Below are 59,473 nucleotides of genomic sequence, written 5' to 3' on the forward strand. Positions count from 1 at the left end.
CCTGGATGTTTCATTGTTTCTCTCGTTTCTCTTTTCGTCTTGTTCCCTCTCTCTGCGTTTGTTTCTCTCCAGTCATTTGGTGGCCGGCCAAGGAAGGGGCCTCCGCTCCGAGCCGTTGTATGTGCTGCAGGTCACTGGAAGGTCAGTTAAGAGGCAACATTAACTGCAGATACACTTGGCCTCCGGGATAAAACCCTGAACAACGATTATCTCCACTCTCTCAGGCATCGCGCTCGTGGCCTTCACAGGCCGCTGCCACTTGTTTGTCATTCAGTGTGTGCATCGGCGTCTCATTGCTGTCACTTCTCCTCACACACACATGAAATATAATGAGGGAGATTGGCGAGGTCTAAAGTGAGTGCATTGTTGGTGTGTGTGCGCGCCATTTATGTGTGAAGCGACACACAGATTCCCCCTCTGCTGAAGTGTCCTTGAGCCTCAAGGATTCCCCTCTGCCTGTTGACTGTCACTCCACTTCATCTAAATTTGCATATTAGCAGCCTTTCTGTGTCTCCAACTATACATTTCATTGGCTGATGCATTTGTCAGTTACCTCAGAATCTGAAGGCATCACGTTCAAATGAATTACTGGACGCTTATCCAGTAAACAGTGTGTGAACCTAACGTTGTTTTTGTTTCTTTGACTGGTGTCATTTTAATTATTATGTCACCTTGTCATGTCATCTTATTCAGCAATCCTGATTGGAAATGTGCTGCCATGAGCTGTTTTTCTCAAAGTGGCCAACTCCAATTTTTGCAAGAGTAGTGGATGGAAACACACATTACTTCCCATTACCTTGTGTGTGGTCACCTGGTGCACATTTGCCTTCGCACTGTGATATCTTTTACAAAATGTATTTCAAGCAAATCCCGCCGATTCGACATATATGAGCCAGGATAGGTGCAACGTACCTGAGATGTTTTGTCCCTCCTTCCCTCTTGCCTGCCCTCCCGGCCTAGATACCCCGCCTCTCAGATTTCCTGAGGGCTGAGCCCTGGGCTTTTTGTCAACTGTGTTATAAGATAGTGGGGCCCAGACGCCCAGTCCCAGGGGCCCTAGCACACAGGACACTTGCCTAGTTCCTACAGTGTAGCTCTGTGGGGCAGATGTATTTCTCCCTCCCTCCCTCTCTCCTTCTTTCATTGGTGCGGCCGGCAGAAGAAAAGAGGTGATTGTTTGGAGACAAGAGGGATGAATTTGTCTGCCTCAGACGGGAGAAGAAAGGCAGTTTGAAAGGGACTTGTCAGTGGTTGTGGATCGGATGGTTGGAGGGTGTCCCACTTTTCAGAGAGAATGCACTGTGTGTCAGCATGTTCTACCTTTTCTGCCAGGCCCGTTCTAGTCACTGTGTGTGTGCCTGTACAGTGTGTGCATCAGTGTGTAAGTGTGCACATCTGTGTGTCTTTGGTGTGCATCATTGCCCCAGCATAGTAAGGATACATGCACCATCATTACTCATTTTTGTGTCATAAATGACCCTCTTAAAGGAAACTTTATGTCACTTTGTAATTCCTAGGTTATAATGAGGAATCTCTAGAATTCTGCCCTCTGAGACTCAGTGAGAGTGTGACTGAGTCTCTGTGGACATGAAAGTTTTTATCAGTGATGTTTCATTCATTTCTCCTTTGGGGTGCAGCAGATTTGATCACATCTCCTGAGCATCACTGATAGTAGACCTCTCTTTTTCTTCCCTCTTACTGTTTTTGTGCATGTGGTCCTCTTGAGATCCCAGCAGAGTCCCATTGGTGCAGATTTGACACCTCTCACGTCCCCAAGTCCTCCAAAAACACCGTGTGGGACAATGTTCTTTAGAATGGAATGACTACATCACAGGCGTATTTGTCTTTCAGAAGTGGAAGTAATTGATTTTACTAACAAAATAGTTTCAAGGTGTTGACATATTTAGTCCTTAGCCTGATATAATATTCTAAACATCAGCATGCACAGCGTTAAACTACAATCATCTTTTATAAAGCCTTGTAAATGCATTATAATGTCTTATAAATGTGCTTATGATGCATTATATACATGGCCTTCATAGAAAGTGTTACCAAAATTTGTTTTGCCAAAGTAAATAAACCCATTTTTTTCTTCAACAGTCCAGAGTAGGACGCTGTACACACTTTCATCTAATGTCATCACACTCAATTTCCTAAAATTCTCCTATTGGTCGAATTTGTGTTAAGGCCTGATTATGCTTCCGCGTAGTGATCACGCAACGGCCACGCAGTTGCTTGGAGACCGTGATGGTTCTGCGTTGGGTTTACGTGTCGAAATGCAATTCAATGCCACACCGGTAGAGGGCGCTATGTTTTTTGTAAAGACTGAACGACCGACTGAGACTCTTGACGTATATCGTCGTTAGCCTCGTTTATAGCCTATTTGTTTACTTTCCGGCTTTGAACATCCACTATTTTTCTGAAGTTGGTGTTTTATTTCTTTGTGCAAAAGCGACAAGGTGCAAACAATAAAACGAGGTGAAAACAATAAAAGTAGCCTATTAAAAGTTTAAATGGCGGTGTTTATGAGTGGAAACCGGATAGCGGTCTCCAGCGGATGTAGTTAGCGGACCAATCACAGCCAATGCCGCTGCGTTGGTGTTGGATCTAGGATTTTTGGGAGGTACACGTCAGGCCCTTGCGTTGGACGTAAGGGGTCTGCAAGCCCCCTTGCGTTGTGTCGACGCGGAAGCATAACTTGGCCTTTAGACAGCAACACATCTCATTTTAAAGACGGATTTGGGGCTCCACTAATGGAACTTACTTGATTGAGAACATTCTTATTCTTAATCTGGATGAAAATGTTTAAATTATGACTTCCTAAAAATATCTGAATACCATATACATTTACATGCACTGTCCTCTGTGTGACAAAATGAATGCCAAATGAGTTACATATCACTGCCCTCCCACATACTAGATTCAACCACTGACTTTAAAATGATTATTAACACAACGTGTGCATAAACTGATTTATTACATGTTTACACTCTCAAAGGAGTGAGCTTTTCTTACAAAAACCATCAATAGGAAATAATGACTTTATCAAAACACAGAGAGAGCAACACTTTTACATGTGAACTTGGTGGTTCAATAAAATCACTGCTGAGACTTACAAGGGAAACAAGGATCTCTGCTATATGAATAACTCATCCTTTATGTTTTGCATGTTTTACTGATCTGGGAACCCATTTTCTGTGTTAAAGGTTTTCTACAACCTCGACCAAGAATCCACAACAGCTCTAAAATATCATTTCTTCACCTGTGTTTGATCCTGTTTTCACCACTTCCTGTATTTTGGTTTAGTAGATACTCTTCAACATCTGAGGATCCAGACATAATGTGGATGAGTTGTTTTCGCCATCTTTTGGTAGATCCCTCACCCTCTTCACCATTATTAAGGCTCCAAACAGGATGAAACTATACTCCTTCCCCCTTTCATCTCCTTTATCACCATCTCTCTGCTAACTCCCTCCTCTGAAGTCACTTTTGGCCTTGTTCTCGACTCCTTTAATTGAGTTTGGTAGAAAAACAAATGGTCTAAGGCGGGGGGCGCTTGTACAAAGGTGGAAGCCACAAATCTCACTGGTGATTTAGGGTGGCCACCCAGTCCCCCAACCCCTCCTCCTCCGAGGTCCTCCGAGAGGTTCACCTCGAAAAAGACACTTGGCTGCATCTCCTCTTTTATGAGAAGAATCTCGTCCTTTCGCTCTGTCATATTTTCCACCAGGACGTGGCATTTTAAAAGCATCTGAGTGTGGTGTGGGAGGGCCTGGAAGACTGACACAGTAAGTGCTTCCAGGGTTAGAGGTCAGGGAAGTCTTGAGAAGAGGCTGCATGCTGCACTTGGACCGACCCTTAACTGGGAGTCATGTCCAGGCTCACTGCTGTCACTGCTACAGCCTCGGGGCAGAGACGGCAACCCTCAGCTTCCTGAGGAGCTCAAACCTGCGTCAGAAGATGAGATTGAAACACTTTCATATTTCACAGCTAATGTATTTTTGTTTGTTTCAGAGTTTGAGTTGTTTGGTAATGCAGTTGCCATATTTGATATGATTTAAAAGGTTGTGGTTTGCCACTAACACACAAAGATATGTGTATTTGACATAGCAGATCTGGGGTTCCCTGTGCTTTATAACTTATTTTAAGCTTGTTGGTATTGTCATAACTGCTTCTAAAGGAGGAAAACCACATAAAAAAGTCTAAAAGATATGGAGCAGTGATGTAAAATATACATAATTGTTATTAAAAGGGCTTGTGCTTAAAAGGAAATGTCTTATATCACTGTAATAATAGCATCATGTAACAGATAACAAGATGGCCAATTTGATATGAGCATTACCCAATGAGCAGATGACACTGGTTAGGTAATTGTGGGAACATATGGCTCAACCATTTCCTGTCAAGAGCACTAATCTCCACCGCTCTGGGAAGTAACCTGTATTTTAGAAAGTGGTGATTCATGTCAACAAGGGTTAGAAGCATAAGTGGATTGCATTGATACTGCATTGAGAGAATTATTGTTGTCCTCAAAGGAGAGGATACGAATGAAGTGAACTGAGGAGGTTTGATGTGCGTTATAGCCCATGTCCCAGTCAGGCGATGATTCTCTCATAGTTATATAAATATAACTAACATGGCGCCTTTTGTTCATGGAGATGTTCTTTTTTTTCAATTTTAAGGAAATAAGTGTTCTCAGTCATCACTGTTAGTTTTATATGGTTTCTTTATTATCAGCAGTATGCAATGGCAACAGGTGATCAGCTTTTTGTGACAGGTTGTATCATAGTAATGTAATGTAATAGTAAGCATGGATTCTCTGACTGGCAAAAGTGTAGATCAAAAGTTGTGACGTAGAAGCTAATAGAAAGTTGTACTATGCATAGTGTTTCCTCAGCCGCTAACAGGTTTCTCACATTAGCACCGCCTGAAGGTAAAGTGGCTTACCCCCCAGAATTTTGAGATACTCTTTATAAAATTCTTGCCAAGATTTCGATGAAAAGATTGATACCACACTCCTGCCTGTACGATAAATGGTGGTTAGGTTAGCATAACTTAGCCTGGAAGCAGCTAGCAAGGAGCTTTCCAAACAAAACAGCATCCGCGTACATCAGTATGCACCTCCCAAACGTGTCCATTTCATCCATACAAATAAGAAAGTGTAAACATGGTGCCTTGTGGTCTACAGAGGTGTATGTGTTGGGTTAGTTCTCTACCTTCTGGGACTCCAGGAAAATAGGTGGATTTTATTAGCTTTGGACAGTGCTAGGCTAGCGGCTTCCTCTGTTTTTATGCTAAGCTAAGCTATAGGTTGTAGATAGAAAAAGAAGAAAAGCATGGCTGGTTTCTGAAAATGTATCCAGAGATGAAGGAGGCTACAGAGTGTTGATGCACAGAAGATAAAGCTCAGATAGTTATTAGAATGGTACAAAGAAACAAATAGCTATTACTGACATTGTAGCTTTTAATCGTGTTAATTAATTACCTAACGGTGCATTCACATTTGTATATTCTGTGTGATACCTTGTCCCACCATGAGAACATCACAATTAGCCAAGTTAATTTCTGTATCGGTTCTTGTTATGAGCACTCAAATATTAACTAGAGGATATTGAATAGACGGAACAGAAGGAATAATGAACTTGATCTCTTTATTTCTTAGGAGTATAAATGTTGACCAGTTCAAAGAAAGCGCTTTGGCTAAAAATATATTCATAAATGGGATAACAGTATCCATATTATGATACAGGTGATATAGTAAAAGAAAAAAAAGGCAGTGAAAATAAATTATCTGAATAATAATAATAATTAGAATAACAATAATTATAATAAACAGTGTCAAATTAGCATTCATAAACCTTTTTTGTTTGATTTCTTTCTTTTGTGAAAATTCCTTTAAAATTGTCCATAAGAAAAAAAAAATCCAGCATATTTTCATTAAATGGTTGGGGAGATCCCCCTTCGGTCTCACACATTTACAATATTCACAGTTACTATAAACCTGTTCGGCACACACTGAGCCATGCTGCAGTCACTCAGGCTGCCAGTGGGGACAAAACCATGAGGTGCAATGACATTTGTTGTGTTTACATGTGGGTGCCTGGCCGACAGAATAGCCCTGTCTGTCTTCCTCCATCCGAATATGTACCTATAGATATGGAGTAAAAAGGTAATATCCGTGTGTTCTCCAATATACCATTGGCATAATCAATCAAGAGACAGTCAAGACGAAGACACGCAAACTGCATGTCTGTAACATTGCACACACTGTCCTCTAGTGAGACCCTCATCCCCGACCACACGACCGTCTCAGGTTCCCCCCAGCGTTCCTTAACTCCTCTCCTTACGCTCTCAGCCCATGGCGGTCACCATGTTAGAGTGGTGCGGGTGCCCAAAGGAAGGGTGTATCGGGGTGGGCGTGGGCAGCATGTGTCCGCCGTGGCTGAAAGGCGCCAAGTGGCCCATGGACATGTGTCCGGCCAGAGAGCTGAAGGGGGAGCTTTTGGAAAACTCCTCATAGCTGTCGCAGCCCCGCTTGCCCTTTTTGGATTTGTTGGTCATTTTTCGGTTGCGTGTCTGTATTCCCTCCTTTTTCATGGTCAGAGGCCGGTTCACCTGTAGAGAGGGAGGAGTGAGGAGGTGAGTGATTCGGTCAAGTTTGGAGGGAAAATTCAAACTGAGAAATTCATTTTATGAAATATAATAATACATTATAATAATAAACATAAATCAGTCTTCTTCTGTTATGTTTTTGTTATGTTTTCTCACTTAAAGGATAAAGAAATATTCCATATTGTTGTTTTTGTCATCAAATCCCATGAATAAACCAAAATCAACTGTGCAGTACTCCATGCTTTCCTACTTCCCTGTCCACGGCACAAATTGGTTCCTACTAAGATATAGATCTTTTTTTTTTTTAATGGGTTATTTTCAGTCACTGTCGTTTGTACCTCACATTATTTAGTGCATTTGTTAGGGACTCATTTTAACTGTGAATAAATACACATTTGAATTGTGTGTGTGGAGTTGTGTAGCTCATGAATGCTTTTTTTATTTTGGAAAACAATGGAGGTCACAAATAAATAAGATATATCTGGTTTTGACTGCACAGAAAAATACTTTTTGGGATTTATTTGTTGACCATCATAAAAAATATAAAACATCAGATTCATCCTTTAAAAATATGCATCCCTAGTGCCTATTCTCTTGATATCTTGATGCCTCCAGTCTTAATGCCATTCATATGGCGGTCCCACTCAAAAACAGTCCCACCATTGTGACTCTCAAGGGGATTACGCCTACCATGGAAACAATAAAGCACAAAGAAAGAAATCACCAACGAGTCCAACAGTGTCTGAGAGTAAAACAGTGCCCCCCCCCCCCCCCCCCCCCTCTCTCTCTCTCCCCTTTCTGCCTCTCTTATCCTTCAACCATCAACGTGACCTGCCTGCCTATACTTCCCGTCTATTTGACCCGGGACCAACTTGGCGATCAGCAGTCGCAGACTTACATTATGCAGTTTATAGTAGAGGCCGCAGGCATTGCACACCGGGTCTCCGTTTGCATTGCGCCGCCAGAGTGTGGTGGTCGTCGTCTGGCAGTTGGCACAACAGGTGCCTGCTCGTCTGGCAGCAGACTGTGGAAAGATGTTCAGCTTTGATTAGAGCTCGCCGGCACCAGCAGACACAGAGCGGGTCAGTTTAAGAATACATTCAGGAACATATTTCTATAATATAGGCTACTTAATTAACAACAGTGCAACATAACCACGCATGAGATTAGTTTATGCCCATCACAAATCCCAGAGGTCATGGTGACATATTCAGATGTCTTGTTTAGTTGGAGTAACAGTTTGAAACCCAAAGATATTCACTTCATCATATAATATAGTAAGAATGGAAAATATTCACATTTGAGAGCCTGGGACGAGTACATTTCTAAATTTATAAATCATTTAAATGAATTATTCATCCATTCATCACAATTGTTGCCAACACATTTTCTGTTGAGTGAAAAAATGTATTGATAAAGTAAACCCTGCAGCTCTACATGCAGTTTGAGGGAGTTACCTTCTCAGTATTTGGACAGCAGATTTGAAATAGAAATGTGTGAACAAAATAGATCAAACCGATGTGTGAGGAGCTCTGACATGGTGGATTCTTCACACCTGGTTATTTCATGTTCCCATTAAATGGATACATTAATATCCACCCTCATTCAAAATGTTCTGATGAATGTATTATCGAACACAACTTGAAATAACCTATTTATTGATATAATCATCCCAAAGTTGTATTCCCCATCTCAAACATCAGCTGGTCCAATCCTCTTCTGTTTAATGTGCTGCTGCTTCTGTGTGGTGGCCGCAGAGCTTGAGCATTATGGAAGGAGATCCGAGCCTATAGTCGGGAGGCCGAAGGAGGAAACAGGCGCTGGCCCCGCTGCTTTATCTGGACCGGTCAGATATCCGGATAGGAAACAGCTAGAAAGCTGCTGCCGCTGAACACAAGGCGCCGTGGAGCACTGCGATCCGGCCGAGCCGCACGGAAACCCGGCCTGATATATGGTTGTATTATATGCTATAATAGAACCAGGCGCTGAAATTAAACGCTCATATTGTGTGAAACGGGCAGCGTCGCGTTCTGCAGGTCAGTATAGCGATCAGTCGACGTGCGTCAACAAACTGATCACTTGAATATATTAGAAAAATACTAATAATATATTCTAATCCTAATATTCGACATAGTGTATTTGGTCGAATCGTCTTAATTCTTTGCTCAGCGCTTTGATCTCAATTGGTCTTGTTTTCCTTCAATCAGTGCGAAGTTTCGCACTTTTGTCGTGTTTTTGCATATTAAATTAAATAACTCTTCCTTGATTACTAAATACTGCTTTAATAAGAACAAATTGGGAAATAAAACAATTCCCATGAGACCTGTTTTAAATCTGAAGTGTCTAAATGCTGTCTTCAGTGTGGCATGAAATGAGGCTTTACTTTGAAATTATAACTAGAAAGATCATATAATATGAATAATTATTAATCCTTATTTTAGTCAAATAATTGGCAGAATGAGCATGCAATAAAAAAAGCATAGCCTATAATGCTTGCATTTCCAGCTATGTTATTTTATGTTGTGACTCTCCTAACGTGGTATGTTTATGTGGGTTTTTTTCAGTTCTTTGTAGACTGAGTGTGGCATGAAGTTGGGCTGTCTGGCCAACTGCAGCAGCACTGATGTTTGAAGCAGTTCATAATGGGGAATAACTCAAAAGCTGCTCTGTACCTTTACACCGAGACACACTTTCTTGTAAAAACCCCAAAAAACCCACACATCTCCAAAAGACAGACAAACCGAAAAAACACCCCCAAAAACAACCAATTCGCAACTTTGTGACAATGTATTTTCACATAATCCAATGATGTATTATAGTTGAGGAGAAAGTGATTTTTTTTTCAACCCAAAAATGAACATGTAATTGTTCAGTTTATTTAAAAATCCATCGCCCTACAATTAAAAAAAGCAGCATTATGAGCAGCATTATAAACTGTCAGGCAGGCCATGCGTTGTTGTGAGGGATGGGCTGCTGGCCCTGCTATCAATGACAGTATCAGAAGTAGCAGCAATAATGATAAGAGAAACAACACAGAGTCCCACTCTGCTAACAGCTCGGCCATGAAGGAGCAAGAGGTGACTGAGAAGCACAATTCCTGGAAACTGATTGGAAAAATATAACTTTCCTGGAATTGTGCCTCCTCCCCCCCCCTCTCCCTCCACCGTACACTCTTTTTATGTACTCCCCCCACACACACAAACTCTCATTCACTCTCTTATACACTGACGGGACTCACCAGCCTGCGTTTGGGTTTGATGAGTGGTCTGTTCTGGCCGTTCATCTTGTGGTACAGCCCGCAAGCGTTGCACAGGTAGTGTCCAGTGCTGTCGCGTCTCCACAGAGGTGTCGAGGTGGCTCCGCAGTTCACACACTCACGGCCCTCTGAGGGGGAAGACACAGTGATGTTTAAAAAAAAGAAATGTATACCTTCCCCCGTGCTTTACCAGCACATTTTTAAATCAGTATTATTAAATACGTTGAATGTGTGTGTATAGTGACCAAACTTTGTATTATGTTAATCATCTTTTCTAACAGGAATTAATTTAATACTTTTCTAAATGAATTATGTGTTCATACACATTTGAGTGGACACATCAGATTTAAAACAATGTATTTCCACAAACAACACCTTCAATTATGGATTAAATACAATAATATTATAATGCTTCTGTCAAAGCACATTATATTCCACTTTTTAGAAAATAAATTAGAAGGTGTGAGTTGAATTCCTTTTACACATCCAAACTCGTGAGGCAAACCACAACAACAACAACCAAAGACAAAATAATATAATTCAGGTCAATATTCTTAGGAAATATTTTAACTTGTAATTCATCTTGTCATCATGTTACAGCCAGTTGATATGTCAGCTTTTATATTTAATCCAAGTTATTCAAAGTGAGTTTATGTTACCCTGCACTAACTCCCTGCTAATAAACGGGTTCAACACAGTAAGGCTTAAGCTGAGAGTCTTCTGGTCTGTAATCAAATGACAATCAGGACAATGCATCAGTGTCTTATGTAACAGAGAAGCGACTCCTAGCCTAAATACGAGGGTTTTTTGGCTCTGTACACCTGCTGATCTTCCTTTCACACCTCTGGGCTGCTTCCACTTCTGCTGCAGCCAGACGGAATTACAGAGTCACAGTTAACAAAAGAGGATTATCAAAGTTGCTCAATATTGGAAGCAGGCCTAGACTTTGTGATCCTTTGTTGAGAAAAATAGTCTTATCATTATTAATTATTTGGGTATTATTATTGTTGCTGTTGTTGTTGTTATGCAATATCCAAAATTATAATAATTATGCTCACATTACACTGCACATTACAGGTTGGCTATTTTTAACGTTATACAAATCAAATCCAGATAAATGAATCTGGCTATCTGGATGTTTTAGTTTTAAACAGTAAATTGTTTAGGAGAATTTTGTCCGGGACAAAAAAAAAAGCTTCTCATTTAGTTTTTTTTATTTGTGTTGTTATTGGTAAATATTCCTTTGAGTAATTAAAGTTGTAGGATTTGCGCTCATAAAGAGGTGCATGATAATAATCTTATAGATCTTTATGTTGGCTAAGATTCATAAACCACTTCATTGATTACAAAGGCTGAATGATGTATGCCCATGTGTGTATTATGCAACAAGATCGCGAAATAGCCCTTTTGCATTAGGCTACATTTGCTTTCTATCTAAAAACAAATATATGCAAAGCTGCACTTTTAGGTCAATAACCTCCTCTTTGCACCACTGATACATACATAATATACACAGTAGAATGCCACGAATTAAATCAAATACACAAAGCTACTTCTGTATTAACCTGAGAGTTTAGTAGTTTAGTTAAATTGCCACTGACTCGCTATAAAACAGCAGGCCGATATAATCGTTATATAAAAGTCCCAAAACTGTCTGAATACTTGGGGATTTAACGGATTCTGTTTTGGGACTGGCCTCTGATGAGTTTGCAGTGGACTCACCGATACAGGACCGTGTCTTGCCTTTGTTCCTGGCGCTGAAGCCGGACGATGCTCCGAGCAGGCTGCCCGGGTGGAACAGGCTGCCGCCGTACTCGTGCGCCGCCGGGAGGGAGTAGGTGGGGTACGTCGGTATGGGGTGGTGGGTGGACGGGGTCTGGGCGCTCATGGAGGCCAGGCTGCTCCTCAGCGGACTGCAGCCCTCCATCTTCATCCCGTCCGATAGCGACACTTGGTATTTGATAGATTCCTTCTCGTCCATCCTGGTGGCGGAGGGAGACGCGGCCCCCGGGTCCGGGGACACGTCCTTGGGCGGTGTCGGCGGGAACGTGTACAGATGCGGGCTGGAGTGGGACGGCGGCGTCAGCGAAGACGCGGGGCCGCCGTTCGAGTTGTTGCTGCACGGGTAGACGGCGGAGAGGCCGCCGGGGGACGCGGAGCCCGGGTGGTGGAGGCCGGCCTTGCTGAAGGGGCTGACGGACCAGGCGTTGTGGTGGTGAGCCGACAGGGCTGCTTTCCCTCCGTCCAACCATGAAATCCCGGGGCTGTGGATTAGATGAGTCCCCGTCAGACGAGCTGAGAAATAACACAAAGGCAGACTATTTATTACAAATGACGACAGGCTGATTCAGCGTCGGCCTAAAGGGATGCGGATGGATGCAACAATAACGTTGACTTGTTGATTCATCGGCCTGATTTAAACCACTATAAAGTAACAAAGCCCACATTCACCAAAGTAATACCACAATGGAACAATCCTGAAGCAACATGTTATGTATTTTAAAAAAAAACAGGTTCTGACTGCACAAATAGGGTATTTTTTAAATCTTATTATGAGACTCTTGAATCCACAATAATATGTTTTTGAATTGTTTCAAATAGCAGAAAACTGTCATGTGAAGTGTACTCTGTTAATTGTGTAAAAGTGCATTTGTTTTCATAAATATAATAGGCTATAATATGGACTTTTGCTTAGTTGACACGTCCCCTGCTCTGCGTGTACGCGCGGGCCTGGCGGTGAAGCTCTTCTTACCGTGCGCCTGGCTGTAGGACACCCTGGCCCTGGCAGAGTTGTGATAGTACGGATTTCCTTGCGAGTCCAGGTGGTTAAAGAAAACGTCCACCTCATCCGGAGGCAGCAGCTGCGCCGTGGGCTCCATGTAGTTGTGGCCCAGGCCGTGGTGGTGGTGGTGGTGCGAGTCCGGGTGCTGGCCGTTGAGCACGGCGTGGTGATGCATCCAGCGTGGCTGATCCGCCGCCACATCCATCTCTGTCGCGTTACAGTGGACGACTATCCAGGAAGAGGACGCGGGGTGGTCTCGATATAATATGTGTGTGTGTCCTTCACCAGATATTCACTGTGTCCATTTACAGACGCTTTGTCTCGGTTCCTCTGACTTAAACTCCTCTCTTCTCCGGGACATCGAGTCGAGTTTGACGCAGGAAACCTGCAACAAACAAACATCAGATATTAATATTTTTAAAGGTGGGTCCCGGTTCGTCTGGTGATGCAACTTAAGATTAAAAAGGGGGGGTAAAGCATCTCCACCACATCACTCACAACCCAACACGCCGTCTCCTAATACGATGCTTCACTCAACATGACAGCAAGATAAACACGCCGCACCTTCGCCAACGCGCTTCACCCGCAGCGTCCGATCAGCTCTTTGGGAAAACTGTCCCCCTTCTCGTCGCTGCGGTCCTCTGTCGGTCCTCTCCGGTGCTCGGCGGGTGTTTGTCGGAGTGTACTCCGTCCGCTGGGACTTTAAGCAACACGTACAACTGTGGCTGACAGCGCGGCCAGGCTTGTCAAGCTCATAGGCGGAGTCTCCATTAAAAGATTTGACTCAGCCAATTGCACACCACCTCTGCGGATCCTCAGAGGCGGGTCCGCCAGAGAATCGCTTCTACCGTACTCATGTGGAGGGACACATCGGGGCCAGGTCGTTATCATTGTGTTCTAGGCTACTTGGTGGAATTGAATGTTTCATCTCCCATGTAATATGCCTTAAACATACTATAAAATCAAATTAAAATGAACAGGCTAAAAAAATCAAACGTAGCTGAGTTCCTTTTAGCCCAAAGCCTGCAATTTGAATACTGTATCATAAGCAAAAGACAGACAAATCATTATATCTGGTATATAATTTAAATATAGCATTGTCACAACTAGAACGATGTGTCAGTAATATTCACTTCAATTGACACCCATTTTCCTCTTACCTGCGGTAGTGCTATGTATCAATCTATATTCTTTTGGGTGAGTTGCAGATATTATCTGCCTTCTTATTATGGGACGATATGGCACTCCGTGAAGCTCAGAGCACCAACAAATACAAACAAACAAACAAAAATCCACGGATCTTATTGTGAGCAGTTTCATATGAACTATGGTTGGAAAATAAAATAGTTATCAGGAAAACATTGTGTTTTGGAATTTGGCTTGAACTGTCCCTTTAACAGCACAGTCACAGTTTTCGCGGTGATTCTCTCTCTCTCTCTCTCTCTCTCTCTCTCTCTCTCTCTCTCTCTCTCTCTCTCTCTCTCTCTCTCTCTCTCTACCCTCGCGCTTGATTGACATACAATAATTGGAGAGGGAGCGCGTGCAGCCCTGGCCGGCCGACACAGCCGCCTGCTTGACGCCGTCTCCTGACGTCAGTGCATCTTAGTGAAGCAAAAGAAAAGAAAAAAACTGAATCAGGACATGAACTTTTTCGAGAGAGAGGGAGAGAGAGAGAGAGAGAGGGGGGGGTGCTGCCCTGCCCGGAGTCAGCTGCAGTCCCAGCGGATGAACTCGAGGAAAGACACCGCTACTGATATTTACACTGTGGCAGCATTAATAATACATCCTCCTGACTCTGCTGTGATTTCCGAGAGCACGCAGGCCAGCATGCACTGCGTGGTTAACTATTAACCAAGACGGACTACACACATTTGATTAGATTTGGTTCAAAAACAAACTCCAATGGCCTCAATGAGGATTTCTTTTTGCAGAAACCCACCAGAATATATTGCCGTAAAGCACCTCGTTTTTTTTTTTGTTTTTTTTTTGCAGTATGGTCGACGTCTGTGCTGGAAGAAAACAAGTTCCTTGCAAACTGTTTAGTTGGGTGTTCGTATCGTTTGGTAAAATCGGAAAGCCAACAGGTCAGGACCACAAATGTGATGACGTTTTCATTGCTTTCTATTGGATTCGTCTGGAATTTTGGCGAAAATCATGGCAGGACCAAAACTTCTGTGAAACAATATTAATACCACCAACCTTGTAAAAGTTATAGTTGTAAACAGTGATGCCCATTGCCCAAAGACTGAATCTGACTCGATTGTACCCTAATTAAGAAAACACATTTTATTTTAATTAAAATATCTATCTATCTATCTATCTATCTATCTATCTATCTATCTATCTATCTATCTATCTATCTATCTATCTATCTATCTATCTATCTATCTATCTATCTATCTATCTAAATTTAGTTTCAGAATAAAAGTCCCTCTTAAAGCCCATGATAAATTATAAATAAGTCTACATTTAGATAAATCTGTTTGTCTTTTGCAACGTAAAGAAGTGAATGTCATTATTTGCGGTTCCTCTCCAGCAGCATTAAGAGGAAATCTGCCGTATAGAGCGGAGAAAGCGGAGCGTACCGGGGGGACAAGCGTGGCGGCATTAGAGCTCATCAGCATGATAATGTGGAAATACACATGCTTTGAGTGTGAGCTCTTTTGATCTGGCGTGGCGATAAAAAACCTTATCGCCGGCGAACATCCACTTCCATTTTAGGATTTGACATTAATTCAATCCGCCCTTCTTTTTTTTTCTTTTTTTAACAGTTTTTTTTTCTCGCACGAGCGCAGCAGAAAGAGTGAGGTCACAGCCCGAGTCGGCTCTGAGAATGTCATCATAGGACTGCCATTGGAAGGAAATGGTTTTACCTCATAATAAAGATAAAATAATAAATAAAGTGACCAAAAAACATGTGAGCTGATATAGATGTTTTTTATTAGTAGGCTAGCCTATGCCTCTTAAATCAGTATAAGAAGCGCTGTATTGTTTGTTTAGCATTTTTTTTGTAGTGGGATATTTTTTTTCATGGTTCATCAAAATAATAATTTTCTGCACTAAGGGCTCCTTAAATTGTGTGTGTGTGTGTGTGTGTGTGTGTGTGTGTGTGTGTGTGTGTGTGTGTGTGTGTGTGTGTGTGTGTTTAGTCGCTCCTCCAGATTGAAAGAGAAATCCACTGCTGGGATCCTTGGGTCCCACTGATTATAACCCATCCCGGGGTAATTTTTCATCGGTGCTGGCTAATCTTTGTTCTTTGTGAAGATAATAAATAGCCTAATCGTTATCAGCGAGCTGCTGGAGGTGTCGGGGAGAATGGGGGCTGATCGGCCCGGGAAATAGGCTCCAAAGTGCCGCGGAATAAATGGCATTTCTTATCTCTCTCTCCCAGATTATCGACGCCTTTTCAAACTCGCACAACAAATACATCTAATGCAGGGAATGCATCATTTACCGGAGCAGATCTGTGTAAATGATAGATAGATAGATTAGAGGGGAGGGGGCCGTGCGGACGGGAGGGATGCACGGCGTGAGCTATTATTTACAAGTTTAATGTTCTGCATGTGCACAGTCTTTATTCGATGTATTTAGACAGCATAAATACAGCTCAGTTTTCCATTATTTTTAGGTTATCTGCTGGAGCCATCTGAGGTTCCGGTTCTTTGTTGTGGTGTCTTATTTCTTTCATGTTGGATTTTTCTGGATAAGACTTAAACAGACGCAGCCGTTTCCACCCAGGGAGAGAAATATATTTGAATAATGTTTTCATGTGTTGTAAAATTTGGAAAAAAAGAAAAAGAAATACGACCAGTATTAAACCACGGTTGCAAAGCGGTCTAGTTACAAACCAAGGTTCAATTTACTTGATCTTTGAAACTTATAGGTCAGGAGAAGTGTTGATTTTATTATAATTATTGTTATTATAATAATTATTATTATTGTTTATTTATTTATTTATTATTTTATTGTGGTTTATATCTAACCGCATCGTGTTGCTTTGAATAATGAAAACAGCGAGGATGATTTAATACGGCAAAAGTCAAATTTGCTCAAACTATTTTATAATTTCCTCAAAACATTAGAATGCAAATGTGGTGTGAGAAAAATATTTGAGTGACGATATAAATATATAAAGTAAGAACTAAAAACACGTTATGATGAAGATGAACATGTTGATTTAAAAAAAAAACTCTCACAGGAAAGCTGTAGTTGGATGTTTGACACAAATATATATTTGAAAGAAAAACACTGTCCTATACAAGGACCTACTTATTGTGTTAAAGCATTGTGCATGTGGCGAGTGACCAGTTATGGCAGAAAAGGTATTTTTCCATTATATACAAACTGGATGCTTAATAACTTGGCAGCTGCAGCAGCCCTGGGTGCTGCTGATGGTCTCCAGGGTAACAGAGATAACAGCACAGTCATTTTCCATATCTTACAGTCTATTATATTCAAGGATTAGTTCTCCTTCCCGAAAAGGTCAAACATAAAGTCAAGCCAACCAGGAGTGCCCCCCCCCCCCCCCCCCCCTTCACCCTACAGTGACAGAGCATTTCCCATTTTTCATATTATCTAGTTAAACCAGTGTGATGACCTTTGCTGACACGTCTTGATAGATGCAAACCTCCCACAGCAGACAACAAGCCTCCCTGAATTTCCCTTTAATAGTATTAATATTGTGATGAACAGGGATTTTCTTTTGGTTAACCATCACTTTCCACTATAATCGTATTCTTACATTTCACTCGTGTCGTATGCATTTACAAATCTACTTCCTTCACCTCTTTTTTATGCTGTGACCCAAACATTGTTTCCTCTTGACAAGAACAAAGATCAGCTTATATAATAGCTCCTCGGTGGTATGCGGGGATTTGCAGGGCCTTAATCAGATCCAAATATTTGAGAATTTCTGGGGTAGCAGCCTGATAGTCCATGGGCCGTTTTCACAAGACATCCCAACTGTCAGAGTTTGGAAAAAACTAAAATTAAGTGTGTGTCGGTTCTAACTTCAACGCATACTGTACGTTTTTGGTCTATGTAAAAGGATTTCCATAGTTCCTAAGTCTGAGAGAAGTTCAGGCAGTCTGGAGGACTTTAGACCTGCTCAGGGAGTCAGAAATGTGCTGCAGGTAATGTGACATCATTGTGTGTTTGAGAAAAACAATTATGAACCTTTAAAAGCAAAGTTTGATGGCCGATGAGTTAATCAGACACCAGCGATGCACTTTGCACTACTTGGACACTGAGATAAAAATGTTGTTTGCCGTACTGATGAATTTGAACTATTTCCGATCTCGATGAAGATATACAACGAAAAAATGTGCTCTTAAGATTCACATCTGTCTGACAATTCATTACACATTCAATAGTCACCAACGGACATAACAAAAAAGAAAGCACATTTCATTGCCATGAGGGATAATTAAAACAATTAAATTGAATTAAATTTGATTTACAAAGTTTGGTCAATTAAAACACACCAAATAAATAATGTTATTCATGTAATTATTTATAAAAAAATTGTATGTAACATAGCTGATTCCCCTGTCAACCAGTGTAGTATAACTATATGAGTCACTATATAGTATATAACTGTCAAGCAAAGAATCTGTCTGTCTGTGTTCTTTGCACATCTTGAGAACTAGTCATGTGATCCATGTCACACTTGGTGGGTGTATTGCTGGGCACCCAAGGGAGGGCCCCCTCGAATTGGGTGCAGTTTGGAGGTTCAGTGTTAATAAACCTCGAATAAACAAGCACACGGCGCTCTTTGCAGCAGTTGGGGCTCTGCAGTCCATCATGTGGAACATTCTATTCACTTTCTCAGTGAACCTTCAGGGAAAATCTAATCGTCTCTAACTAGATGTAATATATGTCCTTGATCGATCCATGTGGGTAGATGGCGATGCAGGTTTCCATTGAAGAAGTAGGACACATCCAGCCCTAGCAAGAGATAAAGGACATATTTCTATTAGGATACAGGGGACTATTAGTCCTGAGAGGAGCATCTAGCTACTTTTACTTTGTAAATTTCTTCTGCCTGAAGATTTGTAGCATTTATTTGGAGTCCAGTCCGAGACAGAGACCAGTCCACCATAACCCGTGTTAAAAATGAGGATGGTTTGGCCACGATAACTTTAACCCCGAGGCTGTACTCCATCTTTCCTTTCATTAGGAACTAGTTCCATTTTATGAAAGAATAAATTATTAAGTATTCATAGTATTTCTGTTACAGCTGGTTTACAATCCGGTATCTTTTTAAATGTCCCTACTTAATCTCTAACTTCATAGTGTATAGTCTTGAGAAGAATCCTTATGAAGTCATTAGAGGTCAGAGGTTCACTCCTTCACTTCCTGCAGAGAGGAGCAGGAAGTGAAAGTTTACAACACCTTGTCACTAACAACCTGTCAATCAAGCTCTTTTACTGGAGCCGTCCGGGGAGTTGTAGAATTCAAAACAACTAATTTTTTCCCCTCAACCTGCGAGTCTTCAGACATCGTGCCTTTATTTTGTCTTTGTGTGAATCCAGTTCTCATGGGAGTGTGTGTGTGTGTGTGTGTATGCGTGTGCGTGTGTGTGTATGTGTGTGTGTGTGTGTGTATGTGTGTGTGTGTGTGTGTGCTGGTGAGCAATTTTGCATGTTGAAATGTGTATAATAGTGTGTGTAATAAGGACTGAAGGCAGTTACTGGTCATGAAATATGCAGCGTACTGGAACTGCATATGGATCCTTGAATTCGATTTTTTTTTTCTGCAAACGTTTGTGTTCATTTGTTGTGCAGATATTGAGATATTTCACAGAACAGGCAACATCTTTGACCTGCTGGTGGCACTAGAGTTCACTAAGGACAATGGTTTTCTGGCAATCCCAATAGTTGTAGAGATATTTCACAAAGCGTTGAACTAACTAACTGACACAGCCATGAAGTTTTGGTGGAGCTTAGGTAGACAATCCCTGTTTCACAGAGAAACCTGCCAGCGATGGCCATCACTCCACCAAGAGCTGAAGGAAAATGATGTGTCCACAATCTAAGTGACCAAGAAATGACTGCAGTACGTAGGAGCCGTATACCTCATATTGTGTGAAGTATCAAGGTGTGTGTGTGTGTGTGTGTGTGTGTGTGTGTGTGTGTGTGTTGTGTACATATCCTTGCTCATTCTATCTTTGATCCTCAGTGATTGTGAATCTATAAAATCCCCTGACTTTCCTCCTCCTCCTCCTGTGAAGAAATGTCTACTGCTTTGCTTAAGCTGATTCTTCAGAGCTAACCCGTCGTGCCTGTCACACAAACACTTCACACGCACCACCTACACTCACACACACACACACACACACACACACACACACACACACACACACACACACACACACACACAAACAGGGTCTGATCCATCTCTTCCACTGTTCTGTTTCTTGCTCTGTTCAAGTCAGATTGCAGTTACAAGAAGTGTGTGTGTGTGTGTGTGTGTGTGTGTGTGTGTGTGTGTGTGTGTGTGTGTGTGTGTGTGTGTGTGTGTGTGTGTGTGTGTGCATGTGTGCGCTGGGGGAGAGATACAGTATGAAGGATGTGGTATAGCATCCTAATGGTCAGCTGTGTTTCTCTTCTTCTCTGTCACTTTCTCTATTGCACCTGCAGAGATCTGTGGTAGAATGACAAAACACACACACAGACACACACATACACATACACATACACACACACACACACACACACACACACACACACACACATACACATACACATACACACACACACACACACACACACACACACACACACACACACACACACACATACAGACACACACACAGACACAGACACACACACATTCATACACAAACACACACACACACAGTGTGCATGTTTGTTGGTTTATTAATTGTCAGATGCTTTCCTGGTATTTGTGGATTAGGATGAGCTGCTTCTGACCTGGTGGTTTCCTTTCATGTGTGTTTGTGTCACTCGGCATTATCAGATTAGATAATCCTTTGATTTCAGAAATAGAGTCTGCCTGATCAGCATTCTCAATCTAGTCACCTTTCCTCTCACTGCACTATTCTCCCCTTCTCCCCTCCATATCCAGGTGACAGCGCGGTGGATTATAATTGAAACACTCAACACCAGACTCTGATGCGAACGGGAACTACAGAGAGCAACTGACGTAAAAGCATTATCATCAAATGTTGTTTTGGGCTTGAAGGTTTTAATCACTATCTCTGGATATATCCTTTTTATTTTACTTAAATACAGATCCGTCAGAGAAATAGTTTAGAATAGGCACACATTAATTTATAAAGCTTGTTCATTTGAATAAACTTTATATACTTAAATCGCTTCCCTCACAATTAACAAAATATTTACCTTAAACCTACAATATAAATTCAAATACAGTTTTTGATGACTTGGAGGCCGCTGAAACAAGTTGCAAAAACATCGACACATCACCGTAGAAAGATGAGAATTATCACTATGGTAGAACATGCGAAATTTGAAAAATTGCAAATGATGATGAAAAGATGTTACAGCAGGAAGCACTGATGCTTTGAGGCTTTCTTTGCACCGGAGGAACTTTGACATAAATATTTTAGTTCATTAAAATGTTACTCAGTGTTCTAGAACTTGACGCACAACACAGCCTCTTGTGTCTCTTCGCCTTCCTGAAAAAGGAAGGCGAAGAGACTTTCTTTTGCAGATCTAGAAATGACATGAGATGGAGTGAGGCCTGCCACATGGCGCGCTCTGTGTCCTCCCCTCCCTCTCTCCCCTCCTCACCCCAGCTCCTCACCACATCAGGATACACTTGTTCTGGTGAATTCCGGTTTCAAACGGAACGCTGCTTTGCTCTGGTTTTCTGCAGGACCAGTATTAAAAGCAGGCGCAGACTCTCAGTGGCCCTGTGGTCAGGGAGGGGGAGTCTCCAACGGCCTGTTGTACTCGCACACCTTTGAAACCGCACCCGCTCCTGCTTCCTCCCCTTGGCCTTCCTCCCCTTGGCCTTCCTCCCCTCCTCATCTCCGACAGCCCACATCATGCACACACTTATCACCATGAGAGCAGATTAAAGAATGAAAAATATCCTTCCACTTCAGGCCACAGAGCTCTTCACCTCCTCCCGCCTTCACAAATTCACAAATTCACTGATTCTCTTTCTGCAGACATGCTGTTTAACTTCTATGGTGAATTATCTAAATACTCCACATTAAATCTGTATTGTAAGGTTATAAAAAATATCTTTACATTTCAATTTCGCTTCTTAAGTCTGTTTTTTGTTTGTACTTTGACCTCCAACCTCCGTTATGGAGCCCTAGTGGTAGAAAGAAGCACTGCAAAGAGTTATTTGCGTTTGAGTTGAATCTCAAAACCCCGCAACAATTGTATTTCTACATTTTGTAAATCAAAGCTGTCTTTTTTCTGTTCCAATAACCAGTCTGATCAAAATCTACTCTAAAATACTGAAAGAAATCCCATTTGACTGAAACACATAGCTTTAATACATAAACATATGACATAATGTACCTTCTCACCCGGCAGCCTTCACGTGAACATTACCCACTTATTGTTTTCAACTGTTTATTTTCATATAGAGCACAATTTCTATTGTTCTGTAGTTTCTAAGGGCAGACTATGTCTGCCTCTTTGTGTTTGTGATGGAGTTTCTCATGTGAAAGAGGGGGAAATCATCCCTCAGATCTCCTCTTTGCTGAGCAACATTGCCACCTGGTGTTAAACAGGGACAGACCTCCCGTCTCACTAAAGTAGTCGAGAAACTGTTTCTCTGTGAAAACTGGACATCTTTTTGCTCTATATGAAATATCTGACCATCCTTTTGGTCAGGTCCTCTCTGTCACTGAACTAAATCTGATAGAGGACCAGGATTTATAGTGTAATCTGAAGACAGATGCATGATACTGTCAGTATTTACCCAGAGTGAGGCTTATTACTAGACGATCAGCAAAGGTGTTTAGATTCATTGATGGATGGATAAATCCATGACGTGATAAAGAAATGAAAACAATGTTGGGGATTTGGCTTTTGTTCATGTTGTCCCTTACGTCTCTGTGACCATCATCATGACTATTCAAATCAGCGAGTACATCACATGACAGATAGCCAGAGAAGACATCTCCTGAGTCTCTGGAAGTGTAGAGAGAGCTCTCAGCATACTCCATAAGGGCCAATGAAGTGATATAAAGTCGGTTTTTAACACACGGTAATGAATGACAGGGGTCACAGGGGAACTTCCCTCCGAGGCTGGCTAACCGCTGCCCAGGCTGAGCTTCCGGCCCTGGGGAAGCAGAGCGTGCCGGTACCCCTCACACCCTGCAGCACCACCACTATCACCCCACTCCAGACACTGTGCCAGGATACTGTGGTGACACAACCCTGGGCCTCTGTTCTTCCCTTGTCAACTTGACTGAGGAGAGGAGAAAAGAAGAGGACACATTAATATGTAAAGTGACTGCAGCTCAGATAATTGAGAAATGAAATGTATCTATTTCGTGGGAATGAATTGAGAACGAGGGATGAAAGGAAAGAAAAGAAGTAATGTGAAGACGAGTAGATAATGACAAAGAGCAGGTACAAGGGATTTATTATCACATCAGTAATTTACATTTAGGGCATTGGTAATGGATTGTCTTTTTTCAAGATGTTGCTGCATTTGAGAGATTCCCCATGATGAGTTCTTGTCAAAGACTAAAAAAGAATTCAGACTAAAAAGGAGTGTGTTTACAATACTCTATTATTGCCAATGTTATGTGAGCATTCAAGCTTTTCTCTAACTCTCCAGTATGATCAGGGGCCACCAGGGGGCACAATATGGAGCCCTTCACATTAGCAACCTCCTCTGTTTTCTCCAGTAACACACACACACACACACACACACACTGACAAAATCAACTGAGAAAGATGATACGTATAATGGCTTATATGGGTGATTGGTCTTGATTAGTTATTATTAACCGTCTTCAATGGAAGTCATTTTATCTCCAATGAGCTCTTGTTTTAGTGAAGTCAAGCACATCGTGCACCTCCTTATCTGGAGAACCGCTGAGCCTCCTGTGTGTGTGTGTGTGTGTGTGTGTGTGTGTGTGTGTGTGTGTGTGTGTGTGTGTGTGTGTGTGTGTGTGTGTGTGTGTGTGTGTGTGTGTGTGCGTGTGTGTGTATAAGTAGTGTATGTGAAATACCTTTGCTGGTATGGAGTCTGCCCTGTGGTGAATCTGTGTTGAGATCAGAGCCCGCTGAGCCCCCTCACAGGTTAATATTAGACACCCTGCTTGTTGGAGGGCCCGACAGCTCACCGTAAACACTGCTAAAAAAAGGTGCAGCCATGGACGCACACGGCAAGACACACATGGCAAGACACACACACTCACTGACCATCCCACACCACACGCGCGTGTGCGAGTGAGCGCTCACACACCAACTCCGAACTCCCAGAAGAGCCTGTGTGAAGCACAGCCAGAGAGGGAGCCGCCCGTCTGACGCCAACTCCAAAAAGCAGGTGAGGCTGAGTGTGTGTGTGTGTGTGTGTGTGTGTGTGTGTGTGTGTGTGTGTGTGTGTGTGTGTGTGTGTGTGCGTGTGCGTGTGTGTGTGTGTGTGTGTGTGTGTGTTTGATTCGATAGTGGTGGGTGGAGTTGGGGTGGTTTCGTGGTATGACAGGCCTCCTAATTGGCCAGCAGCAGTGTGTCAGGCTTAGATCTGGGAAAGTATGAGCAAGGTAAGGTGAGAAAAATGGCTTTAGTGTCAAACTGTGAGCTTTGGGTCTGGCTCTATATTAATACAGCTGGAGGCAGAACACAGGGGCTTATGAGTAGACAGCGATTAAAAATCCCTGTCAGCTCCCTGTTGCATGAATGACGTGGTGATGAAGTGTGTATTCGAGGAGATGTGTATCAGCCGGTTGTTCGAGCCCTCTGCAGGGTCACAATGACCTCTTGGCCTCAGAGTTTTGACACTTTGTCTCATAGCATCGACTGACTGAAAACACACGTGAGCTGTTGCAGACAGTAGAGCATAGGCTGGTTGGGAACAGTTTGTGTTGTGTTTCATCTTTATCGTGTGTGAATGTGTGGCATCACAATAAAATTACGTTTTGCACATAGACACATGCCTCGCCAGGCATCCTAGTGATTGCTTTGAGAAACACAGAATGATATTTTAATATACATATTAGATTGTGGAAATTACCACAATTACCAATATTACATGATGAACTTCTACAAACGGTATTTTCATGATCTATTTCTTGGTATCACTGTCATGGAGTAACCACTAAATGTGGTTTTGCAAGAGAGAATCCCCTTAATAAACAAACACATATGGAGTGGAGCTCCAAACAGTCTGCTAGTGAATGTTTAGACATCATTTTTGTGATTTCTTCAATCTATTAGCTGCCACCTGCATGTAACTGATATGTGACATACTAGTACAGTACAGTGATGTCCACACAGTGACTCAACATGATTATCTGTTAGAACCAAAACCGTTATTTAGGATGTTCCACAAAGTTCCTGGGTCTCGTTTTCATCTCCACCCTCTTGAAGGAGTAGCGTTCTCCAGTCCGTCCATCCGTCAGGATGTACCACGTCCCCCAGTAGATCCCGTTGGTCACCCCGCTGTAGCGTGCGCGGTAATACCGACCATTCAGGTTGGCTGCCAGGCAGGCATCGAACCACCAGCCTGCACCGTAGTACTGACCGCAGTTTCCGGCCGCGTACCGGTCGTGGTCTCGGTCGGCCGTGCTGAAGGATCTGCCATCGTGGTTGTAACGTTTGCTGTAACTCAATGCGTTGCCTGCGTCGCCGGAGTACTCCCGTGCTGTTAGACGGTACCTGGAAGGAAGAGAAGCAACAGTGAGGATTGTGAGTAACATGTTCAGTCTTTATTTATGTACCAGGGAACAAACTGGATACACATCGAATACACACAACCAGACATGCACTAACCCCTTAAGTTCTGTCAATCCAATGATCAAACTAACCACACAGTACCAACAAAGCAAATTCTGTCTCTTTCTAAACTTTGATTGTCTAATTTCAGGGGCTTTGAGATAGTTGATTCCGCCCACCTGTTGCAGAAAGTTTGTGCCTCTGCAGCTTATCTCACCTCTGTGCCTCTGAGGCCACTTTGAAGTTGTTGTAGGTCGCGTGGCGTTTCTGCTGGTGCCAGTCCTCCAGCTCAATGCGGACTTGGTGTTGGCCAGTGGAGGTGAGGGCGTGCAGCGCTGCGTTCCCCAGCCAGTGCTCTCCCTGCGGACCGCCAAAGCCCTCTCGGTATTCTTGCCACGTCCTGTTGAAATCCAGTGAGCCGTCCCGCCGATTCTGTATCACCGTCCATCCACCGCCCGCCGATTCCATGTCACATTTAGCCTGTGCCAAAATAAAGACTTTGATATTCAGAAAGCCTATTGTCGTGCTCCACAGATAGCGTACGCACCTCTAAAAGAAGAGGAAAAGGGTGGGGGTTGTTTTATGAGTGTGGGTGAATCTGAAATACCTCCAGTGCTGGGCCATGCAGGTCCGGCTGGATGGTATAGATGCCATTCTCTTTGATCCCGAGCCTGTAAATCTCTGCGCAGTCCCGAGGATGTAACCTCTCCAAGGGGGCGACTGAGAATCACACACGGTATCATTTTATCCAACGTATGGATCAACAATTGTGTCATGTGATCACTCCTGGTGGCCTTACCTGTGGGTGGATATTGTGTGATGCTTTTCAGGAAGAGCAGCAGGTCTCTTTCGCCCTCTCTTCCCACCGCCGCACTCTCTGTCGACCCAGAGAAGGATGAGGTTATCAGTGAGGTTGATAAGAGAAGCGTTGTCTCTATACTCTACAAGTTTGTGTAACGACTCTTTAAATCACTCTGTGAGCTATACAGTATGTGTGTCTGTGTGTGCATGTACGTAGAGTTTTTCCACATTCTTCCCAGTGCAGTTAAATTCCTATGCACTCATCTATGACCGACACTTAGCAGGCCTCATTGAGGTTCTGTTTACTATGTGTGGGGGAGTGACTCCGCTGGCATTTCTATGTGTGTGTGTGTTTGTGTTTGCTTGTGTGTTGCAGAGGTGGGGGGGATATAAATGTGTAGTGCTCACCCAGTCGTTTGGCCATCGCCCCGAGGGCCTGACTGTGACAGTGGAGGTCACACTCTGTCAGCACAGCTGCCATTAGCGCCAGGATGGCCCCCAGAGAGTTGCTGTCCTGGCTGCTGGGACTCCAGGGGCCCCCTGTTTCCTGGAGAGAGCGCATGCAGCGCTGCAGCTGAATGAGACGCTCTTTGACACCTCCGGTCTGCAAAGACAGTGCTCACAGGTATGTCTTGATAAGCCATCGTTAACACACAACTCTGCCAAATCCTCTCTAGGCACCAAGGAAATTTCATATCAATAAACGTTGAGTGGAACAACGCTGTGGTTCTAAATGACGTGCATGTGCAAAATCGTGCAGCTTGGAAGATGGCGACTCAAACGTCAATCCGCACTCACAACTCATTGGCATGTGTCCTGTCACACTCAGTCCGTCTCTTACACTTACATCAGCCACTGTAGTCGCACACACCTGTTGCTGCATGAGCTCAGCACAATCATATGATGAGGACATTTTTAAAGCAGCTCTAATTTTATCCCTCCTTTGATTGTCGACTGTCATTGCTCCATGGCTGTTAGGTGGTGCCAAGTTTAGTGTGCCGTCTGTCCCGTGAGAAAGGACCTGCTGACCCTGTGCCTGGTAGTACACTACTCAGTCTCCCTGGGACACGTGCATGAGTAGACCGGGGGTTATCTCATTGTTACATGGCAGAGAATACAAATTAAAAAGAATAACTTTTTAAGGTTTGTATCATTAAGACTTGTTGGGTCCACCACAACACTGTAAGTGATGTCGCTCACCTTCAGCTGAACCTGGGGAAACTCGTTCCTTTGCTCCGCCGTCCGAGGAACATCTGAGATGGCTGGACGTGAAACCCCAATCCTGCAGGCCGTTGTCCCGGTTTGACCCTCACAAGCCCCCGTACCCACTCCCGCCCCCGTCCCGGGCTGGATAGGTGCAGCCACCAGACTGTCCCTGCAGGGAGGGTGCGTGCAGGCCAGAGCTGCATCTGAGGATAGCAGTACTCCCACACACAGCGACAACAGAGGAAGCACGCTGAAAGAACCGAGTGGAATCATGGGAAAATGCAGAAATGCAGACTCGTTCTGACCTCTGTCTTAAACTCTTGAGCAATAGTCCAGATGGAAAGCCTCCTTCCTCTGAACTGTAAGTTGTTTGTCCTTTAGTTGTTGATGATGATCAGAGAAGTTTCACTTCACTCTGAGATTATACCTCAGCAACTGCCTCTTGAGGTGGAACCTGTTTGCTAACCTTCCCTTTGTTTAGAGGATGTTGTCCTCATCTGTCTTGTTTTCTGCCTTCTGTGCTTCATTCATCCTCTTCTTTTTTCTTTTTTTCCCCTTCAGTTCATCTCACTCCCGGTCCTCCTCCTTCTCCTGCTCTCTGTCTGTTAGTGAGGTAGCTTTGGCTCAGATTCCTAGATAACTGCGGCACTCTTTGCTGTCTGGCACGGGCTAATGCACCCACCCCCTGTTACACACACACACACACACACACACACACACACACACACACACACACACACACACACACACACACACACACACAATCTGTCCATCTCCTTAACTCATCTCATGCTCTCTCTCTCTCTTAGACTCCCACACAGCCATGGAGGTGCATGTTTACACACGCACACACACACACACACACACACACACACACACACACACACACACACACACACACACACACACACACACACACATGCAGTGTCACAATATGCAAACATAAACCAGGCTTTCACAGATTGATGGACATTTTGAAATGTCTGTGGATGAGCTCTTTACTTGCCTCTGTGATTATACACATCAAGATTACATTTGTGTTCCTCTGTAGAACCCCGTACTCCGTCTGAACGGATTAACGTAAGCTTGTTTTACCACCCATCGACGTACATATGCGCCAATGTTTGTTTCAAGGTTAAAATGCTGCAGATGCTTAAAGTATGTGGCTCCTGCCCTCCTGAGTACCACGTTCTTACTCGCGTTCCTTTTGTGTCGTCGTGTTTGTGTTTACAAACGGAGTTCCAAAAAGGCCATAAAGACTCTACATTCAATGGGAGTGAAAAGGCAGGAATTCCTCTATAAACACCAGTCATCAGGACACTGCAGAGGCACACTCCCACTAACAAGGAGCACAAACACATACACATAGACACACTTACACAGGAACAAGGAGCAGGACAAAATCAAGATGAGATCTCTGATGGTTTTGTAAAATAATAAAATAATCTAGTGTGAAAGTGTTGTTTTGAAAATGAAAGAACCTGCGATTAAGTTTAAAGAAGAATCAAAAGAGAGACGATATCCTTATTTTCTGTTTTTACATTCAACCACTTTTCTCTTGGTGCATAATAATTAAAAGGTTGTGTTATGATACAGTTCTGAATGTCTCCAATAAATAATGTATTTATAAATGTTTCACCAGAAAAATAACTGTTAATGAATTATCTTATATGACTAATTTATATATGTTGTCTCTGGCCAGATGTTAAAAACAGCATATCTTATAAAATGAATATACATCACATGTTAAATATCACACACAACATAGTGAAGCGCACATTCAGCAATAAATAATACACTAAGACCAATGAAAAAATGACATTTCTAAGCTGCTTCTGAAGAAACGTAACATTTATAAAGGCCAAGTTTTTTTATATTTAAGGTTCTTCTGTTGAAAATATCTTGTGTGTCTCCCACTAACCAGAAATCAGATTTCTTAAAGAGCTTAAGTCAGCTGTGACTTTATGGTTTGCACCAAAAAATCGAATTATATTGCATCATAATCAATGTTATTATATCCATATCACACATTTGTTGTCAATTCATGTCTATATCAATTTGAAAGAATTTTGAAAGTATACAATGTGTTTTCACTAGACAGGTGAATAGACATAACTTTTCTGTCGTATCTGTCAGAAATGCATGTTTAAGATATCACATGACACACACACACACACACACACACACACACACACACACAGAAATACATGATCTGTCATGGATTAACTGGTCTGCAGAGGGGCTGAGAGGCTGATCTATATCCCCATCTTAAAATGTTTCTGCAACACTGTGTTTTTCTGTCTAGAGGAAAAAGACGGCCTTTCATGTGTCACCGAAGCACTTCACTCACTTTACAGGCTTTACAGAAACACTTTCTCAGCACAATGTCAACATCACAGTGATACATTGCTTTATGAAAGGTCAGAAACACAGATGCGGGCTAATGTCTGGGACCACCAGGGGTCCGTTTCACAAAGCAGGTTTAGTGAAAACCTTGAGTTAGTTAACCCTGAGATGAGGGAAACTCTGGTTTTTCGGTTTCACAAAGCCAGTTCAGCATAAATCTGAGTCAGTTACCCGGGTAACATACTCTGTGAACCTAACCTGCTCGCTAGCAGGTTTGCTTCAACAAACCCTGAGTTTCTCCCTACATGTCTCCGCCTTTTTCCGGAATCTGAACCAACTGAACCAAAAAATGTGCCGTCCTTTCATCGTCAACCTAATCGATATGGAAATAAAAGTGATTCTAGCAGCTTTGCGTCGGGAGAGGATTTTGATTACCTTTCCTTCCAATCACATTAGATATTATCTAAACAATATTCTCCGACATTTTCAACATTTCATATCGCGGACATAATCCGCAACCAGATTCTTTGCGGAGCTATTTTTTTTGCGAACGGGAGATTTATGAAATGTTTAAGTACATTTCTGTGTTGAAATATCTGCTTATATTTACTGTTTAATATGTGAAATATGATTAATATCATATGCCTTAGTCAACGTATTTGCGCAATATTCTTATGCTTAATTTTCAACTGACGCCACTTTCTTTCTGTGCCTGGGGGGATTACACCCAATGAAAAAGATAATTCATTCAGTGCGCTACTTTGTGAACTACGGGAGTTGAACCCCTGTCGCCTACGCCGTGGGCGGCGTTGCTAACCATTCCACCACAGCATTGCTCTGCAAGTCTGAAAATAAAGACTTATTACCTTTAGATCAATAGACTGTTTCATTCAGTTATACACATTAGATCGGGCAGTAATTGTCTGCCACGCCAACTATCGCTACTTTGCTGCAGTTACGTTGCTCCGCTTTCTCAGGATGAGCTCGTTTTCTACATAAACACTCAGTAATATCTAATGACGCTCTCCCCGTTGCCATGGTGAATCGTAGTATCGGAGCTCCATTGATGATGGCTTTATAGAGTCGGCAGGCACGCGCGTAACTCAGAGTTTACATACTCAGAGTTGACTGAACTAATTCAAAACCGCTGTTCTGAAACTGAAAACTCAGAGTTGCCCATCTCAGAGTTGGTCAACTCAGAGTTCAGTGTTAGGTTCAGAGTTTGTTGAACCTGCTTTGTGAAACGGGCCCCAGTTCACTTGGTTTATTGATTCAAAGTGGGTTGACACTGTCCTCTAGTGGTGGATCATCACGGCTCCACTTTTTTACTTTGATTCACTTGAATGAACCACACTGAACCATCATCACATCTCGAACTTGATCATATATAAAGATGAAAAAGCATCAATAGGGGAGGTATTAAAGTAAGAGGGCTCCCTCACAGCAGTGAGGTAGAATGCACACACATATCTGGTGATGAAGATCGTGTGTTATGATCAAAACCCCAGAAAGGCCACTAAATAGACTATCTTTTCTGTCTTTTGTTTGTTTCGAACTGCATTTTATGCGGTCAAAAGTAAACTTTCATCCTCAGCTTTTAAAGGGACACTCCACTGATTTTGAACATAGTTTCTTAGTCATATTTCTGCAGAGATCATTCAGAACTTTTAGTCGATGATCATTTAAATTATTTAACAATTGAGCAATTATATACTACAATTATACACATAACAAACATGAAATGCAGGGTTACATACATGAGAAATTTAAAGAGAGGATTTTAATGCATTATAGATGGGGATTGTTCTGATGGTCTCTTGTAAGTCCTTCATTATGTTTTTAAATATCAAAGAAGGAGGTGGGCAGAGTTAGTACGTGTGACGTAGGACGCCGGCGTTGTTTTGGAGGAGGAAGTGAAAGGGGAAGAGAAGCTGGAGGTAGCAGACAGTTAGCTCGCTGCTGGCAAGCCTTTGAGCAAAGTGCCACATTTACATACCAGTTGCAGATTATCTGCCTCGTCACTTACAAAACGCTTTTTGTCACTGTCCACGTAAAGGGCAAGACATTTTTCTAAGAATTTTAAACGCGGCGTTGCCAAATTAAAGCTAGCTAACGAGTCCAGTGCCATTGAGCTAGCTGGCTAGGTAACGTAACGCCTAGTTAGCCCCCGACGCTAACTGCCTTGAACAATAACAGCTCGTTAGCTTGCAGCCTGGTCGGTTCCCAGCAAGAAGTCTCTTCTTCGGTGTGCTCCGAGTCAAAAGTAAGTTCTTGAAACGACAACTGTCTGTTTATATGCGTAATATATGTGCTCGCTCGTCGACTCGGCCAGGGTCCTGCTAGAACCGTCAACGCTTCAACGTTAACAGCTAATGGTGCAATGTGTTTTTTTTTTTTTTCGAGAAGCTGGTTGACAAAAACAAGGCCGGCCTGTGGAGAATTTGGGTCGGCTCCAACACGAAGGAGAACCGGGGAGACGAGGTCGATCGGTCGCACGAAGCATCTTAAACTGTCAAATGTTGACGGAGGGAATAATGTTTTCGCCAAATACTTCGTTTTTTTTACTTGGTGTTTATTTGTACAGAGAAGAAGGGGGTGCGGGGCACACTCACGTCAAAACTAGCACTTTCCCCGGATTTGGTTAATCATATGTGAAGGTGGACAACATGTGATGGTGGCAAGTATCGCGTTTATACATGCTGTCTGTCAGCAGGCTTTATAGCAGCCACATAGAGGATGAAGGGCTGCCTACCAGACCTGGCAGACGGGGACTTGTATTCAGTTTCGTTTAATGTGTTTCAGATGTGACTCACAGGTTACGCCGGTACATGTCCTTCAGTTTATTTGTTTAAAGATACTCAATTTGCGCATTTGATGTGGTCACAACGCCCATAAGCCTACTAAAAGAGCTGGCCGAGGTGTTTGTTTTCTTGTTTTCTTATTCAAGTTCAAACGGCGTCTGGCGCTGTCATCTAATTTGTTCCTTTACTTTGTCTTCATTGGGTTGCGAAATCATGCGTATTGCATAAGATTCAGGAGTATAAAGACTGTGACACGTTACTTCTCTTTGATTTGCATTATTAATTGTATTTGTTTGCAACTGGCAACCATATTCCTGTCAGTACTTGTAAGTTTGGATCAGCTCTAACTGGAGATTTATTCCTATTCAATGAGTTGGCATGAATTGGTCTGATTTTGAAACCTCGTTGTTCAACACAACTTATGGTTATGCAGGCTTTACATGGTTTAATATGCCTGAAATTGTTTTCCGCAGTTAACATTTAAGCATACAAAGCTACGTATGATTTTTAGGTTGCACAATGTACCTTCCAGTTCATTCTGCTGTGTGGAGTAAAAAAGTATTTTGCTGCACATGATATTGTGTAGTAGTACACTGTAGTATAGTGCTTTAATCACCAAATGAGTTGTGAATTTACTCTTTTTGCTAAGTCTGGGTCACTGAACCATCTGTTTGTCACATGGGCTCTGACCAAGATGCACAACTAACTAGTCAGGAAACATAGAGATGGCCTAACTTCATGACGTGTGGAGATGCGTTTGAGCATTGAGAAACATCTGACGCTGTCCAACTCTATATTTAGTCCAGATTTTGTTTGTGTCTGTTCGTATCCATATATCAAATTTGATCTGTGAATTCCAGCTGCTTGTGCCAGTGATTTACAGGCAGATGGGGAAATACATGCAGTTTTGAACACACACTTGTCAATATGAATCTATGTAGAATGCAATATTAATTTCTGCAGTGAAATTATAATAAATAATCTAATTATTGGTGATGCCAATTTTTTTTTACAGATATTCAAATACATAGATTTGCCCAGTTATCATTTTTTTCATTAAATAATACAAATAGATGGGAGACTGACATACTTTCTGTGTTGCCACAATTATTTATGTTGTTTATATTGTTATTTTTAGGGATCGGGTGGAGTAGTTATGCATCAAATGTATAGTAAACAGGAAATTAAATACTACCTTTATCTCAGGACTCAAAACTATCTTACCTTTTGAATATTTGAATGCAAAATTGAGTAACAAATGTTTCCACAATTACTTGAGCTATTGCCTACAGCATGAAAAATTGAGTCTTCATTCCCCAAGACACATTGGCAACTAGAACCAGCAGTACTAATTTCTTAACAGGAATGATGTCAAACATATACATCCAGACACACCTAATTATTTCGTATGCGCACATCTTTTAAGGGCAATTAACTGGAACAGGAAATGCTATTCTCTAAAGTGCCATATCATCATTTAATTCCACAGACCTGCAGATTTTGTATACATAACCTCATTTAAAAAAAAAATCTTTATCACGATTCATTCAATTTGTCACAAAAGGCTCCAATAGTAGTTATAGTGACATCCACCAATCAATGTTGGTGTTCTATGGTATTTTCGAGTGTGTGACAGAATTATCCATTTATGACCCTCCTGAGAGAGATGACAGTAAGCATTCAAGAATCAATGTCTAACACTGCAGCTTGTCAAAGGTTAAAGACCTGCCTTGAGTTTCTTTTGTAATCATGCGACTGTGGTCTGAGCATGCCTAGATGTCAGTGATAAGCTGCTGTTCATGTTTTTGTCAGCTAATCAGTCACTCACTACCATATTGTACTTCACATACTGTGCTTCACAGTATGGCGGTCACTGGAGTGCTGTGCTCGTTCCTTTAAGGAAGAATGCAAGGGTACTTTCCAGCTCTTGGAGGGAACTGAAGTGGTTTTGTAGGCTTACTATCACAACTTGAATTAATTGCAAAGTCTTGGGTTAAACCAAAAACCAGTTTCGCGTTGGCGGATTGGCATGTCTAAAATGTGTTTTGTGCTCTGTGCATGATGTTTACTTAACGTGAAGAGCTGATGAGACCATGTCATGTATTCTGATAAACCGTCTAACAGGTTATCATGCTTCACTGCCAAAAACTGCTGAAAGTAATCATTTGGATTCCAAGAAATCAGGGACAGAATCCTTACTTAAAGATATTGGTTTACTAATTGCAAACACATTATACTCACAAATATATCAGCATATAGTTTTCTGTATGCAATGTTCTGTAAATACCTACCCACATTAATTTAGCCTAATTCAAAGTTAAGATCATCTTCAGCATCATGAGAAAATATTGTATGATAGGCTACATATTCCCTTTAAACAGCTGTGACTACTACCATTCACACTGAGAGTATCGTCTATGATGCATACATTCAGTAGGCTAAGTTTTTCTTCTTGTCAGTGGTAATAATGAATGAACTAGTTCATGTTGTATTTGCGGTAGTAAATACAATTAATTTTACAGAAAGAAACATTGTATCTGACTTATATCTGAATATACAATCATTAGTGAACCTACAGTATATGAACACATGCATTAGCAGGTTGTCTGCTTAGCAACAGCAATATCATCAAAAACCTGCCAGATGAGTTGTAGTACAGAGAAGCAGCTACTTGTCTGTGGTAACTTCCTGTCAAGCATGAAAGAGAAAGAATGATGTGTTCCTCGTGATTCTTTTCCAACAGCTTAGAAAGCACATGACTGGAATAAATGGTATTTGCAACATAATTGGTCCAGGGCATAAAACTACACACACATTTGTAGGCTAATGTATTCCAAAGGGCTAGCCTGTATATAAAGAGATTTGTCTTGTATTGATTTTATTGTTCATGAACAATTAGGAACCAGTGATTAGGTTGTTACTTGCAATAAACAGGTGAGGACGGCATTGTTGAGTACTTTCTTAATGCTAAACTTGTTGTTTGTCTTTCTGCAGCTGTGGGAAAATGACTTCCAGGAAGAAAGTGCTCTTGAAAGTCATCATCCTGGGAGATTCCGGGTGAGTCACAACACGACATTTCTCCCCTACATGTCAAAACCAGCAATTCCTGGTATGGAGTAACTAAAATATATGGTCTAAAATATAAAGTGACTGTTGTCTGCTGTCTGTTGTCTTCTACTCTCAGTGTTGGAAAGACCTCCTTGATGAACCAGTATGTGAACAAGAAGTTTAGTAACCAGTACAAAGCTACAATAGGAGCAGATTTCCTGACCAAGGAGGTGATGGTGGATGACCGACTCGTTACAATGCAGGTAGAGTACAATGACAGCTGGAACGGTCACGTCTTGAAGAATTAAACTGTTTAAGTTCTGTTACTAAATGTACGCCATCAGTGTTTGACATTTTCTCCTTGTTTGTTAATACACTGCTCATAAAAATTAAGGGGATGCTTAAATCACACATGAGATGTATTTAATTATTCAAGTAGAAAATCTTTACTGATGTACATTATATAATTTGTTGAGAATAAAATAACAGTCAATGGAAACCAAAATCATCAACCAATTGAGGGCTGGATTCAAAATCACACTGAAAATGAAAGTAAAAATATGTAAATCACAGGCTGATCCAACTAGTCTGCCTGTATGCACACACCCAACAACCTCCCAGACCTGGATCAGTGAACTCCTGGACAGTCTGTGCTGGTACTTGGCAGCGTTGGATGCACCAATACGTGCTCAACTGCATTCAGGTCAGGGGAACATGAGGGCAAGTCAATGGCATCAATGCCTTCGTCATCCAGAAAGTGACTACACAATCTAGCTCAAAATGTGACTCAGTAATCTGTTTCTGACTGTTTGGTCAGAAACATGCACACCAGTAGCCTTCTGGAGGTCATTTTGTAGGACTCTGGCAGTGCTCCTCCTGGTCCTCCTTGCACAAAGGAGCAGATACCGGTCCTGCTGCTGGGTTGATGCCCTTCTACAGCCCTGTCCAGCTCTCCTCGTGTACTGGCCGGTCTCCTGGTCTTGTCCATTTACTGGTGTTTTGTTCTCCTTGTGGTTGCCTAGATCTGGGACACAGCTGGCCAGGAGAGGTTCCAGTCTTTGGGTGTTGCATTCTATCGCGGAGCAGACTGTTGTGTGCTGGTGTTCGATGTGACTGCACCAAACACCTTCAAGACACTCGACAGCTGGAGGGATGAGTTCCTGATCCAGGCCAGTCCTCGAGATCCTGAGAACTTCCCCTTTGTGGTGCTAGGCAACAAGATTGACTTGGAGAACAGACAGGTTGGTATTGATGGGTAATGGCTCCACCATGGTCTAATCATTTAACATACTGCATTCAGATATCGAATCCCTCCCTAAATGTCCTACGTTAATCGGTATTAAGAGTGCCAATTTTGGTGAAGGGGCAAGAACTAAACACTCAAAGACTTAATTTTACATCACATTCATATTTGGCTTAAGTGTAAACTCAAACTGCTGTATGAGGAACGGTAGACCACTCAGTGAACAGTCACTTTAGCTGGGTAAAGTCATTTCTGTCAGTAAGGTTCAAGGCTCATAGTTGGATAGGTTAGTCAAGATCAGTGTTTATTACTCACTCTCTGAGTGTGGCACAAAAGCATGTCATTATTTTGGTGGTCAAATGTCAAGGTCACTGTGACCTCACAAAACAGGTTTATGGCCTTATTAACAATATCACACAAATGTCTAATAGGATAAAATGATGAAGTGATGCTATGGACAGACGTGACTTGACTGGTTTGCAGAGGCATCCCACTCGAGGCTGTAAAACTTTTTAGTTGGACTCCTGTCATTTCAGTTTTTAATAATCAAGTTACTTTTCACGCAAAGTGTGTGGAAATAAATCAAATGGTTAGAAAAGTCTAATCACCTGTTTGCGTCTCATTCTTTCTTTAGGGAAGAGGGCATTTTGCTTTTATGTTATAGTGACAGTAGAGATTTCAACTGGAAGTGTGGGTCACCTTTCATAGCTTAATGATACCCATTCTTTATTATTTAGGTTTGTATTTTAATTTCTGACTTGATTAAACTTAATTATGCTTTTGGAGGTGACCACGAACCCATCCTTGTAAATTCCAGCTCACTGTATTGATGAATCTCTTCCTCTCCGTACCCACAGGTAACCACCAAAAGGGCTCAGGCTTGGTGTCAGAGTAAGAACAACATCCCCTACTTTGAGACCAGTGCCAAAGAAGCCATAAACGTAGAACAGGCATTCCAGACAATTGCACGTAATGCCCTCAAACAAGTGAGTTCCGGCGGAGATGAGTGGTTTGTTATCTGTGGCTATCTTAAAGCAATAATGGCTGAATAATTTAAAACCCAGTCATTATGACTGTCAGTTAAATCTTCTCCTAAGCTGATTATATTTTCTATTATGGTGCCTTTCAGGAGACAGAGGTGGAGTTGTATAACGAATTCCCAGAGCCCATAAAACTGGACAGGAATGACAGAGCTAAGCCTTCAGCAGAAAGCTGCAGCTGCTAAGCTTGGACAACTTGGACCATCTTCTCTCTGGCTTTCTGAAACACCCTATCACCGGTTACACCACCTGCACCTTGCTCCAAGGGAAAGGACTTCCCTACTGGTCTTCCTTCTTCACGCCACTCTTCATTCCATCGACACAACCCCTCACGCAGTACGCAGCACATGGATGTACCCCCCCACACACTTAGCACACAAATGAATATACTAGCGTACACTCGCTGACTAATCCAGTGCCCAAAGATCACACAAGAGAAGAATGACACCCGATCTGTCCTCACAGTCCCTGACTTGATAGTGAGTGATCTCCTGTCCTGCCCACCCATTTTTCTGACTTTGGCCCCTGACCCTCACGCTGAGGGGGCAGGATGGAGCCATGTTTAAAGAGTGCAATTGGGAACTCTAGATAAACTGGCTGAAACTCTGTAATGTGAGAGGATGTTGCGAATGTCAGCATCCCACGTATCTTACTTATTCTATCTTTCTGTTTTCTCTTTGCTTTGCTTCCTATTTCTCTCTCTATCTCTCTCTCTCTCTCTCCAATCAATTTCATGATTTCTTCAATCAATCTGAAACATACTTATTTTTGCACTTTCTTTTTATGTTTTTGCCTTTAAATATTATCGAGGGATGACTGATTTTGGGCAACGTCTGCTACCACACGCCTTTTGGTAAACTTCAAATTATACCCCTTCACTTGTTTTCCCTCTCAAATATAATCCTGTGAATCTGTTGAACACTTGGTGATTGTACTGCCTTTTCCCTTCAAGTTAGCGTGTTAATGCGTTTATAACGGCCTCACACTGCAGAGGAAATGTTCCTAAGTAGACATTAAGTAAAAGCTGATAACGCAGTCACAGTGTAAAACATGGATTCATTCCTTGATATATTAATATTTGCCTTTTATGTAACATTACTTGTACTGCTACTATTACTGCTGTATGTGTTATGTCCTTCATCAGACATCTTTCAGCGCTATGAAATTACAGTATGTGTCACTGACACAGCATCCACCTGTCTTCTGTCATGTCTTTGTTATTGCTGTTCTCTCTATCTGCTTGTAGCTCAGGTTGGCTAAGTACTTACTATTTTTAACGGATTGTGCATTACGGTGTATAGTTGGTAAAGGTAAATGGCTGGTGGATTCAACTGAAATGGATGTTGTCACTTCCATTTATAGAAAAACAATCCAACTTTTTGCCCTGGTATTAGATCTTCTCCTTATACAAAAAGAAAAAAAAATCACTGCAATGCCAATGATGTTGTCAAAGAAAATTGGGACGTCAAATAATAAAACTCTTGAATATATAAATGGTCTTCTATGTGTCCAGCATGTATGTGTCTCGGTTTCTGTTTGACTGTTCATTTCTCACAATGTCTTGATGCATCCACCTGCATTGTGAAATAATATATAATAACTTTTCTTGTTTTTGTTATGTTTTAAAGTGTCACATGAAATGGGTCTTTAACATGAAAGATGTCTTCTATTTATGTGTCCCAGGAGGCTGTGATGGTACACACAGGCTTTGTTTCCTGTTTTCCCGACAAATCAATGTCTTAGGACAATTCATGTCTTCCATGAAAACGCTCTATACCCATGTCTCCCAAGCTAATACAATTCTGTAGCTATATATCAATATAATCCAGTATGCAGATTTCCATTTTTCGTTTCCTGAATCTGCTATTCTGCAGTCCAGATTTTCCCATCACAATTGAATCTACCTGAATCATATTTCCTGTATATTCTGTCTCCTTCCTTATGGTCTAAGTGATGGTTTAGAATTGAAAAGGTCAGGGTCAGGTCAGCCAAATATATCACAAGGGTCCCTGCACAGAGGTACATTTATGTATGCTCTAAGGATCAAAAAACATTACATTTATGGCATGTTTAATTGAAAAATGTAATTATGGTACACAACCAAGCCCTGACACTCTTAACATCATTTTTTAAAATACTTTCATTATGGACAACCCCAAGTAGGCATTCAGTCAAACAGAACAATTAAATAACCTATATTACTTTAACGAAATATTTAAATAAAATAATAAGCAGGTAGACTGTTACTGCACGTTTTATCTCAAATAGTATTCTGATATTATTATTATTATTATTATTATTATTATATATTTAGCTTTTCTTTTTTTCCAAGTATTTTTAAAAATCAACCAGTTTAAATACAGGCATTGTAGAGTCATAACATTTACAGCTGCTTTGGAATTTAATTAATTATTTTTCCTCCTGCTGATTTTACATCGGGACGCTTGACAGCAGAAGCAGCGGTGAGTTCCGGTGTGTTCACGGCCCTGACAAGTGCAGCTACTTCCGCCTTCAACAGCGTCTCATCACACAGAGAAATGGTGAGAAAAACGACACATAACGTGTCGATAAAGCCACACAATTCCACAGTCACATATACCAGACCGTGGCGACGTCGACGCAGGAAGGCGCAGCTCGTGTTGCCTCTTATATGAACGAGCGCTAGCTAAAGCAGGTAGTTAGCTAACAGGCTAACGTTAGCTGCTCTGTTTCCTGGCTGAATGGGAACAGATAATGGTGCATCTTCGTCATGGTGCACACAGATAGTTATAGGTGGCACCATTGTCGTTTCTTGTGAGGCTGTTCGTAGCTCCGTAGTTATTCTTTCTTGTAGAGTAACGTAGATGTGAACTACAATGATGGACACATAAGGGGAACTAACTGACTCCGAAACCAAAGGAACTGATACACCGGTGATGTTACGTAGCACCGTCTCGAGCTGGCTTGTCCCTCAGTTTGAAGGAACAAGTGATCCTTTCATGTTAACGGTGTTTTTGCATACTTTGCGAGCGATTTCTATGGGACATGATCAACTAAACGTCTGTTTTCATGCTCAGGGAAACACACATACCAGGTGTGTGTGTGTATACATTCATACATAGGCTATTCATACCGAATGTACACATATACATACATATCTGCAATACACATTGCACATACACATACATATTTATATCCATGTATGATGATTCTCATCTACTCTTTCTTGTTTTCCTCCCTCAGACAGCAACCTTGCGCCCATACCTCAATGCAGTTCGTGCCACCCTGCAGGCCGCCCTCTGCCTGGAGAACTTCTCCTCGCAAGTGGTGGAGAGACACAACAAGCCAGAGGTGGAAGTGCGGTGAGTCTGCAATCTCAACTGTGAACATGAGAGAACATGGACTGATGTGCATGACAGAAAATGAATTGTGCATGTTTTTTTTTCCGATTCTAGAAGTAGTAAAGAGCTGCTCCTCCAACCTGTGGTCATCAGCCGTAACGACAAGGAGAAAGTCCTGATTGAGGGCTCCATTAACTCTGTCCGAGTCAGCATCGCTGTCAAGCAGGTCGGTCAGGGTGCTGTTTGGGTGCCAGCGGTGATGTGTTTAAGACCTCGACACAAAACGGATGGCTGCTTATTATGCAATTAGTGGTTAATATAACGAATGTAAGTATCAGAAATGTTATTGTAATATTCCCTGGAAATACTCTGTTGCTGCAGGCGGATGAGATTGAGAAGATTTTGTGCCATAAATTCATGCGTTTCATGATGATGAGAGCGGAGAACTTCTTCATCCTGAGGAGGAAACCTGTGGAGGTAAGTGGGTGTCACATTTACAGGGTCCCCTCACATACTTCTCCAGTTCTGGGAAAAAATAATCTGAAAATCAATGAGTTGAGTATTGTATTGTACAGTATTGTGGGGGGAAAATGTGTATATATATACACAGTGGTGGGAAAAAGTATTTGCCCCCTTCCTGCTTTTTTCTTTTTTTGCATGTTTGTCACACTTAAATGTTTCAGATCACCAAACAAATTTTAATATAAGTCAAGGATAACTCAAGTAAACACAAAATGCAGTTTTTAAATGAAGGTTTGTATTATAAAGGGAGAAAAAAATCCAAACCTTCATGGCCCTGTGTGAAAAAGTATTTGCCCCTCCAGTTAAAACATAACTTAACTAAGGTTTATCACTTCAAGGTTCAATTTCTCTAGCCACCCCCAGGCCTGATTACTGCCACACAAGTTCCCAATCCAGAATTCACTTAAATAGGACCTGCCTGACAAAGTGAAGCTCCTCAATAGCAAGACATCATGGTGAAAACCAAAGAAATTCAGGAACAAATGAGAAAGAAAGCAATTGAGATCTATCAGTCTGGAAAAGGTTATAAAGCCATTTCTAAAGCTTTGAGACTCAAGAGAACCACAGTGAGAGCCATAATCCACAAATGGCGAATACATGACACCGTGATGAGCCTTCCCAGGAGTGGCCGGCCGACCAAAATGACGCCAAGAGTGCAGCGACGACTCATCCAAGAGGTCACAAAAGACCCCAGAACAACATCAAAAGAACTGCAGGACTCACTTGCATCAATTAAGGTCAATGTTCATGACTCTACCATAAGAAAGACACTGGGCAAAAATGGCCTACATGGCCGAGTTCCAAGACGGAAACCACTGCTGAGCCAAAAAAATATTAAAGCTCGTCTAATGTTTGCCAGGAAACATCTTGATGATCCCCAACACTTTTGGGAGAATACTTTGTGGACTGATAAGACAAAAGTTGAACTTTATGGAAGGTGTGTGTCCCAATACATCTGGCGTAAAAGTAACACCGCTTTTCAGAAAAAGAACATCATACCAACAGTAAAATATGGTGGTGGTAGTGTGATGGTCTGGGGCTGTTTTGCTGCTTCAGGGCCTGGAAGACTTGCTGTGATAAATGGAGCCATGAATTCTGCTGTCTACCAACAAATCCTGAAGGAGAATGTCTGTCCATCTGTTCGAGACCTCAAGCTGAAGCGAACTTGGGTTCTGCAGCAGGATAATGATCCAAACCACACCAGCAAGTCCACCTCTGAATGGCTAAAGAAGAACAAAATTAAGACTTTGGAGTGGCCTAGTCAAAGTCCTGACCTGAATCCTATTGAGATGCTGTGGCATGACCTCAAAAAGGCGGTTCATGCTCGAAAACCCTCCAATAAGGTTGAATTACAACGACTGCAAAGACGAGTGGGCCAAAATTCCTCCACAGCGCTGTCAAAGACTCATTGCAAGTTATCGCAAACGCTTGATGGCTGTTGCTGCTGCTAAGGGTGGCCCAACCAGTTATTAGGTTTAGGGGGCAAATACTTTTTCACATATGGCAATGTACATTTGGATTTTTTTTCTCCTTAATAAAAGAAAACTTCATTTAAAAACTGCATTTTGTGTTTACTTGAGTTATCCTTGCCTTATATTTAAATTTGTTTCATGATCTGAAACACTTAAGTGTGACAAACATGCAAAAAAAGAAGAAAGCAGGAAGGAGGCAAATACTTTTTCACACCACTGTATATGAACCGTGAAATCAGTCCTGTTAGTGTAGTGCCTTGAATGACCTTTGTTAGTGTAGTGCCTTGAATGACCTTTGTTAGTGTAGTGCCTTGAATGACCTTTGTTAGTGTAGTGCCTTGAATGACCTTCGTTAGTGTAGTGCCTTGAATGACCTTCGTTAGTGTAGTGCCTTGAATGACCTTGGATGTTTAAAGCCATGTTCCAACAAAACTGAGGTGTTCAAATGACGGTTACCATTTTATATTAAAAACACAAATGTTTTCCTCAAATATCCAGAAGATGTAGTTATAACCTTGATTAGTTTCGGCAATGCGTTTAAAATATCTTTTGTCCTCCTCTTCCTCTTGCAGGGCTACGACATCAGTTTTCTCATCACCAACTTTCACACAGAGCAGATGTACAAACACAAACTGGTGGACTTCGTCATTCATTTCATGGAGGAAATCGACAAAGAGATCAGTGAAATGAAGCTTTCTGTCAACGCTCGGGCTCGTATTGTCGCAGAGGAGTTCCTCAAAAATGTAAGTTGTTGTTTCTCACATTGATGCACCATTATGGACAAGTGGTTTACTTCAGGCATTATGTTTGCATTAGGGTTTGATTCATGTCTCGTATGATGCTGTTGATTTTGGGCTTGAATGTCATTAATCTTGATATTAGTTGTAGAAAAAGTAGTCAAAGATTCATACAGTTTCTTCTATGTTTTTTAGAATTACTGTAGCTTAGACATTGTTTTGTTTTTTTACTCATGCAGTTCTGAAAGAGAGAAAACCTGGAAATACATTCCTTTTTGCAATCTTGGCCATCACTGTGGAGCTTTCACGTCGCAGAGCAGAGAGAAGAAAACATCTCATCAGCCAAGAGAAGATGAGAAGCAGAATACGTACAGGCAAATGGGTTTTGTCCCTTAACCTTAATGTGCCCCTTTGCTCAAAAATATTGATTTTTGTACATAATGAATATTCACACCAGACATTACTTTTTGCCCCTAGAGCATTTGAAGTCAGGGAAGGTCCTTGAACAGCTACTTGTAATCAATATTCATGAGAACAGGGTAATGGATTTTAAATTTAAATGTTCACACTATAAACCCTATTCTAGATGGGGATAATTAAAATAAATATACTTGCTGAATATAAATAAAAACATTATTCTTTGTATTTTTTGTGTTTTTTTTTTAAATTGTATTTGTATGTGTCAAGAAGAACAATTAGCCTTAACTCCAAACATTGAACGTTTTATTGAGATTTTCACAGCTGGACACAAACAGGCATTTGGAATTATATTCTCAGCAAAGTAATGTACAATATGGAATGTACAACATTACAGAAAGTGTATAGAATGAAATACCGTGTAAATACATGAACACAAACCTTATTTTAAGCAAACACAGTTTTTACAGCCCACTTATTAAATATATTGGGGTTTTGCTTTAGTTTTACTCACCAGAATTTGAGTCTTCTGTGGTGCTTTCACGTTCACGACATTTACATTGTACTTTTGTTGATGGATTACTCCCTTGATATTCATGTCTCCATCAGCAGTAAATTGACTCGGATGTAATTAGTTAAAGGAAAGCAGAATACATATTTTCATCTGGGAATTAATAAAATATATGGATGAACTTGTGGATGCTATGAAAGTGGTTTTGAATTTCAACATACTATACTATGACTTTTTTCGACAGACACTGAAGTTTTTTTTTAAATACTTTACGATTACTTTTTTTTATGACTTTCTTTCACATGCTATACTATGACTTTTTTACATACTTTACATGCCATTTTTCGACATGCTATACTATGACTTATTTCATGACTATTTGTCATACTTTACTGACTTTTTATTACTTTTTTCAATGTAATATATATTTTTTTTACATACAAAAAAACTTGACATTTATAACACTATATTATGATTTGAATGACTTTTTTTTCATGCCTTTATATTTTTATGACATATACCATGAATAAGGTGTGATTTTTTTTATTCCATACTATAATATAAATGTACATGAAACACAAAAAGCAGGTGCGGAATCACCCCAAACACTGAAGGTTTATTGAGATGTTGACAGCTGGAGACAAACAAGGCGTATGGAATTATATTTTCAGGACAGCAGTATACAATATCAAATGTATAACATTACATACATTTTACAGAATTCACCAAAGAATGACATACTGTGTAATACATGTTGATTTACACACAAAACTCACATAAAAAACACATGTACAGTTTGCACAGCACCAGGCAGGCATTCATTTCAACGATCAAATCCTTAGTCAATCAAACGCTGCCTTTTTAAGTGACAAACTGACGATTTATCAAGGAAAGGTCCTCCTTCCAAGACGTCTGATTACAGAACGTAAGCTACATCAGGTGCATTTACAATGCTCTTGCCATCCTTTGTGGTGAAAGGATTTCATCATCAACTCTGGAATGTTTTAAGATTTTTATTCATCCAGTTTACTCAGGGTAGATGCACTGAGCATAGTGGCTTTAATATAATTATAACTACAACCAGGAACGAAAAATGCAGTTTAAAAAAATGTCAACATTTCATTTGAGTGGGTTTTTTTAGTTTCTGGTCAACATTCAGGGATTAAGGACTATGATTAAGAGCATCTTAAATGAAGTAATTCATCTCTTCAATATTTAAGGGGGGGGGGGGGGGGGGTATGATACAGTCAAATCATATTCATAAACACTGGGGACATATGGCAGTATACACAGTGCACAATATACAATATATATTAAATAGAATCATGGAAAAAGAGCGCTGAAAGTTAAGGGGGTATTATCATTGCAACAATAACAGTAGGCTGATCAATTTATCAAAAATATTGGCATTTTCCTTTAGTTTTTCTCACAAGGCATTGACCTACAGAACAGACATATAAAAATGGATTACATTTAGTGAAAGTGCTTTACAGTTTGAGTTTGGGCAGTTCAATTCAGTTCAGAGGTCAGACTCAGAACCGAAGGTCGAAGAGGTCACAGCCGGAACAGGAAGTGCAGGAGATTAGAGGTGAGAAGGGACTGTCTGCAGAGCATCTTCCGTGGAGCGCTGCACTTTCACATTCTAAAAGAGTGATGAGAGAAAAGGACTGAGTTATAATCCTGCATTACTTATCTGACATTTACAGATGTACTTGTGTTCATGGATAATTCCTTTGATATTAATGTCTTTCAGCAGAATTCATGCTTTCATCTGGTATTCGTAGAATGTGTGAATGGACGTCGAGCTGCTGCTTTTTGTCAAGAAACACAACTCTTTGGTTCTTTGGTTACTGTAGCGACTATTCATACATCACATTCAATGTCAAACCCCCACTGACATATGACCTATAGACAACTGTACTTAAGACATGATAATTTGTCAATCAATAATTATAATTAACAAAATAAGTGATCACTGAAATATTCCCCAGAAAAAAGGTAACAGGAGAAATTTTCTTTGCAATCTGGATTTTTATATTTACAATAACCTTCACAGACAGACAAAAGTTACATTTGATTAATTAATTTATGCATGTGTGTTCTCCGACAACCGGTTAACACTTGTTATTGATGATTTTAAAGTAAACAGTGAACACTTTGATTTGAGTGGAGGTCTAGTGATCAAAATGTTGTTGGCCATTGCAGATTAACGCTTCACATTTAAGCAGTAGTGCAAAGTCTTAACACTGAGATGAAGTTCATCTTATAAAAAAACAAAACAATTAGTGGAAATAATATTATGTGTCAATTCATATGCAGAAAAATGTTTGAGGTTAAATGCATTCGTCACTTGCATACATAAGTATATATAAAACAGTAATGCATGATAATACAATCGGGTTAACATTCATTATAAAAAAAACTGAAATCCGTCATGATATTTAAAGATTTATAAACGATAGTGATGTAATGGCTGGTTGTGATTTCCCTCCTTCATTCGCTATTTGTCCCGAGTTTCCGACACATGTGCACACGCACACACAAACACGCACACACAAACACACAGTTTGCCCTTTGAAGGTCCAGCCCAAATGTCCTAAAAACATCCTCACTCCTTATGTCGAAGTGAAACCTCACAAATCTGAGTCATTAGTGCTGAAACTGGATTCCAGTTATTTAGTTCCTACAAAGATGTAAAACGGAGGAGAACGGACGGCCCTGAGAACTCAACGCTCTGCAGCTCGTCAAAACACAAGTAAATGGAGAAAATATCATCACCAATTTGACAGCACATGCACAGCATTTGGCAGAAAAAAAGGCTGCAAAGTGATAAAGCGCAACCAAATACAGAGAATACAACAGAAAACAAGTCATGAACACGTCCGGACGCACCTGGGAGAGGCTACATGTTGGCTTATGGCTCATGAAGTTACTCAATTCAACAGTCCATCAATCGTGTTGGAAAATGAGTAAACAATGAAAGACACTTTTTACATTCTGATTGCATGATTCAGATGTTAATTCAGATGTTAATCTATCATATTGCAGATATGCAGATTACTAGTAGGGATTACATTTACCGGTTCAATGCTGAAGCATGCAATGAGAAAGTTTCAATACAAAATTTAATTAAAAAGTACATTTGTTTATTTCTATTAAGTGAAACTTTTTTTTTAAACTGCGGTTTTCAGTTTCTGTATTTGGTTATGTTTTCTCACTTTGCAGAGTTTTGTCTCCCTTCGTGCATTTTCTGATGTTTCCGTCTGTTTAACTTGAGAGAAAACAAAAAAAGATAAATTCTGCTCAAACCGAGAGAACAAAATGAAATGAGAGAAAAATCATCGCTGAAGGGATGGAGGTAGGAGTGTCAATGGTAAGTGATGTCACAGTTGTCTTGATTGCTGATCATTGGTGGACAGAGACTGAAAGATTTATATTCTCTGTGCAATAAGGGTGGGACGGATCAGCACTGACTGCTAGGCCTGCAACAGGAGGGAGATGCAGATTAAATATGATGGAAGACATACAAGGTGCCTCTCCAGAAATCATCAACGAATATCACACACGGCTTTCAGTTTAAGTGTACTGCGAGACGTTCTCCCACATCTGATGGAGGTCACAGAAGAGCTGGACGGAAACCGAAGCCATGTGAATCAAACCTGTCATGTCTGTATGCTGCGTGGGAAACCTACCTCTGGTCTGTCTCTGTGTGTGTTCACAGAGTCCACACCCAAATACACCGACTCCACTTTACATCCTGAGAGAGAGCAAACATGACAGGGATTACAGGTAAACCAAGTGGAGATCATCTGTCCTCTTTGGGCATAATAGATTTACGTTTGAATCCAAATAACAACATTTTTTGTAGTAAAACTTGAGATGGAGTTATCCTGTTACGTTTTATATAAAATGATGCTTTCTGAAACATGGATGCATTTTTAGGTTATATGTAATGGAAGAACACTAATCCCTTTGGAAAGCAGTAAATGTTTTGCCAGCCTTATAGCCTAATTAACTTGTTCAGAATGGATTTGGGCCTATTAAAAAAAAAGTCTAAAAAATTGAAAAGGTCATCCTTTTACTTTCTCCATGCTGTTGGCAGGAGAGCTGGCCCTCTTGCTGATTTCATGGGGATCGGCTACTCAAAAGCATTAATCCTGATCTCCCGATCACATATTTATACTGAAATATCAGCCCCTAATGAAGATCACATTTGTTTTTTATTTGCCTGATCTGACAACTGCATGAGTTTTATATGCAAGTCTATAAAATGACAGAACTCACCGTAAGCCATGGGGGTCAACTTCAACACCGTGTGCAAAGGGCACTTGAGATAAGGCAACTCATCTGTGGAGGCAGAGACAGAAACATCTTAGGAGCCTCAGGGTCAAGGTCGACTGCATATTTGCATTTCAGTCTTTTCAATATTGCAATTTTGTCAAAGGTTTACAATGTAGTTCCTATTCCCGACTGTATTTCCTTCATACCTGCAGTCTTGTCCAGGAAATATGCAAGAAGACAACGCATGACGGCCTGGTGACAAACCACCAGAACATTTTCTTGTCTCTCCAACTCCATGATCACGGGCTCCAGCCGCTGCACCAGGTCTTCATAAGACTGAGGGAGAATCACAGAGCCATCAAAGACACACAGTAGGCCACAAACACAACCATTCACCCCTGAAGACGAGGGACTTCTCACCTCTCCTTTGGGATAGCGGTAGCGGTACTTGTCTTGGTCTCTCAGAGCAAACTCCAGAGGGTAATGCTCTTGGATCTCCTCGTACATCATTTCCTCACACACACCCTTTGTGAAGAGTGCAGAATACGTACTTGAGTTAACAAATGCGTAAAAGAAAAGGTTGCATTCATTTAAGTGAATACATGAATGGACATACGGCATCTATTTCATTGAGGGACTTCCACTGTTCGTACGGCACCCCCAGACACTCGGCTGTCTGGATCGTCCTCTTCATCTGGCTGGTCCACACTTTCAGGTCTTTGATGTCCTGGTCCTGGATGAATTCCCGCAGACTTTTGGCATACTAGAAGGTAAGAGACCACTCATAATTACAGCTCAGTGTTACAGATGCCATTACCATAGAAAACCTCTCACCAGACAGCAGATATATCATTAATTCTTAGTTATATGAAATTACAAGAGAAATGTATTAGAAAGATATTATGCATTTATTAAAACTATTTGTTGTTATTAGATTAGAATGTAAACTATGAACTATTATAGATTTTTCAATCCAAATATGAATTAAACTATGAAACCTTTTATGAAGAAAAGGTCATTATAATTGAAATGAAAGACACTGAGAACATTTCATGGACCACCGTGGCTGAGTGCTACGGACCCCCGGGGGTCCCTGGACCCCACTTTGATACTCACTCTTGCTCTCACAGAGACTCATCACACACGCCAACACACACCTCTTTTCCTCTTGTGGATAAGCCGGAGTCTCCTCCGATCCGTCCCTTGATATTGAGATCGCTCTCCCCGTGGCGACACAGATAGATGGAGCGCGGCGTGATGTGGATGTTCATCAGGTAGTAGACGATTCGGCTCTGGATGTGGTCGAGGACACGGTTCACCAGGTAACGACAGCCCACGTCCATGATCTTTATGTAGGACAGATCCCTGGAACGAGAGGCAGTCGGACATCTGAGATCTGGCGGGGATAGTTTCATTTGATCCAAGTCATTTTGTGTTTCCTCACCTGTCCAGAACCTCGTCCAGGGGCTGGTAGGAGGACTCGTAACACTTGATCCTCTTCATGAAGTCCTCAATGGCCTCTTCTGTGTTGCAGTGTATGTAGTCTGGACTGCCCAACTTAACTTGCTACAAGGAGGAACACAGGGAGAGGATGTCAGCAGAGAAAGAGGAAGTCAGCTGCCTGACGCTGCTATCAGCCTTTTTGTTTGTTTGTGTAGATCTGAACCACAGACTGGATGTAAGAAGTGGACTTAGTCACCCATTCGTGTTGGACTAGTGTGAAGCCATGGTAGTGACGCAGTGGTAGCTACATTTCAATCACAAAGTAACCACGCCCTAAAGCATACGCTGCTTTATCGTGTATTTGACTTTAAATGCAACCATCGTTTACATAGCGGAGGTTGCCGCCTGATCTGATCCTGTCTTTTTGGTCTCCACACTCAAAGCCTTCATATGACCACATTTTCAGGTAAGCTACGCTTAATTGGGACTAATTAGCCAGTGTGAAAATGCCAAAGAAAAGACTTACCACTATATTTTGAGCGATGACATCTGGGTCTTCACACACAGACTCCACAAAAAACACCTGCATTGACGAGACAATCCAGTGAACTTTGAGGCCTTCGAGTCAACGTGATAGAATTCAATAACACCTTTTCCTTGGTTAACATACCTTGAACCCATTCTGCTCAGCAAACTTGACGATGGTCCCTCTTCTTTCTCTTGTTGTATTTGTGGCATCAAACACCTGCAACAGCCAGGAAAAACACTCCTTATGCAGCTCTAATGTACAGTTTATGTATTGATATTAGGATCGTTTGCCGTGGAGAGCTTTGAGACAGCATCCCGGACTCACCGCCACCTGTCCTCCTTCGACACTCAGGTACTGCCGGACGTCATTAAGCGCTGCCAACGCACACTGACTGTGGAAGGGCAGCAGGCAGAGTCAGTGCAAAGATTTGTAATGTTTGTAACACATCCACACAGACAACTGGATTTTAATTTAGGCAGCAACCCTATAAACATGTCAAGCCCATGTTTAGCTGGTGCGTATTGTAGACTTACCGTCTGATTTTTAACCCCTCTTCATTATCTGGACGGAAGAACTCAAAGGATTTATAGATCTTCAGGCACTCCCTCCGGTACTGGCCGACGTTGAACTCTGTTACAGATGAAAATGTCGTATTTTTAAAAAGATGCTTTCTGCTGAAAAGTTATTTTTGATGGAATATACTGTATATAATATATATATATATATATATATATATATATATATATATATATATATATATATATATTTAAATATATATTGAGTGTGTAGCTGGTACCTTTCGTTGGCACACCAATCCAGTTTAAGTAGCGAGTGAGCTTCTTTGAAATGTAAGTCTTCCCTCGAGCTGGAAGTCCAACAGTCACAATGAGAGTCGGGCAGTTTGTCATACACACTGTGGGAGGAAGAGAGAGAGAGAGGGGGGGGGAGAGAAACACAAGCATTACATGGATTTAACTCAATTCTCACACAGTTAATCGGCTGAGCTTGTCAACATTATTCCATCCAGTAGGAGCTTGATTTAAGTCTGAAGGTCGCTCATAATTACAGCTCAGTGTTACAGATGCCATTAGAAAACAAGTGATTCACAATATAATATTTTACATATATATTATATATGTATATGAGAGAGAGAGAGAGAGAGAGAGAGAGAGAGAGAGAGAGAGAGAGAGAGAGAGAGAGAGAGAGAGATCATTATTATTAGGTAAAGTAAGAGAAGAAGAAGTGGCCAATGCAGGACTGGCTTGTTTATCTTAAAAGGAGCAGCAATGAAAACAGCAGAGCTTGACTCAGCAGAAACAAGTTGGCGACCCGCAGAGAGAGCGAACCCGACCGGCTGTAATAAAACGTCGCTGCTGTCTCCCGCATCCATACCGTCCAAGAGACATCGGACATATTGGCCGCGGCTCCCTGAGGTTACATTGATGTACTTGGCTCACGTGCGTGTCATATGATGACCAAATCCAATTCAGCGAGTTTGCATTCATTATGATCATTATTATTATCGCCCTCCAAGCGCGATGCAAATGTAAGTCTATGCATGCGATATTATGGAGTCGGGACGGGATGAGCTGATGCAACACCGCCGAGCACAAAACGAGAATAATCTTTACATCCAAACGAACGCAAGTGAATGTCACATAACGGGCTATCTTTAAGGTCAAAGACAGAACCAGAACAACATAAATACATTAAAATGTGATTAAAAGGAAAGAAAGAAATAATATATGCAGATGCGTATCAACTACCCGGCACATCCCCTGCTGCATTCGCCGGCCAGCTTCACCTTACCCCGTCTCTGAGCTATATGCCCGTTTTTGCACGGCATCCAGATCTTCCGGAGCGGGTTTTGGGTGAGCTCCCGGGGGGAAGTCTCCACCATGAACTCCTCGTTGTCTAACATCGTGGATGTTGCACCGCCGATGTCACCCTCCTATCGTGAACTGAGGCGGTGGGCTCGTGCCCCGGCAGTCTGACTCAGCAGGCTGGAGGGGATGTCACATCGGCTGAGAAACAGCAGTTGCTCGTTACCGTAACGACTGGAGACAAGGCTCAACACGGAGTTAGGGAGCAAAACAAGGAGCCGGGTACAGGATGTTACTATCATTCCAGTCGTGTTGTTTCAACCTCAACCAGCTACCTCAAATTGTTATTTTCACTTATTTACTCATTTTATATTACAGTGTTATGTTATCACAGAGCCGTTTCCAATTGAATTGATCAGTAAACAGCTTTTTGACTGGGAAGGCACTTGGGTCAGTCATGGAATATTTACTCAAAGTTAAATAGAAATATAATGTTTGTGGAAAATAATCCTTACTCCAGGTCTACTAGTTTGGCAAAATGATGGAAACCAGTCAAATCTCAATCTATCGCTTGATTAACAAATAAAGGATACCTTTTGTCAATAATGTCAAACAAAAGTACCATTATTGATAGATAAATATATGTCTGGACATTGTTGTTGTTATCTGTTGTACTGTTGTCTTTTGGACATGCATCTTGTGATGCTTAACATTTTACAGAACTGTCTGTGGTGTAAATGCAACTAATGCAATTCCTTTAATTATTGTATTAGTATTTATTTTTTTAATATATTGTAAATATTTTCAGAACATACGCAATATTCCAAGAAGCCTATACATTTCTAAGAAACCCGTTGTAAATGTTACCGTAATGACGCGAGGAGGGAGTGAGAGAAATGGGAAAGAGTGAGAAAAACAAGCGTTCAGCGGTTCGCATGCAGCACACACATGGACAGTGAATGCGGCTGAGAATTGAACCAATCAGACAAGAGACGAGAAGTCAAGCAGCCAATGGGAGAGGCGTGTCCGGGATACGGAGGGCATGCCGAGTGCTGGAAGCGCAGATAAACATCGTCACGAAAAATGCCGTAGCCAAAGCACTTTGCAGGACTCACTCAAGGGGCTCCACATAGTCCTCCACTACGCCTGCTCGTGGCAAAAGTCATCAACAACTTATATATCAAGTCAGGTAAAGTCAAGTCAGATTTTATTGTGATTCCATCTATATACATGGCACACAGTAAAATATGGTAACGTTTCTCAGGATAATATATATATATATATATATATATATATATATATATATATATATATGGAATCTGAGGTAAACCTCAGAAATATGTCTGTAAACAAATGAGTCTGTAAACAAATGAGAAAAACTGACATCCAGTATTTGTTCTCAGCACAATGAGACTGAATGTACTGTTAATGTAATGTAACACCAGGTGGCGCTGTGTACTCACTTTGAAAAGGCCACGAGTTTAGACTTCAGTGAAGTAAACAAAATGTAGAGACAGAGATCCATCTTACTGGCAGCTGTGTTATCAAGTCGGCATCTACTGTGACAGTTAACACATCCAGAGGTCAGGGGTCATCCAGAGGTCAGATGGCAATGCCATCTGGGACAGCATATTCCCATCAGCAAGACACACGTACAACATTTTTCATCTACTGATTTAAAAGCTGGTTGAATTAAATTAACTGTTGAGCATAAATGATATTATAATAATATTCCCAGACCACAACCTGCAAGGCAACAGATTCCTTCCGCTGCAATTAGCCTGAAATCTTCATTAAAACTTTAAACCTCTACGTCTAATGTGGGCTGGAGGTCAACAACCAAAATTACGGTTGCCAACAAATTCTTTATAGTACTGCTACAAAAGGTGTTTCATATGAGGCTGAGTGAGCAGTGCCAAATTGCAAAACATGTTTTTGCATGAAGTGGTTATCTGAATTAACTATGCAACCTAAAAGTGCATAATAAAAATGCATTGCTGTATCCATTAGGTTAGGTTGTATTGTAATGCAACAGAGGAACAAATAGAAAACATAATGTGGTGTCTGTAATAATACTGATTACTAGCAGACACTGGTGTTGAACAATGAGGCCTGGCATGCAAACGGCATTTGAACTCATCCTACAGGTTTTGGTGGGGTTGTGGTCAGGGCTCTGTGCTCTGTGCTCTGTGCTGGCCAGTCAACCTCCAAAAGTATGTGGACAGGGGCGTTCACAGACTTGATATTGACACTGACATCCAAAAAATAACTGGTTTCCTCCAACCAGAAGACCGAAACACTTCATTTTACACTGATATAAGGCAAAGAAACGGCCATACAGTCATACCGGAGACACTGCAAACAGATCATGTGAACATTTTTTGGTTTAACAATTACTTTCTTATCATGTTCGCAATTAAGTCTGGGTCAATTATTGTACTAATAGTTTCTGCACTTTCCACTGTAAGCCAGAATCCATCTTTAGGTTCCTAGTGAGCAACATGCGACAGAGAATGACCAAAGAGGTGGTTACATCTGAGCCTGCACAAGCAAGATCACGTTCTCCATTGTGCAGATATGTTGCAACACCTGATGAACACACTGAAATAACAAAAACAACCCTGCAACTGAATGCTTCCAGATGCAAAACATCAGCAAAGATCGGTGCTGAGCAGGCGTACGATGACTGCATAGGCACACTGCACGCACACACACGTAGGCTACAGCATCTCTGCCTGAAGCCTATAATGAGATTCTGAGTGAGCGGGTGAACTTTCCCCTAGAAAGAGAGCAGACACAGAGAGGGAGGGAGGGAGGGAGGGAGGGAGAATGGGAGGTGCAGTGAGCCAGCAAGCAAGTCCATGAACAAGGATGAGAGGGAGTGATTTATTTTGAGTAGGGATCCGGCAGAGATAAATAAATAAAAAAACCTAAATAAAAAAAAGCTAAATAAGAGTAAATTAGGATTATTTAACATAATAAAGAGGATAAAAATAGGGGTGGGGGGAGGCAGCTGTACTGCAGCTGGCAGTACCTGAGGAGTGGGGGTAAATATCCTGTGTGGTACGCAGCCATCATGGAGTGCACGTAGGGTTAAAACCTGTACTGGGTCTGCTGCACCCACTGAATCACATTTTTCTCTCCGACTGCAGTTGTAAACACATATAAGCTCTGTTGGCACAAAGCTCACTCAATGACTTACTTATTGACATCATATTTATATCACCGGTAACGGATTATGCGCAAGAAGCATACTGGATAGCAAAATTACAGTGTTTTTTTGTATCCGTTCTTAAAATAACTAGAGCACGCTCCACAAAATACAGAAATACACAACATGATTTTCCTGTTTTAGTGGATAGCCCCTCCTCCTCGCTGTATGTTGGCAGACAGACAAGCCAGCAGAGCTGGAGCAGATCTCACCAACGCAGCCTGAGCTCTATTCATCCCTCATACATCTGCCACAACATTTAAACCACTGTGACCATATTTGTACGGGAACAGCAGCGAATCCAACCCCCAAGACACAAAGGCTATCAGAGACTCGGTGGAGGTCATCCCAGGCTTCACCAAACCAAGTTGCGTAATAGCATATTCTTATAATAACTGAGTCACTGGATTATTTAGGCCATTAGCATTGGTTCAGATGCCATATTTGTAACATGTGAGGTATCCAGCAAAGGAACTCAATAACTACGGCTAAATCTAGTGGGCTGGGTTCGACAGCGTGCTAAAGTTAACAGGGTGAAATGTTTAAGCAACATTCAGGCACCTTTGACACAAGCCAGCTCCCGTTGGACCAGATATTTTAGACCTAAATGAACACCTATCTCTCTTCTGTCTAAACTCATTTAAAAGCAAGTCTACAATTTCTTTGAAAATGTTGTTGCATTTCATTTACAACCAAGATGTTGATGTGGAGCTCCAGGTGAGGTCTGAAGACCTGCAGGGAGAAGCAGGGATCCCCTGGTGGGAGGGCAGTAAGATGTGCTCGGAGGTCAGGGGATGCAAAGATGACCATCACAAGTTTGACTCTCTCCTGCCACACGGCACGGTCAGCTAGAAGCTGCCCTGGCATTGTGTGAGCTGACCCATAACAACAACTGTCTCAAGTAAACAGCAGCAACGAGCGTAGGTGTTTCGGGCTCTTTGACCCTGAACTGTAGTGACGCTTGTGGAAAACAAACTGTCGTGTTTACATCCTCAGCCCAGCAGCTACGTTAGCTTACAGGCTAGCAGCAGCTGCTGCAGCCAGGCTCGGCAGCAGATAGGAAGGATGCCAGTCTACGACATTTGCGAACTATTTATTTGCTGTGTGGAGGGTGAGACTCGGTGTTTCCCCGGGTCTCAGGGCTGCGAGCCTGCCCTGCCTCTCCTCGATAGGAAGCGCTGTCAGCTCTGGAGCACTATGCCTACGTGACACAGACTTGTTTACTTCATCCGCCTGCTAGCTGCTCTGCTGCACGCAGCGTCGACGAAGATATTAAAAGCAACAAAAAGGAAGAAAGAAGAGGACTCAGCACCCTACCTGGCCTGTCCCGCGTGTTTCTCGGGCGACAAGAGCCCCTCATGGTCCCGGTTTGGAGCCTGGTCCAACCAGCGCGGTGTTACGAGTCCCTCCAGCAGCACAGGCGGCAATGAATGAAGTGAGTTGAGTGAGCGCTGAGAACGCGTCCGTGGGCACGCACGCGCGCACGTCCGTTGTTATTGTTTAGCTGTGCTCGTGTATCATCCTTACCTCGAGCCCTACTGCAGGTGTAGATGATACGAACCATAATCAGTAGCCTGCATACCGTTCTGTACTGAACCTGATCACAAATTAGCCAATACGTTTCCATTACTAGATTCAGGACATATTTGCTATATGTCCCAGTGACATTAAAATTAATAATACGTTTTGTTCACGTGCCTTAACATGCCCTCCAATAAATCGCCTCCTTTACGTGGTGGAGGGGTTTGTGTGCCCTGAGTGGTCCTGGAAGCTGTGTTATCACAGATCTGCTATCTTGGACCTGCAGGTGTAGCCGTGAGCACAGCTGTCAACTGACCACCACTTGGTGGTGAGTTGGTTCAGATTGCTGCTGGGCAGACCTTGTAAACCCAGATGTGCACTGAAGATGAACTTCTGGCTGAGGTCTTCAACTCCAACTTCCAGAAGATTTTTTCATGCATCCCCTGGAAGGCTGGGGACATGGAGTCAGGTATAAACACAAAGCCTTGTGCATTTTTTATGAGACAGAGGCCTCATAAAAGGTTAATTCAGTCCTGGCCGTGTGTGAGAATCAGACACATAAAGCAGCAACTCAAGCGCTTCACATGGTTTCATTTTGAACTGCATTGCAGATTCACTCCATACCCAATATGTAATGATCCACCAAGCCCTGTGCAAACACAGTAAATCCACCTTAAACATATTCCAAACTAGCACTCATGTTAACAAACATGTTTAATTCACTGCTAAGCAGGATCACTTACGTCATGTGCAGGGAACGTGATGAAGAATGCTCCAGTTGCAATGGACTTGTACAGCTCCTTCTCCTGCAGTAACCTGGCACTCTGGGCACACGGATAGATAAGTGAAGGATGAAAGGAAAGAGGTCATTAACAGCTATTATACATGAGGAAAAGTACAGGCACACCCACCAATACAATGGTTACTAAAGGAAATTGCAAAGGAAGCAGCTTTCCCATTTGTCCAACTAGCCAGACATACATAACAAAGCTAACATGTCACTTAATTGAGGGGCGTAGATGTTTTTATGTGAGCAGATGGAGTGTCTCCCAGTTCTGCAGCTCCTCTTCCCTCGCCACAGTACGCAGGAAGTGGTTGTGCATGAACCTTATCCTCACTGGACTCTCACTCTGGGTCTCTTTGGCCACGCTGTGCTGATCTGGTTCAAAGCCTCTTCTCTGCTGGTGCAGGAAAGGAAGATTTTCATGTCCTAAAAAACTTGATTTGGTGTATGGTTGTTAGTGTCTGTGTATCTGGTAGCCTCAACATTTCCTTAGGAAAAATTGCACAATCCCACCACCAAACAGCTTTCTTAATGTATGAGTTTTCACAACTAATATCTTTTGTGACTGAGAGTAACCTATGAGACATTCTGGTTTACTTTTAGAGTGTTATATAGGCATCTCCTCAGAGAGGAGTGACCTCCTTTTAGAGGCTGATGAAGCTCGGAAGTGATCCATTTAACACTCTATTATATTAGTCAGGAAGACATTTTCAAGTGTGCGGAAATGTCTAATAAGATTGATAGATCACATAGTGGAAGAGGCATGTTATCGCCTTGACCTCGCAAAGCTTAAATGCTCCTTAAATGTGCATTAGTGCGTTATAATACCCAGATAACAGTCCCATACAGGATGTAGTCATTGGATGAAATC

The 59,473-nt window shown here is 41.8% G+C and overlaps 5 protein-coding genes across 8 annotated transcripts; 2 read left to right on the forward strand and 3 right to left on the reverse strand.

Annotated features, from left to right (window-relative positions):
- Nucleotides 1-5,634: 5,634 nt before the first annotated feature.
- gata2b (GATA binding protein 2b) lies at nucleotides 5,635-13,384 on the reverse strand. Of its 2 annotated transcripts, none has more exons than XM_084029282.1 (6): nucleotides 13,215-13,384; nucleotides 12,621-13,035; nucleotides 11,612-12,163; nucleotides 9,851-9,996; nucleotides 7,511-7,636; nucleotides 5,635-6,615 (listed from the first exon to the last, which is right to left on the reverse strand). In XM_084029282.1, the coding sequence occupies exons 2-6, from the start codon at nucleotides 12,853-12,855 to the stop codon at nucleotides 6,352-6,354; spliced, it is 1,323 nt and encodes a 440-aa protein (XP_083885408.1). In that variant the 5' UTR covers nucleotides 12,856-13,035; nucleotides 13,215-13,384; the 3' UTR covers nucleotides 5,635-6,351. The 2 variants fall into 2 exon arrangements, with proteins under 2 accessions (XP_083885408.1, XP_083885407.1); XM_084029281.1 differs by having other exon boundaries at nucleotides 11,591-12,163; nucleotides 13,215-13,383.
- An 11,401-nt stretch (nucleotides 13,385-24,785) lies between these two features.
- Nucleotides 24,786-28,363, reverse strand: LOC311021951 (fibrinogen-like protein 1). Its single transcript, XM_084022902.1, has 6 exons — nucleotides 27,548-28,363; nucleotides 26,756-26,951; nucleotides 26,346-26,423; nucleotides 26,154-26,266; nucleotides 25,764-26,026; nucleotides 24,786-25,489 (listed from the first exon to the last, which is right to left on the reverse strand). Exons 1-6 carry the CDS (start codon nucleotides 27,824-27,826, stop codon nucleotides 25,144-25,146), a joined length of 1,275 nt encoding a protein of 424 aa, XP_083879028.1. The 5' UTR covers nucleotides 27,827-28,363; the 3' UTR covers nucleotides 24,786-25,143.
- Nucleotides 28,364-31,822: 3,459 nt separating this feature from the next.
- LOC311020956 (ras-related protein rab7) lies at nucleotides 31,823-39,530 on the forward strand. The gene is made up of 6 exons (XM_084021240.1): nucleotides 31,823-32,162; nucleotides 35,695-35,757; nucleotides 35,885-36,011; nucleotides 36,771-36,989; nucleotides 37,849-37,977; nucleotides 38,121-39,530. Exons 2-6 carry the CDS (start codon nucleotides 35,705-35,707, stop codon nucleotides 38,214-38,216), a joined length of 624 nt encoding a protein of 207 aa, XP_083877366.1. The 5' UTR covers nucleotides 31,823-32,162; nucleotides 35,695-35,704; the 3' UTR covers nucleotides 38,217-39,530.
- A 940-nt stretch (nucleotides 39,531-40,470) lies between these two features.
- arpc4 (actin related protein 2/3 complex, subunit 4) lies at nucleotides 40,471-44,727 on the forward strand. The gene is made up of 6 exons (XM_084035031.1): nucleotides 40,471-40,571; nucleotides 41,254-41,372; nucleotides 41,466-41,577; nucleotides 41,733-41,828; nucleotides 43,918-44,088; nucleotides 44,322-44,727. Exons 1-6 carry the CDS (start codon nucleotides 40,569-40,571, stop codon nucleotides 44,325-44,327), a joined length of 507 nt encoding a protein of 168 aa, XP_083891157.1. The 5' UTR covers nucleotides 40,471-40,568; the 3' UTR covers nucleotides 44,328-44,727.
- An 875-nt stretch (nucleotides 44,728-45,602) lies between these two features.
- On the reverse strand, nucleotides 45,603-57,766 carry pfkfb4b (6-phosphofructo-2-kinase/fructose-2,6-biphosphatase 4b). 3 transcript variants are annotated; one of them, XM_084019645.1, is made up of 14 exons: nucleotides 57,615-57,766; nucleotides 52,060-52,176; nucleotides 51,797-51,893; nucleotides 51,588-51,654; nucleotides 51,405-51,479; nucleotides 51,261-51,317; nucleotides 50,736-50,857; nucleotides 50,449-50,656; nucleotides 49,908-50,054; nucleotides 49,712-49,816; nucleotides 49,498-49,627; nucleotides 49,295-49,357; nucleotides 48,703-48,767; nucleotides 45,603-46,652 (listed from the first exon to the last, which is right to left on the reverse strand). In XM_084019645.1, exons 1-14 carry the CDS (start codon nucleotides 57,655-57,657, stop codon nucleotides 46,593-46,595), a joined length of 1,356 nt encoding a protein of 451 aa, XP_083875771.1. In that variant the 5' UTR covers nucleotides 57,658-57,766; the 3' UTR covers nucleotides 45,603-46,592. The 3 variants fall into 3 exon arrangements, with proteins under 3 accessions (XP_083875771.1, XP_083875769.1, XP_083875770.1); XM_084019643.1 differs by lacking the exon at nucleotides 57,615-57,766 and adding an exon at nucleotides 53,073-53,238; XM_084019644.1 differs by lacking the exons at nucleotides 45,603-46,652; nucleotides 57,615-57,766 and adding exons at nucleotides 46,863-48,492; nucleotides 53,073-53,237.
- Between the last annotated feature and the right edge of the window lie 1,707 nt (nucleotides 57,767-59,473).

Source organism: Eutrigla gurnardus (genome assembly GCF_963514095.1).
Source record: "Eutrigla gurnardus genome assembly, chromosome: 2".
In the NCBI taxonomy this organism is placed as follows: domain Eukaryota; kingdom Metazoa; phylum Chordata; class Actinopteri; order Perciformes; family Triglidae; genus Eutrigla; species Eutrigla gurnardus.

Coding starts and splice junctions, on each gene's coding strand:
- gata2b (XM_084029281.1), bottom strand. CDS start 12,855: ATGGATGTGGCGGCGGATCAGCCACGCTGGATGCATCACCACGCCGTG. Junction 7,637..9,850: donor TCAAACCCAAACGCAGGCTG/GTGAGTCCCGTC, acceptor ATCTTTCCACAG/TCTGCTGCCAGACGAGCAGG. Junction 6,616..7,510: donor TCTACTATAAACTGCATAAT/GTAAGTCTGCGA, acceptor CCCTCTCTACAG/GTGAACCGGCCTCTGACCAT.
- LOC311021951 (XM_084022902.1), bottom strand. CDS start 27,826: ATGATTCCACTCGGTTCTTTCAGCGTGCTTCCTCTGTTGTCGCTGTGT. Junction 26,027..26,153: donor TGCATGGCCCAGCACTGGAG/GTATTTCAGATT, acceptor ATTTTGGCACAG/GCTAAATGTGACATGGAATC. Junction 25,490..25,763: donor GTGGCCTCAGAGGCACAGAG/GTGAGATAAGCT, acceptor TCTTCCTTCCAG/GTACCGTCTAACAGCACGGG.
- LOC311020956 (XM_084021240.1), top strand. CDS start 35,705: ATGACTTCCAGGAAGAAAGTGCTCTTGAAAGTCATCATCCTGGGAGAT. Junction 36,012..36,770: donor ACCGACTCGTTACAATGCAG/GTAGAGTACAAT, acceptor GTGGTTGCCTAG/ATCTGGGACACAGCTGGCCA. Junction 37,978..38,120: donor CACGTAATGCCCTCAAACAA/GTGAGTTCCGGC, acceptor GGTGCCTTTCAG/GAGACAGAGGTGGAGTTGTA.
- arpc4 (XM_084035031.1), top strand. Junction 41,578..41,732: donor TCAGCATCGCTGTCAAGCAG/GTCGGTCAGGGT, acceptor CTGTTGCTGCAG/GCGGATGAGATTGAGAAGAT. Junction 41,829..43,917: donor TGAGGAGGAAACCTGTGGAG/GTAAGTGGGTGT, acceptor TTCCTCTTGCAG/GGCTACGACATCAGTTTTCT.
- pfkfb4b (XM_084019643.1), bottom strand. CDS start 53,184: ATGTTAGACAACGAGGAGTTCATGGTGGAGACTTCCCCCCGGGAGCTC. Junction 51,655..51,796: donor GAGGGGTTAAAAATCAGACG/GTAAGTCTACAA, acceptor GCCCTTCCACAG/TCAGTGTGCGTTGGCAGCGC. Junction 49,358..49,497: donor TTTCCTGGACAAGACTGCAG/GTATGAAGGAAA, acceptor CTGCCTCCACAG/ATGAGTTGCCTTATCTCAAG.